This window comes from Lepidothrix coronata, unplaced genomic scaffold (genome assembly GCF_001604755.1).
Source record: "Lepidothrix coronata isolate B3197 unplaced genomic scaffold, Lepidothrix_coronata-1.0 Scaffold55, whole genome shotgun sequence".
Lineage (NCBI taxonomy): Eukaryota > Metazoa > Chordata > Aves > Passeriformes > Pipridae > Lepidothrix > Lepidothrix coronata.
The window spans coordinates 5,058,136-5,127,234 of NW_016690235.1; the positions used below are offsets into that span (position 1 = coordinate 5,058,136).

General features: G+C 49.2%; 4 protein-coding genes across 8 annotated transcripts in view; 2 read left to right on the forward strand and 2 right to left on the reverse strand.

The window, feature by feature from the left end:
* Positions 1 to 2,936: 2,936 nt before the first annotated feature.
* B4GALT1 (beta-1,4-galactosyltransferase 1) lies at positions 2,937 to 30,598 on the reverse strand. The gene is made up of 6 exons (XM_017816428.1): positions 30,273 to 30,598; positions 17,296 to 17,531; positions 9,987 to 10,174; positions 8,448 to 8,570; positions 6,892 to 6,996; positions 2,937 to 6,330 (listed from the first exon to the last, which is right to left on the reverse strand). Exons 1-6 carry the CDS (start codon positions 30,544 to 30,546, stop codon positions 6,195 to 6,197), a joined length of 1,062 nt encoding a protein of 353 aa, XP_017671917.1. The 5' UTR covers positions 30,547 to 30,598; the 3' UTR covers positions 2,937 to 6,194.
* An 8,763-nt stretch (positions 30,599 to 39,361) lies between these two features.
* On the forward strand, positions 39,362 to 45,849 carry SPINK4 (serine peptidase inhibitor, Kazal type 4). Of its 3 annotated transcripts, XM_017816368.1 has the most exons (5): positions 42,345 to 42,438; positions 43,402 to 43,436; positions 43,753 to 43,865; positions 44,569 to 44,656; positions 45,695 to 45,849. In XM_017816368.1, exons 1-4 carry the CDS (start codon positions 42,375 to 42,377, stop codon positions 44,621 to 44,623), a joined length of 267 nt encoding a protein of 88 aa, XP_017671857.1. In that variant the 5' UTR covers positions 42,345 to 42,374; the 3' UTR covers positions 44,624 to 44,656; positions 45,695 to 45,849. The 3 variants fall into 3 exon arrangements, with proteins under 3 accessions (XP_017671858.1, XP_017671857.1, XP_017671856.1); XM_017816369.1 differs by lacking the exons at positions 42,345 to 42,438; positions 45,695 to 45,849 and adding an exon at positions 39,362 to 39,421 and having other exon boundaries at positions 44,569 to 44,742; XM_017816367.1 differs by lacking the exon at positions 45,695 to 45,849 and having other exon boundaries at positions 44,569 to 44,742.
* A 5,951-nt stretch (positions 45,850 to 51,800) lies between these two features.
* On the forward strand, positions 51,801 to 57,083 carry HEMGN (hemogen). 3 transcript variants are annotated; one of them, XM_017816351.1, is made up of 5 exons: positions 51,801 to 52,016; positions 54,423 to 54,516; positions 54,927 to 55,054; positions 55,085 to 55,258; positions 56,412 to 57,083. In XM_017816351.1, exons 1-5 carry the CDS (start codon positions 51,935 to 51,937, stop codon positions 56,519 to 56,521), a joined length of 588 nt encoding a protein of 195 aa, XP_017671840.1. In that variant the 5' UTR covers positions 51,801 to 51,934; the 3' UTR covers positions 56,522 to 57,083. The 3 variants fall into 3 exon arrangements, with proteins under 3 accessions (XP_017671840.1, XP_017671839.1, XP_017671841.1); XM_017816350.1 differs by having other exon boundaries at positions 51,842 to 52,016; positions 54,927 to 55,258; XM_017816352.1 differs by lacking the exons at positions 51,801 to 52,016; positions 54,423 to 54,516 and adding an exon at positions 54,601 to 54,809 and having other exon boundaries at positions 54,873 to 55,258.
* Positions 57,084 to 69,060: 11,977 nt separating this feature from the next.
* Positions 69,061 to 69,099, reverse strand: part of FOXE1 (forkhead box E1) — an 876-nt gene continuing 837 nt past the window's right edge. The window contains exon 1 of the mRNA XM_017816371.1: positions 69,061 to 69,099. This exon is cut by the window's right edge and continues 837 nt beyond it. Coding sequence (XP_017671860.1) covers positions 69,061 to 69,099 — 39 coding nt within the window.

A 69,099-nucleotide genomic window follows, 5' to 3' on the forward strand; every position in this document is an offset into this window, starting at 1 on the left:
GCAGGGCAGATGCTCACAGTGGTAAATACCATGCCAAGTTTTGATTATTGAAATACAGTGTAAAGCAGGTTTGGAAAGGGCAGGCAACTCTGACTCCATGTTTTCCCTAGCAGTGCCCTGAAAGCTTCTCCAGGCTTGCTGGCATCATTCATGGCCCTATCTCCCGACCACCAAAGCAGCAGTGTCCTTTTGTACAGGTACTGTACACTCCTGCTGCTCCGTTGGCTCTGGCTTGGTGCTCCTGAGGGCCTGGTTTATTGCTGTATCAGTCCCCCAGCCCGGGAACCACTGACCAACCCTTGAAATCTCTCAAGGGTTCAAGACCCCCACTACCCTGGTATGCTGTCCTGAGGCTGCACCACCCTCCTGGGGAAGGGGTTTCTCATAGTGTCCATCTTGAATATTCAAAGCCTTCCCTTCTGCAGGAAGGCAGGGAATTTCACTAGAAATCCTACTTGAAGCACCATAAAAAGGGTGCTTCTTGCACCAAAATGGAAAAAAAAAAGGGTGTAAGAATGTGAAATATGACAGCAAAATAATGCGGTAAACATTGCTTATTTGGGTACTTGGAAGTGGTATTGACCAGGTCCAAGACTACCTAGAGCTCAGACTAGACAAGCTCATCAAAGCTACTAGAGAGGATCATCAAAGGCAGAACAACAGGACTCTACAGGCATTCTAGAAGTTGGGGAAAATGCACATCCACTGACAAAGTGAAGGAAACAATGTGGTGCTGAACAATATGAAAAACCTCACAATGATCAATGGATTTTTGTAGCATCTTCACAAGGAAAGCCTGCTCCAAGATCTCTGCATTCACCAGCTTAGTTTTGGAAGGAGGTGAGAAGGCCAAATATGGGGTTTAAGGACTGCTTAGATAAGCTGGGCATACTCATACCCACTGGAAGAAATGACACTCATTCATATGAACTAGCTGTGCTGGTTCATGTCAGTGAAGGTGCTGTAAGCCATGGTGGAATATCATGGCAACTGGGAAAAGCCTGAATGAAAAAGCTAATATTATGCCCACCCTTAAGAAGGGCAAGGAGAAAGACCTGGGAAACAGCAGTAATACCTCCATCCTTGTACTGGAATTACAAAATTATTGTAAGCAATACCTCTATCCTTGGAAAAATCACAGAGCAAGAATTCTTGGAAGTAATTTTCAAGCATGTGAAGGGCGGGAAGGTAATCAGGAAAAGTCCACTCATCCAGCCTTCGGACTTAACCAAAGGCCCTTATTTTTCCTGCTTAGCTCTTCACTACGATATCTAGTGCAGACTTGGGAAGCCAGTCACCTCTGGCTCTACAGAGATTTTTGTGCACTGATCTGCATTGCTGGTAGTTTTACTGACAGCAGCGGATGGAAAAGTAAAACAGGCTCCAGGGGTGGGGTTGCTGCCTTGGGTAAACAGAAAACAGAGGTCTCATATGCGTGCATCATCCCTGGGTGCGTAGACATCCTGCATGTGGGATGTAGTCAAATAAGAACAGATCCAGCGTCAGCACTGCCATGTTAAAACACACAGCAAGAACAAAGGGCAAGCACACCCACTTCAGACTCCTTCCAAGAGGGTTAAAAGGTTTAGCAAACTCCAGCTTAGTACTTTTCTTCCTTCTAACAACAGCTTCTTTTTTGTTGTGGATTTGTTTGTTTTTTTCCCCTGCGGGCTGGAGAACAGGAAAGTGTAGCAGAGTAAACATGTGGGATAAATGTCAGAGACCTCTGCTAACCCACCCTGCCCCTTGGCAGGCAGGTGAAGCTCGAGGTGGGAAAAAGTATGGTCTCACAGCAAAAGAGTCAAGGGATCCTTTACAAGCCACATTCTAATCTGGTCCAGGGAAGCCTTGGTAACCAGTAGGGAGAAGGGTGAAATCCTGCTGACGCTCCTCTCCTGCTTTCAGCCGGGGACAAAACTTCCATGCAGGGCTTTTTCCAGCCACTGAGCTGTGTGACTCCTGAGCATTCCTCACCCAACCATGTAGAAGACAGGTGGAAGAGCTCAATAGTCAGAGGGCAGAAGTAGGAGAAAGTAGAAGGTCCCTCTCGGACCATTTTTCTGCCAGTAGATAGCAAACTTTGAATCATGAGAAGGTGACACCCACAATTCCTGTGCAACATTTCAGGGTCCAAAACTCGATGAAAGATGCACAAGGGATCACCAAGGCTACTGCAGCACCCCAGTCTGCTGGCAGCTTCCATACAATGATGCTCCTGCATTGTCCCCAGTGCCCTGGCAGCCTGTCGTGTTGGGATGAAACAGGCAAAGGCCAGTGCCCTCTTCCAGAGCCCTTTGTCACTATGGTCTTCAGAGCATGCCTCCAAACAACTGTAGGGGCTTAGGGATGTCCCACAGTGCCAGGCTTGGCCCCAGAGGCTGGTAGTTCTTCCCAGCTGGAAGCAAACCTACCTTTGCCTGGAGAGCACTGGGGAGCTCATGCCAGCTGCCTAGCCTTAGCCACAGTCTTGCAGCCGGAAAAATCTCTTCCACAGAAACTGTTTTCATGAGAAATTGCCAAGGAACACAGGCAAATGTTTACATCAGTTTCCCAGGAATGACTTTTCCATTTCCATGCTTGAGCCAAATCCACAGGCACCCAGGGAGCAAGCAGTGGCCTGTTTTCCCCAAATAGTCAACGGCTTGAGTGAGGGCTTGCATCCCCTGCCGGGTTTCAGGAAGGGTTTGCATGCTGTCCCCCCACCCCCAGGTAAAGGAACCACGCTGTTGTTTTCTGGTGTCAACCGGGGACTCTAGGATCTCTTTCTCTAACACAGGGAAAAATTTTGCAGCACAGAGAAGTTCACTCAGGGGGAAGACAGAGGGAGGAAAAGCTGGAGAAAGTTAATGCAAGGAGGCTAAGGCATGGCCCAGCCCACCCCATCAGCCAGAAACTCACCCAGCCAGGGGGGTAATCCAGAGCAATGCTGCCAGACATCATTACTGAAAATACTTTATTTGACATCAATAGTAAAGCAGGAACATTGGATTACACAGCCCTTGATACATAAAATGATAAAAATACAAAAGCAAAACATGTACAGGAAACCCATAACCAGTCCAGTACACAGCAACATCCTGGGGAAAGCTGCGTATCAGGACCCTACCTCACACTAACAAGCAGACAGTCATCCTAAAGAAACCAAGCATTAGGATTTCCTTTGCAGCTATTTTTTCTGGGTTTCAACCCTTAGTTACACTCAGTATCACTTTGAGTGGTTTTACCAGTAAGGGAGAGGAAAAAACACCACCCATCACAGGACATGGCCAGAACTGACTCCTGTGCAGCCTGAAGGTTCGTAGATAAGGCCCCAGAAAATCCCAGGGAGAGAAATTTCATGGCCAGGTAGAGAGGAGAGCACTTAATGAGTTTGACTGATACAGTTTACACAGAGACAATGAGATCTGGAAATCACAGTCAGCACAGAAGGGCAAAATAAGCAACAGAAGTGGCTTTGGTTCTTACATGGCTTGTGGCTTAAGTAGAAGAGAAACTATGCAGCAGCTTCTTGCACTGCTAGTATCTCTCTGCTGAGAATGCTTTTCAGGTTTCCTGATTTTCCAGTTTCCATTTCTATCCTCTTTCAAGGCACATGCTGTAGAAACCTTACATCCCAACAGCCAGAAACGGGTGCTCGGACCACCTCCTGATATTGAATGATTTCAGCACACAGCCAAATAACGAGTTGTTACACTAACTTTTTCTAATCTTCAAAGAATCCCACTCCAAGGAGCGCCCCCAGGGCCTCCCCCCCTCCACCTCGCGCCAAAACCAACCACTCAATTACAACAGGTATCCCCTTTGAAGAGGCTGGTACCAGACGGACACCACTACAGCTGAAGGTCCCAGCTCTGCAACTTACAAAAGGCTCAGCACAAAATGACAGTGCTCTCCGCAAAGGCCTGCCGTTTTCAAGTGGAGTCTTGGTGAGTTTTGGTGCTGATGTGCTTCCTGTAGGAGTGGGTCCCTGCTTCTAAGGCACCTTTGAAAAAACAAAAACAGTCCTCTCCTGTGTCTCATTACTGGTGTACACCACACTGTTTTATGGGTAGACATTTGACCTGACTTCTCTGAAACACATTTTCTTGTACTCCCTTGTATCTGCAAGAGCTGGAGCTTAAACTGCCAAAAAGGAGTATTTTATTTTATTTATTTTTATTTTTTTTTAATGCAATGATAAGCACAACAGAGAAGCTCTTAACCACAAGCCTCCTTCCTTGCACTTTGCTCCTGCTCCGTGTAAGCCCATCTTCGCTCACCTCCCAGCATGACTGGAGCAGCAAGTCTAGCCAGAAAGAGCTTTGAAGCAAAGGGAGTGAAGACTTTTTCAAAGCGAGACTGAAAAGGCAGTCAGTAATTAAAGTTTCTATGCACCCTTTGAGCCACTGCTGGCCTAAAAATAAATGCATTGTCCCCCGGCCCCTGCAGGATCCCACCCCTGCAGTGCAAGGGTTCAGCAAAACCTTCAGGTCTCAAAAAAAATGCAATAAAAAACCAAAACCAAATTGAAACAAAACAAAACAAAGCAAAAACCCCAAACAAAACAAACAAAAAAAAAACCGCCAAAAAACTAAAGGCAGTGCTGAAGATGATCCCCAATACAAGTGTCCCTGATTTTAACAGCCTTCAGCACAGGCCAAGGAAGTGCAAATTGCTGTGGTCAGAGCTGGTGGCAAAGCACTCACCAGAAGGAATTCAGTTCTTGGTTATGGCTAAGAGCTTTAAACCATTTGAGCTCCACGGGTGTCAGCGCTTCAGGCTTTCATATGGTCATGGGAAGGAGAAGCAGGGTCTGTACAGGTGGTGCCCTGGTGCACTGACAGAAAACAGTACTGCAGAATGTGCATGGCCCTCAAAGCCTGAGACAATCAGAAAGGAGGTTCCAGATGGAGTACATGCACTGCAAACAGGCTTTAGGCGAAGGAAAATCATTTGGATGTCAGCCCTGCTGTGAGTATCTCAGCACCGCAGGAGATTTCACGGACAAATATGCAGAGCAAATATGATACGTGGCTTATATAGAATGACGCACATAAAAAGCCTACTAGTCTAAAGATAGAGGAGGCCTTGAATCATATCCTATTATATGCTGCACCCTACTTTAATCTGGTATTAAATATACTGCTTATGATACACAAATTACTTTTAAAAGTTATTAAAATGTTACGACAACAACAAAAGTAATAGAAGATTTCAAGTTTTATGCACAACCTTGCAAGAGAGAATTTTGGTTTTATGAAGCTTCAGACAATGTTTAAATAGTGTGGTAACTTCCTACCACTGTTAACAAGTGTCGGCAAATTCTAAGGCCATAATTTAATCACGCAATTAAATTAATCTTTATTTCAGGGGAAAAAACCCAACACTACAAATCCACCCCTCTCAACCCCCCGAAAACCCCCAAGTGTTGTTGTGCAGAAGCAAATAGGCTCTATCGTATCCAGAAGTAACATTATCTGAAGCCAGCAGTTTTTGCAGATGCTGCCTGTGTAGCTCCCAACCTATGCAGAGAGCTCACTGACAAATTCCGGCAAACTCTGTCTCGACTCACTCAAAGCCTCCTTTGAGACGAAGAGAAATAATAACATTCATTGAATCCAGACTTGATTGTTCAACACCTGCTCTGCACACAGAGAAGATGTTTGTTTTGGTCACTATGAGAAAAAAAGTGTGATGTTGTCTCCTTTAAAAAAAAAATTAAAATCTAATGCAAAGCGTAAACTTGTACAATTTTAGCAGCATTTTACAGTCCTTCATAAAGTAAAACCAGGAATGATTTAAAAAGAATGTTTGCACGCTCCTCATGTAAAATACCAAATCTCATGGGCAGTAATTGTTGATACATCAGTCATAATCAGTAAAATTTGGGTCCAGAAATTAACTCAACCCATGGGGAGTACTGCAGCAAATAGATCAGATTCAACATTTTCTGGTAAATATTTACAACTCATATATACAACTTCTGGACTTACAAAACAATGGAGAGCTAGAAAGTTGTGTAAAGTCAAGTTTAGAATTTAAAAACATTTAAAAAAAAAAAAAAGCACTTGTCCAACCAATTTGGAGACACTTTGGCATGCCAAAAGAGGCCTTTTTTTGGTTCACTGCAGTTGTTATAAAATCAGCAGATATAATGCATCAGTGAGGCCAGATGTCCTGGGCAATATAGGCAAGTCTCTGTTGTATCTCAGATGTTAGCTATTTGGCGAGCCAATATCCACTGTGATCTTTGTATACAGAGGGTACTTGTCAGTTCTTAACACCTTGTAGGATAGTGTATTTAAGCCGTCAGAGTTCATTGTCTCCCTCGTGTGAGCAATTCGGTCAAACCTGCAGGAGGGGGAGGGCGGAAACAACAAAGAAAGAAAGGAAAAAATGTTTAAACAATCTGAATTTTGCACTCCCCTCAGGCAGCATCTCCGGTGTTTCAAGAACAACCTGAGTTATCAGTCCCATAAACTCCCAGATTTGGCCAGACTGAGCAGTGGGCCAAGGCATCCCTATAGGGTCAAATTTTAGATAGGAAAAAGCAGCTAAGCTTATAAATCACCCAAATCCTTTTCCAGCTTTGCACTGGAGCACAGGTTTATATCCCAAAGACATGCTGGAAACAATTGCTCGGAGCTTAATTTGCTGTGTTTAAGAAATAAAAAAAAGGGGGAGAGACCTTCGTGTCATAGTGCAATGTTGGGGAATAGCTCTGTAATCAGGTAATAACCTGGTAAGGGGAAGGGGGCAGCTTGGAGCGCAGGGAGCTCAGTCAGGGAGGAGGAGATGGTTGCAGCCTTTCTGCAGTTGAGCTTTTTGCACGGCAAAGAAAAAGCCGAGCAGTCGGAGCAGCAAGGGCAGGAGGCACCCCTCAATCCTGCTGTGGGATAGGGTGAGACACACCTCTCAGGGTTGGGTTCATTCTTCCTGTCCCGGGTATGCCGAATCATTCGGCACTTCCCAATGACGGCATCTGGACGGGATATCCCCATGCCTTTAAACACCAGCCTGTAAAAGAAGCAAGAACATTAAACACTCAAACGGATGTGGGATGCTCTGCCACACCTTCCACAAATGACCATTGGTTTTGCCTACTTTTTTTTTTTTGAGGGCGTTGCTAGTGCATTTCCAGGCTTGCCAACACTGAAAGGGGGGGGAAAGCCAGTCCTTTTCCATACAAGCACATCAGTGTGGGGAGAAGAGACGTCCCCCTGTCAACACCAACCTAAATTCACCGCACCTTCACCTCCATCTCCTGCAACCAACACGTGACACTCACATTAACCTTGCTCCAGGCTGTAGACTCCACTTTGAATGGGAGGCATCTAGTTTTTAACCCTTCTGGGTAGGATGTGAAAGCTGCAGGGCTGGGAGAACCTGAAGTGAATAGTGGTGAAGCAGCATAAAGGACTCACATGGTGAGAGTCACAGTAGTCTCAGCTGGGTCCCACCGAGGGAGGGGCAGCCCCTCTTTGTTTGCATGTTCTCTGCAAGGCACCTGCAGTTATTTCATGGATACTGATGCTGGAAAAGTACTTGATTTTCTCTTCTTTGCCTCTCCCTTTTCACTTCTATATAGCATCTTCTGCTCCTCAAAACCTGAGTGCTCTAAAAAGAGAGGACTACTACTTTGCTCTGAAAGTTCTGGAAGGCTGTCCCTCTCTTGGTTTCTTAAACCATTTTTAGGAAGACCCTTCCTGAAGCCCAGAAGAGCTCAAAAAGCCCAGAGAAATGACCATGCAGAGTGGTTTTGTCACTGAGAAACAGGGCTTTCAAATTCAAGGTCCCAGTGATGATTTCTCTCAGTGATTGGCCTGGGGATGTGAAGCTGTAAGGTAGCACAACCCCAAGTCCACCCTTTGCCCTGGTCTTCAGGCAGGGATGGTCCCAGCCTGCCATGTGCAAACACCTTCCTCCTCTCCTGCGGTTCTAAGCCTTGCTCAGCTTCCTTCCAGGCAAGAACCAGTGGCTCACAGCATTATTTAGAGCTGCTTGCAGCCTGACAAATGAAGCTCTCCTGGGAACCATGGGATCTGCTACAAGGCTGCAGACCCAGGCAAGTACTGAGCTGCATTGGGCAAGGTGGATAAATGTCTCATCCACCCTCCTGCTGCATGTCCTGAATCTCCTTCCTTCAGCCAGTGCTGAGAGACTCAGAAGCACAGTGCTCCAACCCATGCACTTGTGAGGCCACACAGCGAATGAGCAATGAGGGAGGAGGAGGCACAAGTGTGATTTTTCAAACCAGACCCACTCCCCACCACACCTTGGGAGCTGTGAAATGGGGTGCCAGCACTCAGCAGGAACACGTTTTTGCTGAGCCAGCAGGTTGCCCACACACCACCTTTATCTCCTGCCTGGAGACACCCTATGCCCCCATACCCGAGTGAGAGCAGCAGGTCTGTGCTCATCCCCACCCTGGATGCACCTCAGGGTGCCAAGGAGGAAAATTTATTTACCTGTTATAAATGTCATCATCTTCGCCACCCCAGCCCCAGTAATTGTTTGGGAACCCATTGATCTTTGTGAACTGCTCTTTGCTCAAGGCAGACACACCTCCAAAATACTGATTGTAAGGCAACCTGGAAGCAGAGAGAAGAGAACATTAGAGGAGGAGAGGTGCTATTCAAGGGGCAGCCTGCCTGCCTGCCTGAATAGGGTTTGCTGCTGCCCTTTAACCCAGCCCACACAGAGCCAGCACCCACTGCAAGGGACCTTCCTGCAACAGGAAACAGCATGTGTGGACTCGGCTGGTGCAGAGGGAACTAGTGCAGAGGGAACTATTTGAATACATTGGGGAAGTATTTTACAAGTGGCAATGGATGCATCCTTTCACTAAGCAGTACACTGTCCTCAAATCACAGGCTGGTGAGATGCACATCACATCACCAAAGGTGACATGCATGCCGCAGGAGCGGCAAGAGCTCAGACAGACACTGGGTGTGCCACAGAGCCGTCTCTTCCTGCAGCTCTACCACTTGCCTCCACACTCCTCAGTGTCATAAAAGTAGGCCTGCAGCGCAAAACTGAGCTGGCAGTGTGACCTTACATACACAAAGCCAACCAGCTCCTGCTCACAAGAGAGGATAATTCACCAGGGGTTTGGGGACAGATGAATTTCAGACCCACAGCACAAGGAACGGGTCCACACAGGACCTGGCGCAGACTCGTCTCTGCTTCAACAAGCAGAATACCCTGGGGCATGCATTTCTTCTTTAAACTTCACCTAGCTGCAAGAAAAACCTGCAGCTGTTGTGGTGCCAGTGGCAGTCCTGCTCTGAGCAGTGCTTGGGTCTGGAGTGGAGACGTGCAGGGATCCTGCTACACCACCACTGCTATAGCTTTAGCACTACCAGCCACCAATTTTCACTTTACAGTTCACTATATAGGTGAGCTTTTAAACTCCCCCTTGGGGATTTGGGACAGGAAAAAAGAAGCCAGAAAGGAAAAGCAAGACACATTTCTGTTCACAACACCTTGCTGAACACAAACGTATGTTGAAGGAAATTTCATTTTGTGCTGCTCTCAGATAGCAGGGCAGGTCTCTCAGTGGTACAAAACTGAACAGCCAAAAAAATTTCATTTTGGTCTTAAAATAATGCCTGATGTAGTATTTTTAAAGCTGCACATAATTCTCACTATGTGAGAGTGTCTCACTTTTCAGACTGAGTGGAAACAGTAGCTGTCTTCCAGCTTCCAGCCTGAAACACAAGAAGGGATATGTGGGCATCTGTGAAATGAAGGGCGCTTGGTTTTTCCTCGCCCTACATTTCACTTTCCAGAAGCTGTGAATTTTAATAAACTGCTTGGCTGCATTTCTCCGCCCTCCTCCCCTCCAGCCATCCCACTCCCTGCAGGCACACGCATGCCCAGACAGGCTTTTGTGAGAGGCGTTTTCCCATGCTTCCACTGGTAGATGGGGATGGGTAACACCGTGCCTGGCCTGCTAGACGAACGGTGGTATTAAGAAAAAGATGCCCCTCCAAAAGGTGTCTCACCGAAATCCAAATTTATCCATGGATACAGAGAGGTGCCGCGGCTGGCTGTAACATTTGTAGGTGTTCCTGTCATCCATTGGGATGAGGTCTACGTCACTAAACACAAAGCAATCATAGTCATACTCTTTCAAAGCCTCTGCGAATCCTATGTTCAGCAGTTTAGCACGGTTAAATTCTTCCTCTCCATCCTAATTTAAAAACAAAGAAAAACAGTTAAGTGCCTTAAATTTGACAGTTGACATCAGCAGTTTCTTACCTGTTCCGAGATGCCCGTGTTGCCGCACTGGGTTGGCACACCTGTGATGGACTGAGCTTGAGCCCGAGCACTACCCTTGCAGCACCCATGGGATGTTTGCAGCAAGACCTCCCACCCACTGAGGATGCTGCCTGTGGGGTGGTGACATCTGGGGCAGCTGCAAACCATGGGGGCAGACAAAATGGTTGAGGAAAAGCTGGACCTGGCTCAGCACCCAACTCTTGGTGGGAGCTTCCAAGAGGGCAGGTTTGATACCGAGCAGTCTCCAGGTCCCCCTCCATACACAGGCATTTTGGGATCGAATTCTGTGGTAAAGGGGAAGCAGCTGGGGCTTTCTGGAGCAGCACAAGAAAGCAAAGAGAGATGAGCTCCTCTAGAATGAGGGTCTCTTGCCACAGAGAGGAACCTTGGTGGTGCTTTGGCTTACAGCCAGAACAAAGGACCATGGACCAAAACTTTCTGTGGCCAGGATTTGAGCACCTTCTTCCTACGCTCTGCCACAACACAGCTGTGGGACTGTGGCATGGCCTCTGCTGAGCAACATGTGTGAGCACAAGCCAGACCTGATTTGCAAAGCACAAGACGGCACCAGGAGTTAAGGTCTGCTTCTCTGCTGCTCGCTCCTGATCCTTTGCCAAGCCCTGGGCAGATATGCACATATAGGAGCAGAATGCTCCCTGGTAACCTCAGAAGCTGGTTCAGCACATGGCTGTGGCACAGCCTCAGTTACTGGGTGATAGGTCAGTGTGAGCTGCTTCCTGAAAGGGCTATGGCTCATGTGCTGGATGATGCCACTGCTGCAGTGGCACATCCCCTTCTTTGGTGCTCCTCCGCCACCATCCATCTGTTTTGGGGGCCCTGACGAGAAAACAAAATCAGGAAGGCTGTCATCATGATGGGAAGTACCTGAAAAGAACTGACACTGCAGCAGGGCACATTTATCCCAGGGTAGTCACAGCGAAAGAAGGGACCTGCAGAGAACAGGGCAGGAGAGTCTCCACTTTCCTCCCTGAGCAACTGAGGAGAACCTGTTTGGCCTTTTTCAGGTAGAAACATATAAAAACGTGGCTTTGAGCACAAGTAGAGGCTTGCAAATTGCTTGAGTACTTTTGAAATACTACAAGATCATATGCACAAACAGAATAATATTGGTTTGAGAGTAAGGATTTTCAGTCCAAGACCCCACTTTGCAACAGCAGCTTCAAACCCAAACCCTGTGCAGGGGAACAGAGCAGGTGGAAGGAAACTCACAGGCCATCCCTGAAGGAGGATGAAGTTTTTTGCCAGCCTGGAAACCAAGACTGCCAAATCCTTTCTACCTTTGCTCCTCCACACTCTCTGAGCAGTGTTCAGCCAAAGGACCCCCGACTGTGCAAGCTGCCCCTCCACCCTGCACTACCCATGCCCGACAGGGGATGAAAATCAAGGATGGATTGTGCCCAAGGAGCAGCAGCTTAAAACATCACACCTCCTGAACAGCTTTCCCTGGTTAATAAACAGCAAGTTTGGGAACTGTTTAATCCAGACTGGTTAATGGATCTGCTGCGGGAGAGCCAATGCAAGTTCTTGAAACAGCCCCAAGTATCTTTTAAATGAAAGTTTTAACATGCAAGTGTCAAACCACAGTTTTCAAAAGCATTCATCACCTGCCTCGGGCATAAATGACTTCACGGGGAGGAGTGAGCTTTCATGGAGGAGGATCTGAGCAAATTCTCAGCATCCTTACCAGAAACAAAAGGGTTCACAGTGTAAATAAGGTGGTGGGAGGATGATTACCATTGTGCATAAAGTAAGAGCAGTGAAAACTCGACTACAGAAAATGAAGGCAAGTGGAACAAAGAGCCAGGGGAGAGGAGCAGCTAAGGCTGTGAGATCAGAGGGTTTTCTTCACCTAGCAAAAGGGCTGCCCAGCCCCAGTTCCTCAGTGCTCCTCAGGTTCCACAGCACCAAATCCAAACCTGGCTCTGTAGTCCCAAGGGGGACTCTTCCTGGTGCTGGTGCAAAGTGCAGTGTTCTTATACCTCAAAGCAGCTGTTGAGTCCAGTCTAGGAGAGTGTCCTCATTTCACACCCTTTGGCTGCTCTTTTTCTAATGAAATTCAAGGCAAAGGGCACTTCACACCAATTTTGTTACCAGCAGAGGCTCAGCTGTAATTAACTCATACCTTCAAGTAGCCTCTAACTCTTCTGGGTGATATATGGGGATTAACATGCTACAAGGAGCTGCGTTTCTAAACTTCTCCCTGAAAAGCCTCAAAGCACAGCGCAGTGACCACACCAAGAACATGTGGGACCCCTGCACATGGAGGGGACTAGACACAGGGCATTGCCACTCTCTTCCCAAATGGCCACACAGCTGCATAATCCAGGATCCAAACGGGCAAAGGAAAGACTTGGGGCAAGGGAATAAAAACCAATATAAGAAAACAAAAACCCTTCTCCATGCCATTTTTCTGTAACTTTACATCGAGCAGGTAGCTCATGTAGCAAACTTTGCAAGACTGTTATCAAATGCAATTGCTTTAAATGCAGAAGGCTGGTTTTCTGTCCCATCAGGCACATGGGGCTTTACAGCACCTATTGAGAGGTTTTGCTTTTTGCAGAAAGCTCTATTTCTTTACCTAAAGCAATGTGGAAGCACGGGTGTGCTCGCAGTATCTGAGATTCAAATCTCTCAAAACTCAGAAGCATGGTGCAGACTTCCGTCTTTGACTGATCCCCCACAGTTCGGGAAAAAAAGCCCAACAATCCAGACCTGAGAAAACTTTGTGCCACTGTCCCTTCCAGGTCAGCACAGGGCACCCTCGAAAAAGCAGATGAAGCAGAACTGAAGAAACCTCCAGCCCTCAGCTCTGTTTGGCAGCTCCTCATCCCATGGAAGCTGTTTTTTGACACAAAGAAATGGATTACTTTGGACTTGCTTTGACAGAGGAGCATTATCCTGAAGAGCAAGGCAGCACACAGGGGGCTGCTGCTTTGACAGTGCAGTCAAGCTCCACGCCTTCCTATGTTTTCAACCACTGAAAATGTAGTCCCAGCACATTTTTGCTATTTTCTTTTTCCTGACAATTTTTTCCCAATATTCTCTTGTCCTGAAACTTAACCCATATCTGAGTTTAGTGCTGGTGCCCAGCACCTGTTTCTGGCTCCCGAATTTACTCTCTATATCAATCCCACTACACCCAAGTCCATCCCCATTCCCTGATCCATAAGAGACTGGCTGAAGGGAAACAAACTGCTGCCTCAGTCCTGCCAAGGTCTGATGCCGACTCCTTCTTGCACCCAAAGATGAATGATCAGCCTGAGCAAAAGAACATCCAGGTGTTTTTACTTCCCATCCCTTACATTTGCTGAAATCTTAGGCAGACCTACCAAATGATGGTACTAATTTTTTTGGGCCCAACAGAAAAAAATAATGTTTTTGGAGCCATTACTCAAGCTAAAGGGGTTGCAAACCAGCAAGAAGCCATCTGTCCTGACTTTGTTCTACCTCCCACTTCCATGCAGGAAGCAGCTCTGTCCTGCAGACAGCACAGAGGATCTGTGGCTGCATCTCTCTCACTTGGATCTTACGCTCATCAGGTCTCAAGGAGGTAATGATGAGGATACATGTTCCTGGCCAGCTAGAAGAGCCATCACCTCTAATGAGAGCTTGCTAGCTAAGTCAGGGATACACTAAGACAACCCGAACCACACACACCATGTCCATGTGAAAGTCCTCACTCCGGTGACTTAAGCAGGTAGAAACAGATTTCTAGGGTCATACAGGGCATCAGGAGAGATACTTTGGTGTTTCTCTGTCAAAGGGTGTTTTGATACCTCAGCACAATTACACTGGGCAATGTGAGAGAGCAGCTACAGTGGAAACTTGCCTCCCTCACCACTGCAAGTGTAAACTGGAGCCAAGCACAATTCCCTCCTTTTCCCACATACCCAGGGGATATGGGTACCCTGGGTACCCCCTGCAAAATGACATGAATAAGAGTGATGCCCAACCACTCCACATTCACACACACACACCCCTCTCTCTGGAAACTGCTACCCAGACATTGCAGGTAGCACCAGGGGCCAGTGGAAAATGGTTGAGCAACTGCCTGGTTTTCAGGGAATTTGTCAAGTCTCCCCTTTCCCAAACCTCAGTCTGGCTCCACAGGCATTTGCGTGAGCTGAAGTGCAGTGAGAAAACTCATTTCTAGACCTGTGTGCCCATGTGGCAAGAGCTGGAGGTGCCAGAGAGCACACTGGTAATGGCAGGACTGAGAGAGACACTGTGAATTCGCCGCTGACTTCTCATTTGCTCAGGTCAAGCTTGCACAGCATCAAATGGGCACTACACAAAGTGTGCCCAGCCATGTGCCCTCATCTCAGATTTATCTGAAAAATCCTACAACTGCTACTCCATACACTGGGTTTGGGTTTTCCTGGGGGTGGAGTGTGCAGGGTGAAACGTAACATGTGTTTTTTCCACTGGCTCCTGTTACATGGCAGACATTTTACAAGCATCATCCCCCTGACTTCAGCCAAGTCCTACCCTGAGGCATTCAGGCACGCAAGAACAGCACGGTGGAGACACAATGGACTCGTGACAGAAACACATTGCGCTGAAAGGAAGAAGTTTGACATTACCAGTGCAGCAGTAGCAGGGCTCAGCGCTCCTCTTTCTTTCTATGAGATGCAGAGCACAGAAGAGCATGTAGGCAGCGTGTAAGAACCAGATCACACAGTAATTCTCCTTGCTTCAGTGATTGCTTTGATATAGACAGGATTAACAAGTAAAGGTAATATTTCCCCACTAGAAGGAAAAATAAAATAAAAAAGAAAAAAAGGAGGGCAGATGCAAAGGGAAGGACAGACAAGAAAAAGAGAAAAGCAATTGTCAAGACAGCAGAGAAATAAGACTGTTTTCCTACTGTACTTCTGGCAGAATTAATACATTTTCTGCAACTCTCTCTATTCAGTGTTCCCACTCACCCTTGAGAGAGGCATCTGGTGGGTTTACTACCACTGACCACTCCACCTCTTCCAGACACAGCTTATTAGAGGCATGCAGAAGGAAGATGTTTATTTTACAAATCAAGTAGTCTTACTTGCTAACCTACATCTGCTGGATGTGTCCAGGGCATATATACCCTGTGTACCGCATTCCACTCCTGCTCAAACTGTGCACAAGGGATGCACCTGAAAAAAACATTTGCTTCAGAAACTTCTGTGACGGTTAACTTTAAAGCACACAGCTCTAGTGCTGGAGAACAGGACCAGAGAAGAGGAGTAGCCAGCAACACAGGGCAATGCAAGCCAGCATGCACCATCGCAGCAGCAGCAGGAACTCCAACCGGGCTTCAGACACTGCCTGCCTTTACCCTTGAACACCACCGACAGCAGAATACCAGCCCCAGCTGCACTGCCAGCTCTTTGCAATGGAGACACTGGCTCTTCCACAAGTGATGCCCCAGACCATGGGTGGGCAGCTCTCCCCGGTCCTCCGCAGAGTTGGCGGGCAAGCTGGGAAGGCAGCGGACCCCACTGCAGGGCCACTGCCGGATGCCACATCGCACCCTCCCTTCCGAGCCACGCTCAGGAAAGCGAGGCACACTGCCCTGCTACCCTCACCCACCTACACCCCAGGGACCAGCAGGGTCCATGGCTAAAGCAGCCTTGTGGCACCAGTAACTTGCACAGGCAAGTGCTGTGCGTGCAAGGAAATGCAGCCTGAAGGATGAAGGGCTGGGGCTGGCCCTGCACTGCTGGACCGCAGCAGCACCAGCTGCTCTTAGCATTACAGAGGAAGGGTCTCCTTACAGGGCTTAATTTTAGGGCACCGTGTGCCAGTCCACATGCTGCAGAAATGCCTTGTGTCCTCAGTAATGTGGCTGCCAGGCCACAAGCACAGCCAGACGCAGACACCAGAGCATCTTGGCTGCTATGCTTGGGAACAACTGCTAATTCCTGACAAATCACCTCTGTCAGATCTCTGGCACCCTGAAAATGAGCAAAGTAAGAGAAACTGTAGTAATGGAGTATTGGTTTTCTCTCTAGGAATAGTTCTCCCCTTACTTTCAATTCTGTGAGGAAATTCATCGCTTGGGTGACCGCTTTAAATATTCATGGTGTTTGATATGCCCAAACACATCAGCTGATCCAAGCACAAGTTTAAGAAGTTAACATTTAAGGGAGCATGCTATATCATCTCGGTTTTTACTGAGACGAGAAAGCAGGATATAAATAAATATCCAAGAGAGAAACTGCACTGTGGGATTGCCCAGCCAGTGGTCTCTGCTGGGGCTCTCACAACTGCACCTGCCCTTTCACACTGCAGCCCATACAAATGTCTGCACATTTTAAAACTTTCGAAGTGCAAACACTACCCAGTTATTTAAACACCATTATGGTATAAATTAAGACAGCTTGTCTTGAGTGAAATGTGCCTTTTTAGGCCTGTTTTTTTTTTTAAAGAGAGATCTAAGGTCACCAGATATCAAGAAAAAACAAACAAACAAAAAAACCCAACAACCTTCCCATGACTGCTTGTTTCTTTTCTGTTCTATTCACCTGAAGACAACCACTTACCTGCTCCACTGCTTTCTCCATCCTGACACTCTGTGCACTAACAATAACAGAAGATGCTCAAGAAAGTAAGTGAAATCCTACAACTTCACGGCACATCAAATACCAGAATAGGCTTTAATAATACTGTGTCACCTTAAAGATCTCTGCATGCAATTCCTGCAGCAGCTGGGAAAAAGGAACATTTAGAAAGAGGTATTAAACTGGGTTGTGCTATTAGGAATTTTTTTCCTACTCACCAAGTGGTTTCTTTAAGCAGAAGCTCTCTAGAGTGAATTGTGCCTGAGCAGAAGAGGGTATCTCAGCTTTTCCATCAAAATTGTTGAAGCAAAATTTTTCATTTTTAATTTATTTTTTTTTTTTAAGCAACCTTATCCCTGCCTGCCAGCCTACTGCTGCTCAAAGTAAAGCAACCGCTCCTCTGTTTGAAGGGGCACAGGCAGTGTTATGACAGCTGTATAAGGGCTTGTCTCTTTAGCATCTTTCTTACCTGGTTGATAACATATACTCCATAATCAAGTTGCTGCCTTTGGAGAATTGGGTGCAAGTAATAGAGCCAGTACTTCAGGTGCTCCTCTCGGTTCCTGAACGGTATGATTATTGCTACTTTCTGAAGTGCTATACAGTCTTTCGGAGCAAAACGACCTCCTGCTTTGATCTCTGGATTTATTCTTGCCACTTCTTCCAGGTTTACAGGCTGGGAAAACTCCACACGCAGCGCACCAACTGGAAAAAAGGCATAGCACAAAGCAAGTTAACATACACAACCTATTTCTCTGAGCATGTATCCTTTACATACATTTGGTTTTTGGTTTGGTCTTGTTTTTAAGAAACAGACCTTTTGATCCCAACTCAATCCCAGCAGTGCACAAAGGTGTTGAAGCTTGGACCATCCTTACCCAAAGCAACCTCACACCATCATTCAGAGCAAACACTGTGGCCTCCTGGTATCAGAACCCAACCAAGTCAATGACGTTAAACTGAGTCTTGAAAATCCTACAGTCTGTGTGGCAAACCAACAGCTGTGCTCCCACTGGCACATGCACCATAAAACCAGCCTGAAGCAGCTCCTTCTGCACTCTCACCCATCTCATGCAGGCCAAGAACTTCAAAAATAGTCCTGCTTTCCTACTGAAATAATTACTTATGGCTAGCCACATGCAAAGTGAATGAAATCCCCTTTTCTTGGTTTTTTTTTTTTTTCTTAGAGGTATTTTCAGTGTTCTGTAGACATGCCCCATATTTCTTAGGAAAGCTAAAAAAAGCCTCTTCCAGATTTGCATGCAGGTTGGCAATTCCTGCAGATGGTTTCAACAGTGGTCAGTTTTGAAACTGCCAAAACAATCTGTGCCAAAACCAGTGGGTAAAACTGAGAAGCCCCTGTGGCAACACAGAGAGAACTCACTCAGAGAGATGCCCTCTCTGAACATCAAGGACAGTCCTTCTGCAATATTTGCTTCCAGCTGCTCCAGCCCTGATGGAACAAAAGCCTAACAAGCGTGGCAGCTCCTGCAGAAGGAAGGGCCTCTCCTGCTGCCAACGTCCTGCTCCCAGGAACAGCCAGCTAATACAGTGGGCTCTGCACACACACTCATCTACTGCTAAAACCTCTGCAGCGGGTGGGGATGCTGAGGCCCCTGTGCACAAGGCAGAAAGTCTCCACCATAAATACCAGGCTGGGGATCACTCCTTAAAGGTTTGGCTGCTGTGCCCTCCCCCTTTCCTCCATTTTGGTGTGCACAGACGCACAGGCACATGTGTCCTAGAGCTACTGCCTCCTGCTTGCATTTGCTACAGAGACCCCCAGGCCCCCAAAAGGCAGGCAATGTGTGCACACACCAGCGGGGGCTACAGAGCACTTGAGGAGCCCCTCAGGAAGGGGCACAAGTGATTTTTAGAGCTCAGAAAGGCCAGGGCTGTCACAATCAACCTTGTGCATCCTGTAACACGTGACTACTAAAAAAAGCAGAAATAAGGCTCCAGACTCGCGGCTCATTCCCTGGTTATTTAGAAAAAGCTACTTTAGTTCAGTTGTGCTGCTCCACAAACCTGTGCTTGCTGAGGCTGGAGAAGGCAAGGAGGAGACTAGCCAAGCAGGCAGAGGTACCCAGTGTACCCCCGGAGGCAGCAGGGAAGCTTTTGCTCCCTGATTCACTCCCTGCACAGCAGCAGGAAGCGGCATCATGGACAGGATGCAAAAGGATCTCCTGACCTCTGCATTTTGCACTGGTTAAATGGGCATGTTTCCCTTTCTCAGAGGAGGAGAAGGAAGCAATTTCTCAGACTCCAGGCACTGGGATCAGTCTGCCCATGCTCTCAGCACTCTGGCGGTTCCCAGCTGCACCCCCAACATGCCTGCCCGGTTCTGCACCCTCTCTGCCCCACAGCACAAGATGGATGCTGTGGATTCCTGCCCTGCGGCTGCAGGGCCAGGTCTGAAGACTCTCCGGTCTAAATGTGGCTTGCAGGGAGAGCTCAGAGGGCGCTCTGCAGTGGCGGAAGAGGCAAGAATTGGAGGAACTGAGGCAGGAAGGAACATGCAGTTGTGTGACCTGGACCGGGGCTCAGTGATGACAGGATCAGGGGCCAGGCACAGCCATCGTTCTGCCTGTGGGACGGCTGGGGCAGACACCATATCAACGAGGCCAGTGGGGGCGGGAGGGGAAGATAGTGCATCATTTCCTCTGAATTTGGGTACTGCTTCCGCACAGTGGTGGCAAGCACTTTCCCAGAACAACCTCTGGCCTCAACCCACTGTCATGCCTGCTTCCCCCACCCATCCCTCTGCCCATCAGCATTACCTCCATTAGGAGACTGGCACTCAGACTTAGGATGATGCTACACTTCTGTGCACTTAAACAGCAATTGAATTCAAGGGCATTGAACTGGGCATGGTTCACCTAACCGGTCATGGCCAGCAAATGGGATTACTCTGGGCATTTGTGTACAGGGTGTTATTTTCCTGCCTCACTGACATCTGGCTGCCAGTAGCAGGACCAACCTGGTGGGATGCTGCAGGAAGCAGCTGGGCAGAAGTGACACGACCCCTCGTGGGGCCCTGCCAGCCTGGCCCACTCCCGGGCGCTGGGTGGCTGCCGTCCCACCAAGCAGCCCCTTCCTGCCAGGAGAGGCTGTGCTCTCTGCTCCCAGTTACCACGCTCTGCTCCTAGTTGCTGCTCCTGAGAAACAACTGCAAGCCCCATCAGCCCGGAGGATGCTTTCTGGTTTAATGAACAAAGGTTCTTTTAATGTCTCGCACTCACTCATTTTAAGGTGGAAGGAAATGAAAGTTTGCCATTTAGGTGAATTTACTCCTGCTGGTGACTTGTAAGCTCCAACTGGGCAAGGACAGCCACAAGCACTTGGACACTGCAAACAGGGCATTTTGCAGATCAGCATCCAGCAACCCCCCAAGGCCAAATGTGGACCATTCATCCTGCCAGCACTTGCTCTTGTTTGCCTTCAGGAGACTGGAGCATTGGCAAGGAAGAGACGGAAGAAGAAAACATAGTCATGGTAAAAAAAAGCTGCAGAAGACAAAGATTTAACAGTTTCATAGTCTTGAAGGGCACTGGTGAGAAATTATCTGTCCCGCTCCAACCTCCTGCTTAATAAATCAGTTTTAAAGGCAGCACAGCTTCTTGCAAATACTGTCCTGAGGGATGCAGCCAACATGCAGGTCAGTGAGAAGTTCCCAGGCACCGCTGCCATCCATGTGCAGCAAGCCAGCCGCTTCTGGGGCAGGCTGGACACAAATCACTCGGTTAATACATTCACTGAATACAAAAACAGAAAAAAGCTGAACAGGCTGTTTTGAAACACAGAATGACTAAAACAAACAAGACTTCCTAAAGCCATGTGGCTGACACAAAGCAGCAGCAACATACCACCCCCACTGCAAATCGACACTTTCAGCTCACTTCCCAAACAGGACAAAGCTAAAGCCAAATCCACAAGCACAGGCTTTCCAACTGTGAACAGCGTCATGGTTCCAGTTGCTAATTTTAAATCCTTTTCACTGAAATTTGACTACCTGGATAGCAAGCAGCCGTAGGGCTGTTGTCTCCCAGGGATGCTGACTCAGGACATGATCTGTGATGCTAAGAAAGCGTGCAAAGTCTGCTGCAAGTGCTGCCCCATCAGTCAAAACTGTATCTCTGTCTATGTTTACTAGGTAAACTTTCCAGCCCGATTCACTCCATCGGAATCTTTTCTGCTTTTTTCCCAAGCTGACTGCCTGACATACAAGTCACTGTATATTGAGCCCCTCCTAAAAACAGACAGGCACAACAGAGCTGTGTGGACTTGCAACTCTGGTCACCCATACACCCTGGCACCTGTAGGCAGATGCCTTTAGTGTTCCGCATCACAAAGCTCCAACAGAGCAGCTTCATGAGCCGCCACTGTGTATTTTCAGCAAAAGAAAACCTTGAAAACATAAATTAAGCAACTGCCGGAAGCTTGCAAAAGACACAAAAGCACAGCATCACATCCAAACATTTCAGAGATTGTAAAAGAGGCTTTAGCTGGCAGTGGCAGGGTAAGACAGACACACATACCGAAAAAGAGCCAGCCCACTCCTGCCCTTGCCTCTGACACTCAGAAGAGTTTCTGCTCACAGGGAAGGTGCACAGGAAAAGCGCTGCACAGGCACAGATGCCAGGGGCCATCATGCTGCTCACAAACAGGAAGCAGCTTCTCACACAAAGCAAAAGTGAGGCTTGCAAAAAGCCAGAGGCAGCACAGCACTCGGGCCTCAGAAGCCTGGCCCACAGCCCCAGTGATTTGCTTGTCCCCACTTCCCAGCCATGCCTGGCCACAACACCCAAACCTCTTGGCATCTGAGGCTGCCAGCACACGTCCTCCCCTAGTGCTCATCCTGATGACTCAAATGGGAGGACCCCCCAAAAAAAGCCCAGGATCTGCTCAGCTTGATGCTGTAGTAGATCTAGAGAAGGCTCCAGCCTCCCCAGACCACAGGAAGCGGTCTAGGGGGATTATAGGGAGTATTTTCTCAGTGCTACAAGTGTTAGGAAAACTCAGGCAGCAATGCCGTGCAGGGCCAGAATTGTACTCTTGCCTCCCTATGGGGGCTGCAAACGAGATGGTACCACACTCCATCCAAGGTGATACAACAGGGGGCTGCTGCCACAAAGTGCAGCCTCAGGGTGTCTCGGGTAGGACAGAGCTGGGGAAACCCCTTCTTCAGGAAGGCAGTGCGGCTGCAGCCAGAAGGACCTACAAGGGAGGGAAGCTGGGCTAATGGACGGGCTTGGAGAGGTGATCCAGCAGTCTGAATCATCCTCCTGAGCACTTCAGTGGGAAAACCAGGAAAATTCACCTTCATGCTTTAAGCCAGGTGTCAATCTCAGATACTTAATTTAGTGACAATGAAAGCAAAAATCATGTAGCATCAGTTGGAAAAAGTCTCTCTCCAAACAGAGCAGAAAAGAACGTTTCCATCGCCCTGGCTGAGAGCTGGGCACTGCTCTCCATCCACTGAGCCACGTGCACGCCCACACTGCCACGCTTAGACAATCCTCATAAGAAAGGAAAGCTGGAAAAGAGAAGCGGAACTCACAACAGGGGGGAAAAACCAAACAACCCTCTCTTTGCAGGGGCCCAACAGAAAAGGGAAGGAAAGGCCCATCGGCTGCACCAAGCCAGCCCTGGCTGGGAAAAAAACAGCATCAGCTCCACCCCAGAAAATGTGGGGGCAAGTTCCCCCACTCCAGGCTGTGAGGCACGGCTGGAGAAACCTCCAGCCCCCAGACCCACGTGGCAGCTCCAGGGCAGGCAGTTGCATCCCACAGCTCTGCAAAGCACTAATTTCTTCTTAAAATCATAAAAATAATTTCCCGTCAGCTAAACTTCAGAGCTGTATCAGCACCTACTGAGGTGTACCTATAGGTACACCTATACAGAGGTGCATCAGCTCCTATTCAGATGGCACCAGCCAGGCCTGAATTACAGGTCAGCCCCATGGTGGGTGGGATGAGTGGAAGGGACAGCCCGCATGTCCCTTGCCCATCTGAGTCTCACGAGCAGCCCCTTGTCCTGGCATGGAAATGGACATAAGGACATTGGACACTAGCCAGTGGGTTGCAAACTGGCTGGCAGCTGCTGCCCCTTGCTGCCTGCAGCTCGTGCTCACCTATGAGCATTTAAAGGAAAAAACTCCTTGGGTCTTTCTCGAAATACCCCAGTGAGGAAAGAAATGCCCTCCCAAAGACTGACATACATTTTATTTGGCTGATCTACACTTGTAAAGTAAAGTTGCATCCTGCTACAGATGTCAGATATGCCAATGCAAGGCTTCAACCTGCTACACAGGCATATGTCCAGGCAGGCTTACACAGCCTCTGGCATCAGCAACTCTGGAACCAAAGGGAAACAGGCTGAAAAAAATGAGGATGCATCACATGCACTGGCAACATTGGGTCTGCATGAGGGCAGGTCTGTGTGATTAACTCAGCGACTACAGCCAGAGAAAAATGATTTCTTAATCCAATCCCCAACACTGCCTATTCTAACAGTGTCTCACACTGGTACATGGTGTCTTTAAAATAAAATAAAAAAGACTGTTGATGAAAGATACTTCTGGGAGAGAAGCAAAGTCCTCCTCAGCGGCTCAAACCCAGTGCACGCTCAGTGAGGCGGCTTTGAACTGTCTCCCTTTGAGCCGGGCAATCTGCATGCGATTAGCCCTTCCCGCTGCCGCCGCAGAATTAAATTCCAGGCTCTCAAACAGCAAACTACAAACAAACAGAGAGGCAAGGATCAGAGAACGGCTGAGCTGCCACCCGCCAGAAACCCCCCACCGTGCTGCGGGACGGGATGTGTGGACGGGAGTTCTCCCGGGCTCAGTGGCATCCCAGGTACATGGCTTTGCCAGGGGCAGCCCCAAATCAAGAGGCAGATGCCGCAACCCTCCTCCCCTGCCCCATCCCATCCTGCCGGTGGCATTTGCACCTGGATTCCCCGGGGGCCGGGGCTCCCCAGGTGGTGTAGGGGAGCACCGGGCGCCAGGTGGGGCAGAGGTGTGTTTGTCTGGCCGAAACTCTGCCACGCCCTGCGAACCCCAAAAGCACGGGGTGCCGCCAGCATTGGGGAGCACAGGAGGTGAGGAGAGGAGCAGGGCATTACATGACTAGGGAAATGGCTGGTGCCCCATGCGCTGCCCTAGAGCGCAGAGGTTTGTGGAAACCCATCCCGTAAAGCCTTTACAGGGCTCCTTCCAGATTCAGCAAGACAGTTCTGCAGGTGAGTGCCCTCAAAGCAAGTCCAGTTGACACCCCAGCCTGGGGAGGTGACAACAGCAGCCCACTTTCAGACAAAACATCTGCAGAGGCTTGGGGACTGCCCCGAGCTCCTGCAGCTCAGCTGCAGCGGGGAGGCAGCTGGAAAGGCTGTTTGCTATGCCCCAGTGGGCGGCCACGGCCACTGCTCATGGATTAGCACCTGCAGTGTGAATCCACACCTGGCTCACCAAGCACCTCTTCTTGCAGGCAGGGGCTCTGGGCACTGGTTAGCACAAAAGAAAGTACTACCCAAGTGGGGACAGGCCAAGCAGCAAGACCTTCTCCAGCCCAGAGAAACAGGGGAGAGCTGGACACTGACACTGCTCCATCCGTGTCCCAGAAAACCCCAGATCTTTGGCCCCACCACAGCAGCACTGCTGCGGACTGGCTTGCTTTGTCCCCAAAACCTGTGCAACCAAACCCCCTTCTGGACTGCAGAGGAGGGTGTGCAAGAGTCAGGGGAGCGGTGTCTGGCTGGGGAGTAGGGTCCACTGGTGAGGAAAGGTGGTGAGTGGTGGAGTCCAGCAGCCCAGCACCTCTGGCTTGTTTGGGAAGCCACCAGACCTAGAGCACCTCCCTGCTGAAGACTTGCACCCCAGCCCCCCACCCTTTGGGGTCAGGATGGCCCTCAAGACAGCAACAAGTCTCCTTTCTGCTGAGTGAAGTCAGACTAAGGAGCTCCACACCAGCAGAGGAAAGTTGAGAGCTTAACTGAATTCTGCATCAAACTGCAGTTTTGGAAGCTGCAAGTATCTGTCTTTTTCCAAACACAAACTTGGCCAAATTTCCAAAGAAACTTCTTCAGATCATCGCTGGCAGGGAAACAAGCATGTTATAAAACACTAGATGCACGAGACAGAAAACTTTCCTTTTCTCTGTGTGTTGTGCCGTGTGCCTGAAACAACTGCTCTCCAGCATGTCAAGGTACCTTTCCAAATTACTTTGCAAGCCGAATTAACAGTCCTCGACCTCCACCACTTTGACCAGGTAGGGATGCTAGGGATGTTCTCACCACAGGCTCCCTGCCCACCAAGAAAGCCTGTGCTTCAGAGATACGATGTGCTCCCAACCACACAGCTACGGAGCCGTCGGTGGTGTTGCCAGGATTGCTCATCTGCTCCCTGCCAAACATCTTAAACATATTCTTTGGAGAAGTTTAACACAGTTTCTCAACTCCTCTTTTGAAGCCAAAGAAGCCTAACTTTGAGCTTGTTAGCTCCCCCTCCCCCAGCCCCCTCCATTGCTCTCCTCTGAGTTTCTGTTTTACATTTTCAAATAAAGGCAGAGAAGGGACACAGCACAACCCCAGCTTGCAGCCATGAGCGAAGTAATGCCTGTAGCACTGGGGTTTGGGGGCAGGCAGGAAGGAGCAGAGAGACTGGCTGTATCGAAAAGGTTCAAAAAAAAAAAAAGAGTAAAGTAAATAACAGCAAGTTCAAACTAGAGACGAGGGAGATGCTGAATGTAAAGCAAATGCTTTCTCCACAGTGTAGTATTGAAAGTGACCCCACAGGTTTAGAGGCCCCCAGTTTCTGGGGTAGAAACACCCCACAGGGAGACAAGAGCCCAGGACTGCAGGTGGGAAATGTGACAGGATGACCAGACCCCAAGAGTGCCAAACCTACCAAATCCCTCCAGCGTTGTCACCATCAGAAGTCCTCTTAAAAAATCATGGGTTTAGCATCTCTTAGGTTTGCACCCTCTTGCCCAAATTTTGCCCTGCTAGGATTCTGCCAGTGCTAAAACGCCCTCTACCTCTGCCCACACGATGTCCATATATACAAGGGCCTTGAACTAGATTATTTGTGAATTCACCGACTTCTCAGGCAGCACATAACCTCTAAAAACTTCTGTAATACGGAAAACAAGCATCGCCACTGATTTGACAAGCTACCTACATCTCCTCAGAACAAACCTCAAAACACCAGAAGATCCTCATCACTTATCTTCAGGACCTACAGTTTAGAACGACTGCTTGTACTGACAACACAACTGACAACACAGACATCAAAAACACTGCATGAAAGAAAAAGCCCGTGCCATAGGTCCTCCCCTCCATAACTGACTGATGGCTGCTCACTCATAAGCTGGTCAAAGGAGTTTTTTTCTCTAGATTCTTGTTTTTTTAAACATGCCTTGCAACAGTGGTAAGCATGAGTTTCTATCCAGAGCTCTAGCATCTCAAAGAAACTGTTGTTTTTCTTGCATGCCCAAGATCCCTGAGCAAAAGGACTTGAGGGTGCTGTTTGACCAGCTGTACATGAGCTGGTAATGTGCACTCGGCTGCATCAAAAGCAGCGTGGCCAGCAGGGCAAGGGTGGTGACTCTGCCACTCTACTCTGCTCTGGTGAGACCCCCCACAAAACACTGCATCCATCTCTGGAGTCCCCAACATACAAAGGACACAGGCCTGTTGAAGCAACTCCAGAGGAAGGCCACCAAGATGATCTGAGGGCTGGAGCACCTCTCCTGTGAGGGCAGGCTGAGAGCTGGGGCTCTTCAGCCTGGAGAGGAGAAGGCTCCAGGGACACTAGGAAGGACTTCCAGTAGCTAAAGGGGGCCTAAAGAAAGATGGAGATGGGACTTCTGACAAAGGCATGTAGTGACAGGACAAGGGGCAATGGCTTTAAAATGAAGGAGGGCAGGTTTAGATCAGATATTAGGAAAAAATCCTTTACTGTGAGGGTGGTGAGGCACTGGAACAGGTTGCCCTGAGAAGCTGTGGATGCCTCATCCCTGGCAGTGTTCAAGGCCAGCTTGAATGGGCTCTGAGCAACCTGGTCTAGTTGAAGGTGTGCCTGCCTAGGTCAGGGGGTTGGAACTAGCGATCTTTAAGGTTCCTTCCAACCCAATCCATTCTATGTTTCCATGATGTCCCAGAAAACAGCCATTTTTAAACATCAGTGAAAACAAGTACATCTCTAGTGGTTTGTGCTTTGGACAATTCACGAGTTCATACACTAACCTATATTTTTGTTTTGTCAATATCCTTTAATTGTTGGTGTTCAGGGTTATCAGTTTTCTGAGCTTAAATCTGGGGATGAAAAGCCATTAAGACAGACACCTGACTGCAGTGTTTAGCACACTTGGGTCACCTGTCCCACGAGGTGCTCATGGGGTAAGAGGGTAAGAGCACACCTCTTAGGTTTGCCATCCCAGGCACACCTGGTATCTAAATGGGGGTCAAAAATGGCTAAGAAGACAGGTGTACTCTAAAATAACCTTCCCAGACATATGTGCTCAACTGGGCAGGACTGGCAAATGATGTCCCTGAAATACAGATAAGCCTGTCCATGAAATTCTGCTTTGCTGACTTCTGGCTGCCTTGAGATGAGATCTTTTGAAAAGGTTCTTACAACCAAAGAATCTGACCCCTTGTGCACCCCCTGCTTAAACCAGCGGGCACGCAACGACCCCATCACCAAAACACAAAACCTGCGCAGAAATGATAGAAGAAAAGCATCTGATTGTTTTGAAAGCACTTCATCCAGCACACGTACTAATTCTATAAAGAAACATTTTACTAAAAAAAAAAAAAATAACCCAAACCAACACCACAATACTGTTCCTAAAGAATGTAACAATTTGGGGAATGGAAAACCTGCAAGAAATAGCTGGATTTATTTGCTTTTGGGTTTCTCAGAGAAGCCAGAATTTCTTGGGCTCTGCTTCTTGATACCCCTTTTAAGATACTCCTTGGCATGCAGCTCTAAACTGGAGCATAAATCCAAAATGCTTATCTTACCTTGTATTAGAGCATTTCATAGCAGTTAAGGATTTTTAATTCAAAGTTGAATTGTAGTAATTCCCCAGCCCCGATTTATTCTTTTGAATTATAAATAATGGCAAGTGAACCATAAAAGCACATTTTAAATTTGGCAGCTTCTTGTAAGAGATTAAACCTCATTCAGCTAATGCATTTGCTGCAGAGCCAGACAGCAGGGATTGTAAACTGCTCTGTCTAAAGACTACTAGGAAGAAAACTCTGGGCCTCTGAAACAAGTACCTGGCTATTTTACCACTCAAAAAGTCTGAGCAGCTCAGTCACACATATCCTGTGTGAGTCATCACATACTTCCCAACGAGGAGGGCGGAGGGGCGGGAAGGGGAGGGGCAGGCAGGAAATTAAAAAAAATAAGATGATGTACGATTCAACAAATTTAGGTTTACGCTGAGGAAGGGCAGTTGGAGCTACCTGTTCCCAACAGAGCACTTCTCCATGGCTTTGGGAAGGTAGGAATCACAGGAAGGTCCTTGCTGGTTCCTGTTTTTTATGTTCATACTGATAAGGAGTTTTGTGCACAAAAAGAAGAGATCTTTTGAATTGTGGGTGGGTGAATTAAGTGCCAGAAACGCCCACAAAGTGTACACCTCTCTGTTCCTCACAGTGGCCTTAGAGATCCATGAGATGTTGATGGAGACTCAGCTCTGAACAACATGTGAGGCATGACAGGACTGTTTTACAAAGGCTTTTTGCTACCAAAACCTGAAAAGAGCAGGATGAAAAAGAACAGTTTCTCACCTACATGCTGGCTACAAATCTTGACACTGTGACGGTGCCAGGCTGCATGTGACTGCACCATCCCACAAGTACTGAAGGTAACACAGCTAGTTTGCCTACTGCCTTGTAAAGAGCTACTTTCTGTATGGCCCTGTAGCTCTCTGACTATCTGTAACCATTTCCAGTTGCCTGTGGCCTTTGGCAGATCCCGCAAGTTCCATTGAAGATGTCACAAAGACGATTTAAAATACTTTAATTGATCCTTCAGCGACTAACTCCAATAATGCTTTGAATCTTGAGGTCACTAAGAGCGTTTCTGCAAACCCCAGGCATTTCCAAAGCACATGACTCACTCCTGACAGGATCAGAGTAAGTGGAGACCATTTAAAGGAAAGCCATATTCATAAAGGGTTTCCACATCAGCTCTGTGAGGATAGGCTTGCATAGCCACTTTCAACCTAAAGTGATCTTGGGGAAAAAAGTGAAAGATATTAATCGAAAACAACGATAAAAAAAACACAGCACAGTTTCTGTTAGTGACCTCAAAACCGCTCTCCTAAAATACCAAGTCATTTGTAATTCAGATGCATTGATCCATAAACAGGTGACCAGCAAGCACCGAGAGAAATGATGAATTTTGTGTGAGTTTCGTAAATTGAAAACCACAGAAAGTTTCTCAGAAGCCCTCTCCATCCTGATCTCCAGTAATAAAGGTGCCTATGCTAACATGGCACACTTGATGGATAAGAGAGATGATCCCCAGGCTCCAGGGCCCAAACAGGTTGTGGCCAGGTCACTGTCAACTGGAATTCCAGCAGGTCATGGTAACAAACTCCATCTTACACCACAGGAACGTCTGTTCAAGGAGGAACAGTTACAAGCAGCAAAGTTGGGTGAAAGAACCTTATAAAGGAACGCAAAAATCTGAAATTCATCTCGCCCCCACATCTACCTTGTCACAAAGCTAGCGTATCAAAACAGCTCCAGGTCATCACGTAGTAAAAGTGAGACCACCAGCAGGCTGCAAACCCATCAACATCCTGCCAGCATGCCAGCACCTAAGCGGTCCCGAGAAAGGCCTGTGGGAAGCACAGCCCCAGTGCAGATAAAACACACGCCAGGCTGCCACGTATCAGGATACTGCATCACAGGACCAAATACACGGGAAGCGCCACTGGGATGCGTAACAACTGTATTCATGACCCTGCCTCAGAGCCCATTTTAAACCCGTGCCGCTCATCCAACAGGTCCGCGCGCACAAAAGGCTAAAAAACCCCGCACAGCGCAAAGAGCCCCTCTGAACCTTCCTGTGGGATTGCGCAAGAGCAGGGTAGAGTTCCCAGAGGACATTACCCAACCCTGCGGACAACGAAAAAGAAACCTCGCCGGGGTGGGAGGCAGCGCTCCCCGAAAGCGCCGGGGCTGCGCCCGCCGCTGCCGTCCCTGCGGCAGCATCCGCGCCGCGCTGCCCCGCGCACGGGCTCCCCCAGGATTCTCCCACAATCCCCCTCCGCCGGCGGCACGCGTGGCCATCCACGCCGCTGTCACACCGCGCCGGCCCCTGGGGACAGGCGGGGACACCGGGACCTGGCGGCGGCCGCCCGCGCCCCCTCCGCCGCGGCCCCCCTGCCCGCCCCCCCGAAACCCCGCCGGGACGGCACTCACCGAGCAGCGGGGAGGGCTCGGGGCAGGGGCCGGGCGGCGGCGGGGGCTCGGCGGGCGGGGGCCGGGCCCGGGCGGGCGGCGGCGGGCGGGAGAGCGGCAGCGAGAGGTTGGCGGGCGGGGGGCGGCGCGGCGGCGGCTCGGGGCTGCCCGGCGGCCCCAGGGCGCTGCCCGCCAGGTAGTAGAGCAGCGTGGCCGAGAGGTGCAGGGCGCAGAAAGCGACAAGGAGGCGGCAGGCCCGCTGCAGCGAGGTGCCGGGCAGCGACGGCTCCTTCATGCCGCTGCGCTGGCGGGGAGCGCCGCCCGCCCCGCGCCGCGCCGCCGACAGGGACGGGGACGGGGCGGGGGCGGCGGCGGCTCCGCCCGCCGGGGGCGGTCCGGCACCCCCCGCCCCGCCCGCCGCGGCCGGGAACACCGGCGGGACGCCCGGCAGCACCCGGCCCCGACACCGCCTGCCCTTGCCCCCGCACCCCGCCCCGGCATCCCTCTCCCGGCTCCGGCATCCCGCCCGGCCTCCCGCCCGTCTCCCCAGCGCCCCGGAGCGGACGGTCCCGCCGCTTTGCCGGCCTTTGTGAGCGCACCCGGCTTTGGCTGGCTCTCCAGCACGGTGCCTGGTGACACCGTGTTGGAACGGCGGCTGCAGGTCACTGTAGCAGCCCGAAAAAGCGCTCGGCTGTAGCGCGGGCTGCGTTTGGGTTCATGCCCAAACGGTTCTGCGTTTGGAGGGCTGCGGGTAGTCTTTGCTTGGCACTGCTAAGTGTAAACTCTAATTTTCTGTCAGGTCGGTGGAGCTTGTTTCAACCTTTCTGCAAAGCAAAAAAAAGACCAGAAGCACCTTTTTGTTGAATATATCACAGCACTCTGGCAGTGCCAGTGGCAGGGCCTCCTGGAGGTCTCCAGCCAAACATCCTGCTTGGAGCACAACTTGCCAGGAGCAGGTGAAGTCAGCTGTGGTTTGATCCTGCTGAGTCTTGAAAACTGTCCATCATGGGGATTTACACCTCTCCGGTGCCCTGTCCCAGAGCTGTCCAACATTTCTCAGGAAGGAATTTCCTCACGTCCATCATCAAGCCAGTAGAAGTGCCTGGGCAAGCAGGTCTGGACACCATCCAACATCCCTCAAAGTTACATGTGTTTCTTATAACTAGGGAGTCCATGAGCCTGGGAAGAAACCTCCTTGGTTCTACGGGAAGAAACCTGCCCTGTAGCCCTGTCTCGGCCAGCAGCAATGGTGGGGGAGGGTTTATAGTGTTGCCCTTCTGTAAGAGCAGCATCAGTCAGGAAGCCAGAACTAACCTTGCTGTTCCCCTGGGTGCTGCAGGCACGTTGCTCATGGCTGACTGGAGAGTAATCAGTGGTACATTGGTGACTCATGGGGTAAGTGAGACTGACAGCTGACCAGGCAAAATCCTGCTTGTGGTCTGGCAGACTTGCATGTATCTGGTTTAGACCTGTGGGCTTCAGAGTGCTTCAGGGATACCGTGTGACACTCAAGTGGTTTTCAAGTGCAATAAATAACTCCTGCCAGTAGCCCTTAATGCTGCTGTTTATTTGGTCTCATGGAAGCAAAGTAACTCAAAGAGAAAGTGGATCTACATTCTTCTCATTGGTTAAAACTACTTACCAACACACACAAGCGCCACTGCTATTGCCCTCAGCCCTCGTGTGTCTGTTGATTTCAGCAGCCTCTGGTGCTGCCTGGTGGGTTGCCAAAGTGTTGGTCTGTGGAGCTGGGCTCTCATCCAACAAGGTTGGATGCTCCTTCAGTGTTCATTCAATGACTGCTCACAGTTACTCTTCCACATTAATATGTCGCTGGTGATCTTTGAAGAAATGTACCGTGTCCCATACTTTGACCTCCAACAACAGCACTATTTCTTAGTCTCAAGGCTGGCCCTCTTGGACCAGCTGAACCTCATCAGGTCGATCTGATCCCATGGACTATAGCTGTTCAATGCTGTGCAAGTGCACATCCTTTCTTTTATTACTGGCCGTGGTGGTGAAAACCAGTAGAACCTGATCTTGGTTTCTGATGCTGTGCTGAGAGAGCAGAAACAGGAACAGAATGCTCAAGAAGTGTGGCTGCTGCCATTGGTGGGAGAGTCCGCACTTGTCTTTAAAAACTGAAATGGTCAGTGATCTCCAGAATCAGTCTTGAATGTGGACAAATATACATTGCTCTCAGACAAAGAAGTTTCCTTCTTCTGGAGGAAAGTCAACAAGGAGTTGACTTCAGGTCTCAGTGCTTCTTTTCACACTTTCCAAGTGGCTTCCACTAACCATCTGAAAGCCCATCTTGGAAGATGGGCATTGCTTTCACCATGAGGAAGCTCGAGTAGAAAGAGCTATCCTGCAGCCAAAGTGCATGACCAGAGACATCTTCTTCCTCCTTTCTGTTCACTTGCATGTTTCTCAGTTCTTTCTGACACTTTCTGCAAGTCAGTCAAATAATCACCTTGTGCTTTGTTTAAACCCGATGTTGTGAGCATGACACTAATGCCATCACTGATGGCACTGATATTCTCAGTCAATGTTCAAACAAGGACTCATTAATTGCCTTCTTCAATGAGTAAACCTAGCTTTCAAAGCTTTCAGGCTCTCCAGACATCTTTTATGCATCAGTTAGCAAAAGGCAACCCACAAGTGAGACAGCAGAAAATCCATTCTTCAGAACTAGCAGGTCAGTCCAGAGTTTCCACGTTTCACTGCTGTCAGCAAATACCTGGACTTGTGTTAGTAAAATTTGTCTCTCCCTTCTTTCAGCTTTGAACTGGGCACTTGGAGGGAAAGTTCCCTGTGGTGCATTCTGAGTTAGACCTTGACTGTGACTCAAGGCAGAGTCAGTTTGATTTCCCATGACACTGTTATGTATGTCTTGTTTCAAATTTGGCTAACAATAGCAAAAGAAGTTCCAGCACAGTATTCGGGACAAACATCAGAGGGATAGAAAGTGTCTAACACATTTTTCCACAGGTGCACTGTAGCTCCCTACCATGAATGCCTGCTATGTTTTATGTGAGTTGTATAAAATATTGCCATTTTTTCCATGGAACCACTGTCTTGCTTGCACTTAACATGGCTCTGGAAGTAGAGCAAGGCTTTGTGATGAAAGAAGCCTCTGTTGCAGGCAGGGATCATTCACACTGTGCACCACTCTAGTGTGCAATGATGGGTGTAAGGGTAAATATAGGTTTATAGATCCAAGCATGTAACAGCACACCTATTTTTGGTAAAGAAGTAAGATATCCTACTGAACACATGAGTGAGGAAGTATAAATACAGACCTTACAGGAAAAATGCAAATGTGCATATGCAAGGTCTGGCTGTGCACACTCCATGTCAGCCCTCTCCAGCTTTTCACCACTGCAATCTCCACCCCAGCCAAACCTGTAAGGAGTTCTTAGAGATCTCACTTTTCCAGGCATACCCGAGTCCAATTCTAGCTCCCTGGCCTCATTATGCTGGTGATGTTCTTTTTCGGTGAAGCTAATTTTTAACCTTTTTCTCTCTACAAAAACTACTGTGTGACTATAGTGTTTTGCTGCACACGATTACATCTGTCCGTCCACGATGCCTAAAGACTTGTAAGTCTGATTTTAATCAAACTTGGCAGTTGGAAGAGATCATAAACACCCAAAATACCTGCTGAAACAAGTCATCAAGATGCAACAGAGTGAAAGTTCACTGGTAATCTGGTAAGACATTTGTAGCTAGGCATCAAAGCAGGAGGAGGAAGAGGGAAGCTATAAGCCCTGTACTCTTAGAAGAAAAGCAAAGTTCTCGAGCAGCATAGCAGAATGCAGGGAAGGATGTGAATATGTGCCACATGGGGGTTCCTCAGTCATGCACCTCAGGGAAGGATTGTTTCAGTGTGATCTAGCTTTCCTGGTCTGTGCTGAAGTCAGTGTTTTAGCCACAGAGGTAGCATCATCTGTTGCCATGGGGCAACTGCTCCTTACCTGAAGACCAGTTTGGTCACCACCAGCACTGCAAGGATGCTGTGCTGCCCCCTGGTCCACAGCAAAACATGACACATCTGCGTGTGTGGTCTTGTGGAGCTGAAGGTGCCTGGGACAGGCACCCTGGGTCAGGGTGCAATAGCTGTTCTAGCCCTTCTAATTATCTCTGTGTCAAACTTCACAAGCCCCCTTCTGGCCAGGAAGGACGCTGAGAAGGACAGCCTCCCAGCAGCATTCCTATCAGCTTAAGCCACGCTTAGCATGCATCGTGTCAGCTTCTCCAGGAAGAGTGGGAATTTGGGCTTGTGACCCTGCTCTTCGGTGCGGTCACGGCAGCCCTGAGCATCCGTGGCTCAACATCAGGCCCCGCAGGTGGGAGCAGCCTTGGCTTGCTCTGGGTGAAGCCCACAGCCCCAGGTCACTCACAAGTGCAAAAAAGAGTGCACGTCCCCAGGGCATGAAAGTGCTGTCTGGCATAAGCGCGGCTAGGGCAGGAAGCAGGCAAGAGGGAAGGTCGGAAGGCAGGGTCCGGATTTAGAGCCCGGCCAGGATGGAGAGGGCTGGTGGAGAGCGGTGGGTGGCAGCGGGTCCGTGCGGGGGTTATCCCGGTTCACAAGTTTAAAGGTGCCCTCTGCTGGCACCGTGCTCCTGGGAGCTGGCGGAGAGCCCGGCGTGTGCTCCCGCGCTCCGGGGTGCGCTGTGCTGGCAGCTGCCTTAGTAGAAACGCTGCTTCCAGGGATGCCAGCAGGACAGACATATGCTCCCTCTCTAGCGGCGTGGGCCGGAGGGGACCCTCACTGCTCCCTTCAAGGCCTGCAGAACCCCGGGGATATCCCCACGCTGGGGCATGCTACGCGGATGGGTGGGCGAGCATCCCGGCTCCATAGCGCGCCACCGTTCAGGCACGTTCCTGGGCTTTCTTCAGTGCCGTCGTGGCAGCAGTCTACATCCGCAGGGCAGGGCCGAGAGGCAAGGGCATGGCTCCGTGCTCTCTGCAGGTTACTCTGCTGCAGGGCCACGACGCTGAGTGTCCCAGCACAGCCCCCTGCTTTCGGGATCCTGCTCCGCAAGGTTACCCACTGTGTGATGTTCTTCTGCCAAAGCACTGGTTTAGGACGAGGACTGGGAAGGGCTGACTTCATCTGAAGGGACAGGTAGCAGTCAAGGCAGGCAGCAGAGGAACAAGTGAAGAGAGGCAGAAAGCTCTTGAGATCCAATTGCAACATCCATCTGCCCTTTGCTGAGAGCCCATAAGAGTCAAATCCAGGGCAGCACTGTTTTTTGTGGAAAGAACTTTCATGAGAGACCAGGCCATGAGCTTTGCACATTACTTGAAATAAAGACCTCAAGACCTGAAAAAAGAAACTCGAATCATCTTATAAACCTTGAAGTCTTTTTGCAAAGTTCCTCTTTAATTTCTGCTGCCAGCAGTGAACTGTTTTTGTGGGGCAGTTTTGCACAGTGAAGCAATTTGGGAAGAGTCCAAAGCAGCCCTGATATAGTTAGTGCTGACACAGACAAGCTCCTGCTAATCTCCCTGCCTCCTGAATGGTGCTGGCAGGTCCTGTTGTGGACTGAGGGTGTCCCATATTTGTGACGGGAAAGAAGCATGAGCCTGTACCTCCTTACCCAGCCCTAGGGGACTTATTCCCTCTTTCCTTTCAGTTGTATCCAATCCTGTAATGTGTGCATCTTTTTAACTGAATGGTGTTAATCTATGTCCCATGTCTCAGGTCCCATTCTGGGTGGTTGCCTTAGCAGAGAAGTGATAATAATTCTCTGCCTGTCAGAGCAAAGGGAGGTGCCTGCAAAACTTTGCTCGTGTGTAGTTTGAGAAAAACAAGAGAAAAAATAACTTCACCTGCAGAGAAACTCGTTGCCAGGCAAGAAGACATGTTCTAAGTGTGCAGCTACATTCATCTAAGTGAAGAGAAATTTCCACCATTTCTTAGTCTTTGATAACTTTTAACATGAATGTTTCCTTTATCAGTTTGGTGGGTTTTTTTAACAGCTAGGCATTGTGGTTCAGACCAAGGTATGGTGCCATACACATCCTTTTCTAATTACTAAACTAAGGTTAAATGGGCCTTGCCAAAATCTGGCTCCAAAACCAGCTTAGGTTGGGTTACTGCTGCACTTTCTCAGTTCCTTGCTAGGCTCATCTTCTGTTGGTTTGGGTGGCTCCTGCTGTAGTGCATAACATACAGCCCGAATCATTTGTCACAGAAATTTAATCTATAAATCAGATAAATCCATTACAAGGGTGCTCAGCAGTGCATTTCTTGTTTATTCACTGCTTCGCCTCCTGGGATAGACAGCAGAGGTGCCAGGACCTGGCTAGACCCTTGGACATGTATTTTCCAGAGCAGAATCTGGGATGAAGATTATGCACAAAAGTGTGGTTTGGTGCCACAGTTGAGTTCATTTTGCCTGACAGTCCCCTAAGGGGAAACTGTGTTAGCATCTGGCTACTCAAAAGTAAGCTGCTCCCAATACTTTTAGTTCTGTTTCCAATCCTTCTAGTTCTGCTCTGATCCACTAGTACATATCTAGATGACCACAGTGTGGGGATAAAAAACAAAGCAAAGATGTGAGTTAACAGAGGATATTGCTATTAATGTAAATGAGATGTCTCAGAGACTGCAAAGTTCACTCTGCAGCTTTAGAAGAGAAGTGAAATCAAAAGCTGCAGGAATGTTCCAAGAAATAGGATGGGTTTCACTGAGGGTGGTGGTGCCCTTCTGTTCAATGGTATTTTGTTGTGGCTCCCTCCCGGTGTTAATTGATACATACCCAAGTAGTTAATAGGTCACTTGGAAAAAATTATATTTGCATATTAGGTGGGCTCTGAAGTCACAAGTAGCAGGCAACCTCAAGGACACACGTTTCTGCTCTTAGTGTCTACATGGAAAACCTGCATCTTCCTCCTCTGGCAATTTAGCTCATGGGAAAGTGCTGAGCAGTGTGTGTGCCTGCACATTCATCAGATAAACAGCATACTAGAGAGTGTTTTGTTCCCTGATTCTTCTTCAGATGGATGCTGCACCCTTGGACATGTAGGAGAAAGTGGAGATGTGTGAATGTTAACCAGTGGCAATTCGGAAAGTTGGCCGGGCATGACTGGGTGACACTGTTCTCAAAGATCCATGCAAATGCAGCATCACCAAACAACATCCCCTCAAAATGCAAGGAGAAACAGAAAGACTTCCCTGACTCTCTTACATTATGTCCCTTTTCACATCAGTTCACCCTGGGGTACCTTCAGGTCCTTTAGCAACTGGCAGACTGGGAAGACCAGGCCTTTCTTGCAAAAGTCAAGGGACCTCCTCCACAAAAACTCACCAAGAAGAGCTGTCACTTTGAAGGGGAGAGCTGGCATTATGTGCTACCTGTTTTTCTCCAGTGTGCTGCTAAATGCAGGATGGTGACAGCATCCAGTCCTGCACAAAATGCAATTAGCAATACTGTTCTCAGAAGGTATAAAAGACTGAGGTCCAGTACAGGTTTGCTCATTCAGAAACCAGCTCCAGGGAAAAAGAGACTCAGAAACCTGATTTTTTTTTTTTTTTTTTTTGTATATTACAGTGGGTGTGAGTTCCCAGATAAGCAAGACTGAACATCAGTGTGCTGGGAACAGCCGATATACCTACTGCTGCTGCCAGCATCCAGGTTATCTGTGTCAGCTCAGAGCAGGAGGGCACAGTCCCACAGCAGCAAGGGAGCTCTGCCCACCCATCCCAGGCACACAGCCTCATCCCCTCCCTGGCACCAGCACTGTGGCTTGGTGTACACTGTGCCAAGCACTTGCTGGGCAAAAAGTAAACCTGTGGTTTTCTGCTGTTTTATCTGCTCCACTGAGGATTTGGTCACCCAATCCTCTTGTGTGAGCATGTGAGAAAAAGCGACTCAACACCATCCTTAAGCTGCCAAAAAGCTGCAGGGCATTTGCAGACCGCAGATGAATTTAGAGCATATCTTGTAGTACAGAGGTCCAAACAGGCAGAGGTAAACACAAGAGAGAGGAGAGGAAGGTGCCCTTGGATCAGGACAAGCTGCAGCAACTTCTGCCCAGCTACAGAAACTTCACCAGCAGTAAAAGCAGGAGAAGAAGGTGTGCAATCGATGCTCCCCCTAAACTGTTGCACTTCTGAGGTCCAGTGTACAGCCTGGCTTGGCGGAAGCTCTAATCTTCTCCAGATTGATGCCACCTTGGCCCTGACCTTATCCAGTGAAAGTGTCAGCAGGCAGGATCAGTCCACGTAGTCACCCTGTCTTGTGTTCTCACAGCTGACAGTATCACAGGGAAATCTTTCTATCATCAGAGAAATAATGAGCCTTTCTCATTGCCTGACACATGGGATTATTTACTCACAGCAATAAAGAGAGGAGTGAGGTGGCTGAAGGTGTGGTTTGAATCTAGAAAGTCTGGCAAAACTGCTGGGAAGTGGTGATGGCTGATCCCTGCCCTAGTTACAGAGGGTGATCTCAGATGTGAGGGTTTGGCTTCACTGTATAGCCAAAGGAAAACCTCTGGTCACTTGCATCTCTGGTGTTGGTTCATTTTTGGTTTGGTTGGTTGTTTTGGGGTTTTTTTGTGTGCGAAGGAGAACAAATTTGTCCTTCTTACTTGTGGAGAGACCTCAGAGTGATCAGAGGGACAGAGCAGCAACTATTATCCTCTCTATAAAAGCCATCTGGAAGCAGGGAGTAAACTAAGGATGAAAATGAGCATGGTACTTGCCCTCCTCTTTTTGCCTTGCCCCTTTGTGCAGCGGGAGGGTAGATAGTGGGCTCTGGGCTTGGGCTTTACAAGCAAGGCAGCATCTGCTCTCAGGGTACTGCAACATTTGTATGATCCTGGTGTCTGCTGGTATGCCAAAGGCCTGGGAGGAGCAGCAGAACAGGAGTTAAAATATCAGTGTGGGTGCAGCAAGTGGGAAGGCCAAAAACAGCCGTGAAATCCAGGAAAGAGAACAGATAACAGCAAGGAAACGGCAGGTGCTGGGTGGGGGGGTGACGACACCAAGGCCATACCACCGATAAGGCCACCACGCAGACGTGAGTGATGTGATGCAATCCAATTTGGACTCCTGCCATCTGTGCCCACTCAGATGGAAAGCCTGCAAACAGAGCTGCAGTCTCCTGGGAGGGGAAAGGTGTGATAAGGGCTCATGATGCGACAAGTGATCCCAGGTCAGTGTGTGGACATGGACTGGTGGGTGCCAAGGGAACAAGCACAAAGGCAGGGGCAGTGCCACAAGCGAACAAGGATGAGATTGGTTGTGGAAGCAGGAGTCTCCTTCCTTGTTGCCACTGTCTCCAGCAGTTTATCTGCCTTGCTGGTGACAAGACTGGGACCTTCATACCTGCCCCTTGTACGTATCTTGCTGGTAAAAGTGCAGGGAGGATGTGGCAGAGCCAGCTGGAGCCACTTGGCCAATGTGAGGGCAAGCATCCACTAGAAAACCTCCTGTCTTGCCCAAAGAAGAATTCCCCCACCTATTCTTCGAGAGGGACAGGAGACAGAACTTTTGTTAGGGGTTTCAAGCTTGTGCTTGCAACAGAAAGAAAAGCCAGAAAAGACAAAACCAGTTTGCAAGGGGTGATTCGCCTTTGTCATCTCTTAGCATGTCATTTTAATTTGCTCTGTGAAGGCAGTGGCATTTCAATATCACTGAGGAACGAGGTGTAGGAAGATCAAGCCTCATATCAGGCAGCAGCTTTTCCACAGCACTGCTGATCTCCAGCACAGAGAGCACCCAGACATTTCCTGCTGCCCTCCATCCAAGGGGAGTGATCTGGAGCACACAATATGTTCCAGCAGCACAGCCCCAACATGTTGCTCCTGTGCTGCTGCTGGCATGATCCAAAGAACCAGGCCTTGCTTGGGACTGGAGCCACAGCAGGGTTCTTTGCAGCAGCAGCACCAGAGGCATTACAATCAGCAATTGGGTATGGGTTTTGGTAGTAAAGATTTTGAAGAAGACTGTAAAGGCCCATGATAGCCCTCATCCAGGTCTGTGCTGTGTGTTGGTGTGGGAGCAGCTTGCAGGAGGTGGTTCCACGTTGACCATGTAGCTGAGTGTTGGCTAGGAGCAGATCTGCAAGATGGGAATACATGCATGTGTGCTGGAGAGTCACATCTGCTTGTGCCATGGGCCCAGCATGCTGGTGGCAGGGCCCTTCAGGGCTCACCCTCCAAGCCTTGTGCACAGCAGGGTTTGGTCAGGGCATCTGTGGCTTTATACATGGCCCACAGAGGATGGAGATCTCCCACCTCCCTGCTGGTTTGGGTTGTTCACCCTCTGGGATAAGGTTTCTTTCCTGACTCCTCACCTGAATATCTCAGGGCTGAAGTTGCTTTTTGTTCTACCATCTGGCACTACCAAGAAGAGATTGGCTCCATCAACTTCCCTTTCAGCTGTTGTAGGCTGCTATCAGATCCCCCTTGGCCTCCCTTGTACTAGACTAAACAAGCCCAACAGGACCCCATGTGCCTCAGGAAAAACTGCTAATGCAGTTAAATATTTACTTTAGTTGAGGGATTTCCAAAGTGGAATAATAATAAAAGCCAAAGGTTATTGAACTGTGTAAACTCCATGAAGAGGGAATACGAAACATGTGCACAGCTGCCTCGGCAGAGTGGAGGAATGGTTCTGCAAGAGGAACCCTGAACTGGTCACCTTCTCCCTTCCCAAAACGTGGTCACAGCCCTACTAGGTTGCATATGGAAGGGCCTCCCAGTGGCAAGGACATGAGCAGCCTCATGCAGGGCCCACACCTCTCTAGCTATGGGGGATGCTCACCAAGCTGTTCCCTTTTGTCTCAGACAGACAAGGCCAGCCTGTATCTTCCTGTAGGGAAGAGATGTCCTAAGCACAGTCATAGTCAGATCCTCAGCAAATTCAAATGTTTGGTCTCTGTGTGCCTGGAGCCCTCCAAGCCTGCTGGTGGTTTCTGTAGGACACCTACCTCATGTCCACCCTTTGCACACATGGCACATCCTACCTGCTCCCATGCGGAAGGAAAGACCCTTTGCCCCTTCTGGCCCAGACCTCATCTCAGCAAGTCTATCCCAAGGGAGTTTTTTAGTCAACACTGACTTTATGCCCAGTGGTCCTCTTTCCCCTCCTTCACCCTTCACCAACTGATTTTGTTTCATGAAAGGAAGATTGGGACAGATGTGGAAAATTCAGTTTCTGAGAAAGAGATGATAAGGATGCTCACACAGAAGGACTGGCATCAAGCATCCAGTCTGGGAGGCAAAGCAGCTGGGCTCTTCTTGAGTGGTGATGTGTGTTGAAAAGACTGTGTCTCTTACCACTGAGGATCCTCCCCAGCCTCTCTGTCCCCTCTGTGCTCTGTGTGCCACTTCTGTGTATTTGATCTAGGTACCCATGCACACAGCTCCCTTCCAACACACTGAATAATTTTGCTCTGTCAATCTCAGCTGCAACCAAGGTGGTGAGGTATCATAGCACTTTTGACTATGTGACTCCCCTAAGCACAGGCAGTGACTGCACTTGCAGCTCTCTGCTCCCAATCAGCCAAATTTTGTTCTCTCCAGCCCCTCTGTACCCCCAGCCTGTCCCATCCCACCCAGTACCTAGGTGGGCTTGCTGCAGCATGATGGCAGGCCTCCTGTTGTGTCTGGGGTCCTGCCCAGTGCATCAGGCCGCTGAGTATCCAGCTGGCTGTATCTCATGGGATAATGCTCAGGCCACAGTGCTGCCACCCAAATCAGCCTGAATTTCCGGGCTTTTCTATGTGCAGTCTCACCACTCAAACAGAGGTACCTGTCATGTATGAAGAATAGCAGCTGCAAAGGGATGGTTTGGGCAAGATACACTCAGAAGTAAGGTGGCTGGGGTAAGTGGAGAAGAGCAGCCTTGCCGAACTCTGACAACTGTGCAAAGGGATTGTAAAGCAGCCTCCAGTGCTGTCACCTGAAGCTGGAAAGAGGCACAGGGGAAGCTTATCAGTTGCACGAGAGTGCCCAAGCAATCCATCCCTCTGGGTGTACAGTCCAGCTGCTACCAGCACAGATCAAAATGCTGGTTTTCCCAGCACTCCTGAGATAAGCTGGTGCCCTCCCTTATAAAGGCAGCCAGAGCAAGGTGCCCGAGCATGTCTGCCTGAACCAGCCATGGCTGTGAGGGACCTGGTGGTGGTGGTGGTGGCAGCAGTGGTGACTCTGGTTGCTGCCGGCGGTAAGTCTGCTCTGCTGCTTGAGGGAATGACAGAAGGACCAAAAGTGGGTGACAGGGAAGAAAGATCCAGAAATTCTGGTTTGGAGAGGTGAGGAGGGCAAACAAACAGTGGCAGCATGGTGAGGAAGGACTGGAGCAAACACACCGTACCTTCCTTATTAGCATTTCAGGGCAAGGATTGCAGGCTGGTTCATCAGCTGTATTGCACCTGGGAGAGGGATGGGATAGGGAGAGTTCACAGTTTGAACAGGAACCAGGTCCTAGGAGGACGGCACATACACTGGAGTGGCAGCTACTGTAGTTCCTGCTTCCATGAAGACTGGCAAGTCCTTGCAAGAACCCTATGTGCTCAGCATATTCATGTGGAAAGCACCTGTTTGTAGGTACTGGAAAGCCACTGCTACCTAGGTGCATGTAGGGGTGGTCCTGCACCAACCTGTGTGAGAGCCTTCATGTCCTTAGATGGGCACAGATGGGCTGTGAACTGTTGCTACTACTCTGCCTGACTGAAAAAGAAAGACCCACCGAATGCTGCTCTCCCTAGGGATTGCAATTGTCCAGCTGTGCAGCATCACCAGCCTTCTGAGGATACTCCATGCCCCATACATTACTGCCTAGTTTCCCATTTCCTGTGTTGGATGCTCTGTGGAACTTCTGGTCCAGAGACTGGGAGAGAGGGCTGTTGGAAGATGGCTTAGCGGGTAGGAACAGCCGTTTCCAGCTTTACCCCAGCCAGTGCAGCTGTGGATGGAAGCTGTGTACTGTGCTGCTGGCAGGGGGAGTGGGGCTGGCATGCAGCAAACTGATTCCCCCTCACGAAACCCACACAGCTGATTCAGGTCCTGAGTGGGCTCTGCACAACACTGCTTTCCCTTTGGTTTGGATGTGATCCTCAGTTGATGACTTGTGCTTCTGCCATCAGTCACAGGTGTGCCATGCTCATGGGTCTCTGCTCTATTTCAGGGGCAGAGCTGAATGAAAAGAGTGGCCTGAGAAAGGTAAGAGGTTTCTGGTTTTTTCCTTGTTTGTGGCTTGAGATGGATATGCCTGGTGTGCCTGGGAGAAAGACTGTTCCCAGCAATCATCCACGGACTCGTGGGTACTGGTGTTCCAGCACCAAACCCACATCAAATCCCAGGCTGCAAGTCCCACTGAGGGCTGTGGTGGCCTCTGCTCCCTGTGTGGGCATGCCCTGCCCCATTTGGGGCAGAAGGAACCAGGTTGCCGGTGGCACTTGCTCCTGCCTGGGCGTTGTGGGAGGAAGAGATAGGTCCTGCTGGCACTGAAATGTGTGCTGTGGTTTCTCCTTTCAAGCCGGTGTGTGCAGACATGGTTGACCTGCAGGCCTGCCCCCTCCTGTACTTGCCTATCTGTGGGACCGACGGGAATACCTATGCGAATGAATGCCAGCTCTGTGTGGAGCAAATGTAAGCTCATGCCCTTGGCAGAGACCTCCTGGGTCTAATTTAGGCTGTATGGGCGGTTGTGAAATACTGCTATTGGTGCTTGGGAAAATCCATGGCAGACTGCACTTGCATGGCAAATAACACAAGCCGTGTGTTGGGCTGCAAGGGGGGACGGGTAACCAGCTTGTCAAGTGAAGCTGCAGGGAAGTTGGAGGAGCTGCACCCAGCTAGTGTGGGGAAGGGGAGGCCTGGGGTTATCTAGCAGCAGCCTGCAGTTGCAAATGGGATGGAGCCACTTCTTCTTGGTAGTAGCAAGTGATACAACGTGGGGCAACAGCCACAAGCAGCAGGTCCAAGAGGATGAAAATTTGACGCAGGGAAAACCTTTTCCCCAGGAGGGTGGTGCACCATGGAGGTGTGAGGAGGGGGTCTCCATTCTTGTGGGGTGGTGGTTAGGGCTCAGACAGAGCCATGGCCACTGTAACCTCACACTAGGGACAGCCCTGCTGTGAGCAGGCTGGGCTGGAGACCCACCACAAGTGTCACAGGCCCTGGGAGGGGACATCTGTGAGCCAGGATGACTTGACCTCAACTTTTTAGACAGGAAAATGAGTAAGCCTATTTTGTAATAGTCAGTTCCATTCCATTTGATGGAATGCAGCCAAAGTGTGACTCGCAAAATATTTTTTTTTATCCCTTACTCTTTTTTCCTGTATTATTTTAGGAAAACCAGGCAAGACATCCGGATTCTGAAAGATGGGGAGTGTCAAAATACCTGAGCTTTCTGATAGCTTTCCTGAACCTAGAAACAGGTGATTAATTGATCCTGTGTGCTCTGTGCTGATTGGACACTTACATTAGCTATGGTAAATAATAAAAAATAACATGTACAATCTTATTTAAACAGCACTTTTTTGTGCAAGGCTGAGGGAAAACACGACAAGCTAGTTCCCATAAAGGGCTGATAAAAGTGTAGTCAAAACATTAATTTCAAATCCACATCACAAAACAGGGTGTTCTGCACATTACCTCACCCACATTACTGTGAGAAAAGCCATGGAGCAGTAGCAAGAACAACACAAATCCTTGTGAAGACAGTGCTGGACAAGTGCAGGTTTTTTTTCTGTAGGAGGCAATTTCGCAAAGGGAAAGTAAAGTTTTTTCAGGATGAGAGAAGATGTCTCCCTGGCTCACTAGTAAACTGCTTCACTGCTTCCAGAGGTGATGTAAATTGAAAATACTAACATCTGCACTTCTCATAGTAGATGTTATTCAGCTTTTTATCCAAAAGGCTTTCACATACCAATCAACTCAGATAATACATGGGGGCATGGAAAGAGCTTGAGTGGAGAAGCTGAACACAAGAGACCCCAGATCTCTGCTCCAGCACTTGAGAGCAACCTTCAAACTGAACAAATTTCAGGTCTTGGTTGCTCCTGGTGTCAGGGCCATCTTTGAGACTGTGGCAGGGCTCAGTCCCACCAGGGTAACAGTGTCAGTGTGCATCAGCAGTCTCTGGGGCTCCCTCTGCTCTTTCATCTTCCACTTCTACCACATGGTCCACAACTCACCTTTCACAAAATACTTGTAATGAGGTTGTACACCTTTGCTCATAGTGGCAGCTATCAGAGGACACTGACTAATCCAGGACTTGTCTCCTGAATTCAGTTCAGTCCTGCACCAGATATATTTCTACAGAATTACTGGCTGAGATTACAGACCAGCTTTGAAGAGTGTTTCAGTGTGAACTGACACCCTCCAAGGATAGGCCTGTCCTCACCCACAGGAGATCAAGCTGCTCTGACTTGCTATTATACTATAATTGTATACTGTACACCTCTTATTTGCAGGCATCTGAGTAAGAATACGGGGTGCATCATATGGTCAAGTGAGCTCCCTGAAGTCAGTGACCATTCTGCAAGTCTGGGAGCTGTGCCAGTGTCGTGGCTACTGTGCTTGATCAGCTGGAATTCATCCCCTCACCCAGTTCTGCACTTTGCTGGAGCCACCAGATGGGACACTGCAGCACCATAATGCACAACAAAGCCATTGCTGACAGATTTAATGCTGTACCAGGAAATAGTATTGAGGAGCATAAAACAGCCATGCTCAGTCAGATGGATTGCATCCACCATTTTCTGTCCCAGAGGCAGCTGCTGTCATCAAAAGTTTTCTCTCCTTAAAAAGTTCTTTACCAGGCTGAGAAGTCCTAGCCTGGCTCAGGGTTGTTTTAAAAGCTTTGATCGTCCCTGTTTTCCTTTCCTGGACCCTTTCCACTTCTGCAGAGGAGGGGACACAGCTTGCCCACCCATCCATGGGTGCTGCTGTTACATCACTTGCTCATTTGCCCTGAGGCTCTGCAAGCCTGTTTTTCCCTTTTCTGTCCTCCGGTAGCAAGGGAGAGGTGCTCTGGCTGTGTGCTGCTCTCTGCATTGCCAGGCCTTCTCTGCAGACCTTGGTGTCTCCTGTGCACCACAGGGAAGGGCTTTGGTGGGGTTATGACCCCCAAAACACTTCCATGGTGAACAACACAAGTGTACGGCTCACTTCTGTCCTGGGGTTTTCTGCTCCTGCTGCTACCAACCCAGCCACAGACAGGATGTATTTGGGCAGCTCTATCCCAGCTTTCTGCCAGGGCTGAGGGGAAGGTTATGCCCAGCTTAGCATGGTGCATGACTGGGACCCATTCTCCTCCTGGGGTGGCTGGAGGTCACCAGTATCTCAGCCCCATGCCATGGCTCAAGCTGCACAGGCAGAGTGGCTGCAGCCCTTCTCGTATTCCCTGAGAGCCACATCTATTTATGTGCAGAGGCTAGGAAAAAACAACACAAACAATCCAGAGGCTCTTCTGAAGAGGGAAACCACATGCCTCCAGCACAACGTGGAGTGTTTATTCAGAAACTGCAGAACTAAAGCACACACTTATAGGTCAGACCTGCAAGGTTAGAGCATGGGCAGCCACAGGACAGTGTCAGTGTTGACTCTACACACAGCAAATTCAGAGGTACCAGTCCTCCCCAGGGACTGGTGGATTTGCCTGTTTATTTCACATGGCTCAAAAGCAAGCTGCAGAGCAAGGGGAGGATGGTGGGAATGGTTTAACGCCACCACAGACCTCAGGGCCTGTGCAAGACTAGCCTGGTGCAGAGACCCTGACTCTGAAGACTGGCAGATCTGTGGCTGGCAAGGTCAGGTGAGGCTCAGGAGGCAGCTAATGGACAGAAAAATGCCTGCAAAATACCCTGATCTGTGCCAAAGGGTATGAATGTGGATTTGCACTTCTGCATACAGTTTTGCCTGTTCAATTTATCCACCTGTTTCCCATCTTTTGATGCTTCAATCAAGGCAGGAAGAGGAAGGGATTATCTGTTTTCACAAGCACCGTAGTTTGTCACACAGAGCAACTGGTAGCTGGGCTCCCAGAGAAGTGTGTTGCAACCAGGCAAGTTGCCTCCAAATGTGCCTGAAGTCAGGGAGTGAAGGACAAGCCTGCAAGTTTGTCAGATAAAAGTAGAAGAAATGCCCTGATAGTGTGCTAGGGTGGCAGTGGTGTAGCTTCCCCAGCTGCCCACGTTGATCCCTCAGATAACCCTGGGCTCAGGGCTGCACCCACGACTGCAGGGAGGGATATTTGGGTCTCTGGATATTGCCTTGCAGTAGCATTGCCAGATAGGGGAAAGGGAGATACACTGGAGGGTCATGAAGACCTTTGACTTATACGTAGATCCAAAGCCTGGTGTTGTCAGGTCTACAGTGACAGCAGTTCCACCAGTGTCAGGAGAGAGGCCCAGTGGCAGGATCCAGTCCTAGGTCCAGTTGTCCCTTGGACAAAACTTTTGAAAGCTATGTCATGGACTGGCAATGGTGAGATGTACCCAAGGTTGTGGGTGTTCCCCTACCAAGCAGCTCCAGTGACACTTGAGGAGTCTGTGATGCTGGAGATGCTCAGGTTGCTGAACACCCAGTTGAACTCTTCCAGGTCCTTGTTTAAAAACTGGATGCAACAGTGGAGGTGGTCCAGGGCTAGATGAACTGAAATGTGGAGTGAAAGGGGAGGGAAGCAGTATCTGGCACACTGTAAGGTGTCCAGCTGCAACACAACCGAGACTGGCCAGAAAGTTAAACTTAGTTTCACAAATTCATTCATAACAAAGGGGAGGCAGCTTTGGCCACATCTGCTCAGGAGCTCTGATGAAGAAGACATCACTGCATTGCTGGTGCTGGTGGGGCACAGGGAGGCACAGGGAGGCAGTGCTGGGCTCTAAAATGAGCCCAGTGCCATTGTGGGTGAGACTCTGCCTCTCAGTACCTCTTCTTCAGAGCATAGATAACTCAAAACTAGGCAGCGGGGTCTGAAATCTCTATGTTTTTAACCATTTTCAAAGCCTTCCCATGGGATAATAAAATCACTTCCTTGGGATTTAAAGTAAGTTACACACAAGAGACAAATCTCTTACAGAGAGTTCATTCCCGAGAGATGCAAGCACAAGCTCTGTAAGATTTTAACGCCCATCTGTTTTCCACTAAACACCTCTAAAGACTCTGGGGGCACAGTGGCTCTTTCTTGTACAAGTGCTCCCTTCAGGGTAGAAGATGGAGAATGGAGAAACATTCACAGCACCAGCTCTGCAGTATCATCAGCAATATTTTGCTGAGTCAAGAGTCACTTATCAGACCTCGCCAGGCTTTGGAGTGACTGAGCAGACGATGGGTGTGAGAAGCTGAGTTAGCCACGGTCTGAGCACGCACCCAGTTCCCGTGGAGCAGTGAAACACACAGGGATTTCCACCCTTTCTTCCATGTTTCATATCACCTGCAAGCAGCCCAAAATGTAGAATCATAGAATCATTTAGGTTGGAAAAGACCCTTAAGATCATGAAATCCAACCACTAATCCAGCACTGTCATATACAGCACTAAACCATGTCCCTAAGCACCACATCTACATGTCTTTTAAATACTTCCAGGGATGGTGAGTCTACCACTGCCCTGGGCAGCCTGTTCCAGTGTTTAACAGCCCTTTCAGGGAAGAACTTTCTCCTGATACCCAGTCTAAACCTCCCCCAGAGCAATATGGGGTCATTTCCTCTTGTTATATCACTTGTTATTTGGCAGAAGAGATGGACCCCCACCTGTCTAAAATCTACTTTCAGGTAGCTGTACAGAGCAATAAGATCTCCCCTCAGGTTCCTTTCCATCAAGCTGAACACCCACAGCTCCCTTAGCCTCGCAGGACTGGTTTTCTAGACCCTTTACCAGCTTCATTGCTCTCCTTTGAACACACTCCGGTGTCACAATTTCTGCACCTGGGACAGGGAAACCCTGGCTGTGTGTATAGACTGAGGGATGAGAGGCTGGAGAGCAGCACTATGGAAAGGGACCTGGGGGTCCTGGTTGATGGCAAGTTGAATGTGAGTCAGCAGTGCCCTGGCAGCCAGGAGGGCCAACCCTGTCCTGGGGGCATCAGGCAAAGCATCACCAACCAGTCAAGGGAGGGGATTGTCCCACTCTGCTTTGCACTGGGGCAGCCTCACCTTGAATATTGTGTGCAGTTTTGGGCACTGCAATATAAGAAAGATATTAAGCCATTAGAGAGTGTCCAAAGGAGGGCCATGATGAAGGGTCTGGAGGGGAAGCTGTGTGAGGAGTGGCTGAGGGCACTTGGTTTGTTCAGCCTGGAGAAGAGGAGACTGAGGGGAGACTTCACTGAGGTTTTCAACATTCTCATGAGGGGAAGAAGAGGGCTAGGTACAGATCTCTTCACTCTCGTGACCAGTAACAGGACTTGAGGAAATGATGTGAAGCTGAGTCAGGGGAGGTTTAGGTTGGATATTATAAAAAGGTTTTTCACCCAGAGGGTGGTTGGTCACTGGAACTGGCTCCCCAGGAAAGTGGTCACAGCACCAGGCCTGCCAGAGTTCAAGAAGCATTTGGACAATGCTTTCAGGCACATGGTGGGATTCTTCTGGTGTTCTGTGCAGGGCCAAGAGTTGGACTTGATGATCCTGATGTGTCCCCTTCAACTCAGCATAATCTATGATTCTATATCTTTGTTGTAGTGGGGGACCCAGAAAGGAACACAATGTTCAAGGTCTGATATGTTTCTCTTCTCCACAAGCAATGCCTTTGCACAGTAAAGCATCCTGAAGGATACAGTTTTCCAATGTCTGCATGACCAGGGTGGCCCCAGGGCTGTGCAGCCTCACACAGTGCTGGAACAAGGACACCTCCACCAGCTTGGGACACCATACCTTTGCTTATGACTGAGCTACAAGAAACTACTCTGAATGACTTGGAAGCCTCACATCTCTTTATGCCATCCATGTTCCTGGCCCACCCTCCCATATCAGAGCGTTCCCATATCTGCTCTGCTGCCACCACCCTGCTGCTTCTTTTGGGGCTGTTAGACCTACCCCACCTCTGTGGAGGTACCACGTAATCTGTAGTGGACAGAGGGCAGGAGCCCTGGAGCGAAGTGGTAACTCGGGATAAGCAGAAAGGCAGCCAGCAAGAGATGACCTTGGACCCCCAGGGTTACAACTTAAGACACCCACAGGCACGAAGTTTCAAGCCTTGGAGTTTCCAGGGACCTAGAGAGAGATCCTGCTGAGAGCAAATGATGTTCATTAAAAATAAAAAAGACTGGCAGAGACTGGAGGCAGGCCAGATTGGCTCTTCCCTGAGGAGCTGCTCTGCTTCAGGGCAAGTCTTGGGACTGTTCAAGGAGCTGGGATCATCCCTGCTGTGAAAGGCAGGCAATTCCCAGAGGACCTGGGGGTACAAGAACACTGTCAGGTTCTTCCACCAACTTTTGAGCCACTTTGAGTTCATGGGGGGCAGGGAGGGAAGGGATTAGGAGCACAAGCACCTCACCAGTGCATAAGTAGGTGAGTGTCTCATGGAGAAAAGTGTTGGTAGAAGCTGAATCCCAAATACCCTGGCACCGAGTGCATTAGAAGCTGGGTAAAGAGGTGTCTGTGGTCCATCAGAGTTGTTATACACACTATAATCTTAAGCCTTTCTGAGCTATCCTGATGTGAGAAACTTTGAAGGCAATTTTCAGGGGAGGCCAGGACTGCTACCTCAACTCACATGGACTGACTTGAGGGCCTGGCCATTCCCACAGAACAGGGAACAGGTTCTCGGCATCAAAGCTATTGTACCAAGCAGAAGCTTCTCCTTGGCAGCTGTCCTGGCCCTGCAGATGGTCCTACAGAGGTTGCATGAGGCTGCATGCTCTGCAGGCCTGGGGCTGAGATGGGCAACAGGGAGCTAGGAACAATTGCTAAAGGAAATCATCCTGTGGGAGCAAGGGACCAGCTGGGTCTTCTCACTGTTTCCACTGGGGCTGCCCATTGCCATCCTCCTTCGTGAGTGAAGTGCTTTGCTCACAGCCTCAATCCATTGGAACAGCAAGTCATTGGGAAGTCCTCAACATGCACAGACAGGTATGGATTTATTATTCTGTCTAGATTTCCCAGGAAGGTGGTGTAGCCCTTGGACAGGTAACATGACTTTGGCAGTCTCTGTCCTTAGGGGTTTCCAAAGAATATGACAACATAGCCGTCCTGACCTCATGCAGCAGACAGTCCTGCGAGGGGAGCTGGAGGATGTCCCTTTCCAGCACTGCCAGGGTCCTATGCAAACATTTTTCAGACAGCATACATCCCATTTCAGACTTCTCAAAGGGTCCTCAAGGACTAACAACACCTCCTTGCATCTCATTCTGGAAACCAGCAGTGAGGCAATGCTGCATCCTGGCTTGCCATGCAACATCTGTCCACCATAAAAGAGAGCATTTGAGTCACAATTTAGCAGCAGTGAGTGTAAATTTGCTATCCAAAGTGGATTTATTTGCAGTATAAAAGCACTAACATGTTTTGCAATCCACAGAGTAGATCCTGGATAGAGACTTTCACACCTTTGCACTCTGATAAGAAGAATATTATTACCCTCCCAGTGGCCTGGACAGATAAGAGGTTTAGGGCGGGTAGTCTGCATTTTTTTCAAGCTCTCATTATGCTGCACCGGTATCTCCAGATGCCTTCTCCAGGGAACTAAGCTGCTTTCTGTTTAAAACTGCAAAGAGCAATGGAGAGTTTAAGCAAAGACCATCCTTCTCCGGATTCTTCCCTGCCACGCTCTGCAGCCCGTAAGGAGTATGCTGTGCCAGGTAATGATGAGACCATTCCTAACTTAAGTTTTTGGAGAGAGGAGAGAATTATCTTTGTCACCAGTGGTTTCGAAAACAGGAGCTAATAATTACTAGTTTACACTTGGGGGTGGAGGATGCACATTTAACTGCAAGTATATGTGTCTTTTTACGTTATGTTTCAGATCACAAAGGCAGAAACACATGTAAAGGCTTTTCAACTCTAAGTCCCTCAGGCAGCATCAATAAATTGTCTGCAGACTGGCAATACTGTCTCATCGTTCTTATAGCTTGATTTTTTTCTTTTCATTTAATCTCTGTGCCTTTGTGTCTTCTAGTGAACGATTTTTCATCAGGATGGGTATGTTTTACTGTGATCTTTCCTGCCTAGTGCTGGCAGGTGACGGACAGCTTTGGAGCTCTGGTGGGAGTGCTTTCTTGGACCAGTTAGAAATTAATGAGGGGTGTTTGCTTAGAAAGGCCTGGGAGAGAGACTGATTACAAGCAGCTAAAAATGCTTTTACAGCTCACAATACATTTCGAAGGGAAAAGAAAGTTACCTTGGCTGCAAATGGGATGTGCAAGGGATTACAGACTTCAGTAGCTGAACTGAAGCCCTCTACAGGTGCTGCTACTGCAACTTGTAACCTCATCTTCCTTGGCAGCTTCCTGAGTTTTGCTATGTGGATGGCAGAGCCATGTCCTGCTGGCTGAGCACTACTGCCTCTGATACTGCTTTATGTTGCGGAAAAGCCTCCCATTTCTCTTTGAGTTACTCTCAACTTCCCTGGACAGGGTCCTGGACAGTATGATGTAATGTTAAAGTCGACTCTGCTTTGATGGCGCAGAGACGAATATAAATCTTTTCCAAGTTAAATTTCTGCAAGATTATAATTAATTATCAGAAGTGTCTTGTGTAAAGATCTACTTTGGGTAGAGGCTGGCTCTTGCTACCAGTTTTGCTTTTTTCTGTCCTGGACTACAGTTTTTCTTGCATGTAACAGGCACCTGGGATAAAAGAGCTACAGTTCCAGCTCAGCCTCGGAAGTCCTTTTCATCTTGCCAATTCTCCCATCTGATCAAGGGAATGACAAAATGACCATTTTCACTGATTTGATCTAATACTTTAGTGTGAGCTTAGGCTTTTTGTGAAAAGAGATGGATCTGATTACATCTAAAAGAAGCAGGTCACAGTTTTGCTTTTTCATTGTGTGGGTTTTGTTGAAACTATAAAAATCAATTCTTTTGTGACCTCTTCAGTATACAGGTGGGAAGAATTTCCTCTCCCTCCAGGTATCAGTGAAGTGGTATTGCCCTTTGTCTCAGGGGATTGATCTCGTGCTACTTGATTTGAGCCAGGTTTTTATTATTATAGCTTGGAGTCCAAGCTAGAAAACTCAAGCTGACTGGATCAGAAACCATAGGACCTATTGCCACATCATCAGAGATGCTGTCTGTTAGAGCAAAGACATGGAGAGGTGAAGTTCAGACTGTTCACCAGGCTGGTCTTTGCCTTAGGAAGCCATTTGGAGCCCTTTGTAGTCAGTGAAATGAGCACAGCTCAGCTTGGCCTAGGAAGGCATGTCACAGGGTGACTGGGATCTGGGGGGTGCTCCTCTCTGCTGGTGGCTGTAGGTAACCTGCACATCTTGGCCAAATGGTAAAGCCAGCATTGGAGCTTTCTCATATCAGTTAGTCTTTCTTCAGCTTTGCCACGGTCTTCTGCAATCCAGCTTGGGGCTGTTTGTGTGGTCTTTGGGACCAGTCTTCTCACCTCCAGCAGAGTGTACTAGCCCTATCTTGGTCTCTGGTCTCTTTTGGTCTGGTCTACAGGGTCTCAGCCTAATACACATGAGCACCTGTGTAGGGGGAGGCTGTGCCTCTGGCTCACGCTCTCTCCCTCACAGAGCTGCTCCTATGTTGTAGGACTGGCTGTTCTGTCACCCAAGGCTATCTCCTTAGTTAGATAAGCATCTTATTTTCAGCAGTGGCCAGTTGCAGCTGCCTGGGAAAAAGGGTAACTGGAGCAAACATGAAGAATTATCTTGCAGTCTGTAGTGATGTCTGACCAAAGGATTTCACACTTCCCTTTGTGGCACAGGAAGCCTGCCCCATGCTTCCATCAGGCCCCGGTACAGTAGGGGAGTAGGTTGGACAAGGGTCACCCCAAGACTGCAGCACCAGGATGAAAACTGCAACTAAATAGAAATTTAGAGCAGTTTGCAGCTAGGAGCCTGGGAGCTTTGGGTGCTGTGTCATCAGATCCTCCCCACTGAGGCTATGCTGGAAGCATAGCACCCAAGCAGTTTTGTATCAAAACCCAAAAAAAGCACAGCCCCTTGCATCAGTGCTCTAGCACTGGGCAGGGAAGGATCAAATTGTGCCCTTGGTCAGAATATCATATTAGCACTCAATTTATCCCTGCAGATGTCATCATAACGCACCGCTTGAGGGACCGGGAGCTGCTCAGAAAAAGAAAAGCAGAAGCCCTGGAGAAAGATTCGACTCAGTGGGTTCTGAGGTAAATCTTGCTTTTGGTTTGGAATTGGTTTTGTGGTGCACTTAACCTGAGTCCAAGCATGGCAGCCCAGCCTCTGCATCTTCACCCAAGGACAGAGCCATCAGTCTGCAGCGGGAAAGGTGACCTGCAGCCAACAGCTGGGAAACAGTGATTAATGGGGGGCGTGGGTTATGTAGGTGGCTGGTTGGCTGGCAAGCAAACCTCAAAAAAAGTATGGGGCTGGTGAAAAATTTGATGCGCAAGCTCTTGCCCACCAGCGCAGCCCCAGACGGCTGTCATGCCAGGCTCAGGAGATGCTTCTGCTGGGATGAACTGGGTCACAATAATAACAGAGGAAAGCAGCCTTGAGGCAGGAGGGAGAGTCCTCTGCCCTACTCCCAAGTCTTCACCCGTGTGAAACCCCCTGGCAGGGTGCATAAGAACCAACAGCAAAAGAGAGGCAGAGGAGCCAAAAGAGGACGGGGCCGTCAGCCGGAGGTGAAGGCCACCCTAGACCCGGAACCAACCACAGACCCCCAGCCTGAGCTGCACGAGGAGGCTGAACCAGTGCACTCTGAGCCAGCACTGCCTGAACCAGTGCACTCTGAGCCAGCACTGCCTGAACCAGTGCACTCTGAGCCAGCACTGCCTGAACCAGTGTACCAAGAACAGCTGCCCATGCTGACCGTCCACAACCCGGTCAGTGGGATGCAACCAGTAGCAGTGGAAGGGGAGCCAGCAGCCAGGAGCTTGGATCCTGCAGGTGAGTTGCCACAGAGCTGCTGACCCTATGGTGGCTTGGGAGGCAGTACAGTGCTGCCTCTGGAGAACTGTCAGCCAAGGTTGCCCACCCCATCAACAATCATCCCACAGCACTTCTAGGGCATGGGTTCCTTCCCCACCAAACGTTACTTGGGTAGCTGTGAAAGGGTGGGGGGCATGTTGGGGCTGGGGGGACAGATTGTGCTCTCTAAGTCACAGGGAGAGACAAAAAGTCTACTATTGTCAGTAGAGTCATTAGGATGGGGTCTGCGGTCCCTGGCTCTAAATAATAGCTCCTTGTCCTAAGAACACTTCTGTGGCTCTCCCAAGAGCCATGTTAGGGCAGAGATGCTGTGTAGAGAAGATGCTGTTTCTTGAAGTCAGAGCTGGTCAGGGAAAGCCAAAGTCTGGGCATGCTCTGTCCACAGTCCACCCAGTTTCAGGACTGACACTGGGGTGGTGGGGAGGGAAGGGTGGGCACTAGGGCAAGGGGCAGGTGTCTACAGGCAACGACACCTTCAAAACCTGCCAGGACCAAGGCATGGAGGGCACTAAGCTGGTCTGAGTGGCAGACTGGTGTCTGGGCTCGAGAAATCCATTTACAGCTAATGTAGCAGGAGTTCCTCCCAGATCTGGCTTTGTTAAGTGTAGAGCACATTTACAGCAGCCAGTGGGCCCAGTATGCAGGTTGCTTCATAACCAGGAAAACCTAGGATCTGCTTCAGAGGAGGTGAGCATCCTCTGACCCCCAATTACTACATTCCTAGCAATGTCTGTGCCAGCAGGGAAGAAAAGGCCTCTTGCTGCAAGGCATACAGTGCCCTCAGTGCCACAGAAAACTTCCATTCTGCCTCCTGAGGCCTGAGGCTGACTGTGGCACATCACACCAGTGCAGCTTCTAGCCCAGAAGTCTTGAAATGGGCAACCATCAGGCTTGTGTTTATTTGCCTCCTGCCTTTAAACCCACCAGGGCTTTACCCTCTCCAACTCCACTCCACAACTGAGACTGCCTTTGAAAAGCAGGCATCTTTGAAAAGCCCATCTGGAGCTACCAAACATGCAGTTACAGGAGACTGGCCTTGGGGGCTTTAGCATGGGACAGAGGGAAAACACATGAGAGACCCCAGTAAGAAATGATCTTACATGCATTATAGGTGAAGAGGAGGTGGTGAAACCAACAGAAGCAGAAATACTGGAAGATTTCAATACTCCTCTGGAAAACGACCACCAGGATAACGAATTCAACACACATGTTCTATATTAATCAGAAATTTTCATTCACGAAGCCTAGGCACGATGATCTGTATTGATTTTCTGATTGTTTGGGGATTTTCCTTATTTTGACTCCTGCCTCACAAACTCTGATGAATACTGCAGCAGCTTCTTTCTGGTTAGTCATAAAGCCCACATTCTCCTTGTCACTCTGCTTTCTATGACTCTTTCAGGTTACAGTGTGGTCGACTGTACAGAGGCAGTCCTTTGGGAGTTGCCTGCTGCCTGTGGCTTATGAGCCCCCTGCTCTCTCTGCAGACAGGTTGTCTCATTCAGGCCCACAGAAGGCTTCATGGTGTCCTGCCACAGCACAGGTTAAGCATATAGTCCAGCATCCATCCTTCTGAAAGCCATTTCTGATTTGCATAAATGTGAGTGGCACTGCAAACCTGAAACCCAGTATATTTTTTAGTCAGCTGGAGCTGCACACCTTGGGCTTTTTCCTGTATTCCTGAAGCCATACATCCCTTTCTGCTTTTATTTTCACTCTGAAGGTCTTTCTCAAGGTCAGTTTTCCTCTGCAAAAAACAATAAAATTGTTTTGCTAAAGCCTGGAATGCTTTTTGTTTTCAGTTTCTGGGCAGCTTCACTTTGACCTTACTGAGCCACCATGTAAGGAGAACAAAAGATGGTTGAAACCAGCTGAGTGCGACAGGCTGAAACTTGGCTGAATCATACACGTTTGTCAGGGAAATGCCATTTGGGGCAAAGAGAGGAACCACTCTGTACAGCCACTGTGTTCCTGGCTCCCCAGTCATGCAAATAGGATTTTTCCTGAAGCCAGGAAGGAATGGGGCATCCCTCTCCCCACGTTTTGGGTCTTGGGGTCTTTGCTTGTGTGCACGGCAGGGAAAATGGTTCTCTTACATTCCTGTAATGTCCTGACGCAGAGGGTCCTTCTCCTCTTGAGGTGGAGTGGAGGTCATATTGCCATTACCTGACTTACCAAGGGCCTGTCTCCCAGAGCACAGGGCTGGCCAGGCCCTGAGATCACTCTCGATTTGGGGGATTTTTTAATGGCTCCAGAGATGTTGATGCTGCTGTCCCAGAGCTCTCCAGGCTCTGCATCACGGCACGTGTGATGGCTCACTGGTGACACCAGTAACAGCCTCTCCAGTGACAGGATGGACACCCTTGACTCCCACCCCTGCTCTGCTCCCAGGGATGTCACATGAGGGGCAAGTGCTCACCAGCTCTTAGCACAGCCTCTCCACGCTGGAATCCTGGGATGACCTCTGCAGATACACTGCCAGAAGCTCTACAGCACCTGGTGGGTGGCAAAGCAGAAAGCATCCAGCAGCTCCGCAACCAAGCATATGCAGCCCACTCCCTGTGGGCAGCTCCTGGAGGGATGGGTCCCCCTACACAGGTATCTTGGCACTGTTTTGGTCTCCACAGACGTACCAGCTAACAAAAGGTTTCACTCTCTCTTTGAGTAACTGATACTGGTGGGAGCAGAACAAGATCTCTCACCTTCTGCCATGAACCACCCAAACCTCATCTGCAACCCCAAACAGGTAAGGTACAACAGGGGGGCCTTGTGGGAACCCTGCAGCATGGAGGGAGCTTGTGGCTGGGAGGTATGCTGATCCTAGGCCAAGGCACTGGGTGAAGGCAGCTGAGGCTGCACTGGCCTGAGGTGGAACCAGAGGCAGGAGGTCATGATAGGGTTGAACACCATCACAAAAGTGGTGCTGGGGTCCTCCTGCGAGTGTGGTGCCCACACCACAGGGGGGCTGGGCTGTGGCTGCTGCCAGGCAGGCCAGGAGACCCTTCCACCTGCTGGAGCCCCACCTGGTGGGGACCAGCAAGAGCCAGTGGCTCTTCCCAGCTCTCCAGTCCTCCGTAGTGCTCACAGGAAGGGGGAATCAGCCCCACTGCCCAATCCACATCTGCAAACATTTAGACTCTCCTGGTTCCCAAAGCTCCTTAGATTTTGGGGAGAAGAAACTTCTGGGAGGTTTTAGACTCATCTTACAGCTCACATCAATTAGGGAGGGCACAAAAATCCTATATTCCACCTTCTCCAATGTGAAGAGGAGCTGCAGGAGGTGGTAAAGGTCTGTCAGAGTGAGGTCTCCGTGAACACAGAGCAACACTCACTGCTGAAATACACGTGGGCAGCAGTGCCAACCCTTGCACTGCAGGGGCTGGAGAGCTCCCTGTGGCCAGACGTGTGCAGGAACCAGAGAAAACATCTCTGTCTATCTCTGTGGAGATGCCTTTGATGTCCAGGAAGTCCTGGAATCATTCCAGGAACCGCACACTTTTACACATGCTCTTTACCTAACTGGCTTGTTTGGCAGACATTAAGAAAAGGTGTGCCTGCAAACAATCAATCTTATCAGAAAAAAGATAAAGCCATCCTTATCAGCACTTCCACTCACCATGCACTGCTTCCTTCTCTGATGAGAGGACATATAACAGAGCTCTTGCTCATAAGGATGGAGTTCAGGTGTGAAGCTGGACACATGGGGGGTCTACATGTATCTCTGAGGTAGGCCCTGTTGCCTGAATAGAGCTGGGGATAGGCTGGCAAGGGTGGATGTATCTAGAGGAGTGAAGTTGCTGTTCTGCTGATGCAACAAATCACCCTCTCCCTCCCTTCCCTCCTTCCTGAGTCCAAGAGAGATGTCTTTGCCGAGGGCCATTAATAGAGTGTCAGACAAAAGAAATGTTCACCCTCTGGGATGACAACTATGATCTGGGTCTGCCATGAAGGGAAAGGCGGGGGGAGGTCAGAGAACTTTAACTGAGTGTAGCCTTCTTGATGATGAAGAGCAGGTGATGGGTGCAGGGAAATGGATGCTGAGCCATGGGGCCAGCACAGGGAGCCAGATAAGTGCCTGACACAGTGATCCTTGCTGTGCTATATGGCGACAGGGCTGCCTGAGGCTCTTCCAGGATGCTCTGTCCCGCTTCCTGAGGCACAAAACCAAGGCATGTTGTGATGAGTAGTGGACATGACCACTGTGGTTGTCTCCTCACTTGTGAGGTTCAGCTTGATGTTGGTTAATGTCAGCTGGGCAGTGCTGAACATGCTGCTGTGAGCTTATCTCAGGGCCATGGGTCCTGTCCCCATATCCTGAAGAGTGTGACATCCTGAGTGCTGACAGTCACAGCTATGACAGGACAGCTAAGGAGACGGAACCTGATATCATGTCCAGGAGAACCAGACTCTCCTCTTTCCACTGACAATTACCTTTCAATATCCTTTCAGGAAACACGCTTCCAGCTCTATGGGAGAAGGGAAGTTGTTTGGTTTGTGCACCCTGGCTTCCCACTTCTCAAATTGCTCTTGTGACACAGAGTCCCCCACATCTGCAGAAAGTCAGGGGTGATTTGTGGCAGGTTGTTGCTCATGGGTGATGTTTTGAGCCAGGAAGGTCTTCTGGTCCTTAGCAGAAGTGAAGTCATAGCTAAGCCTCAGCAGAAAGAAGTGGGCAAGCAACTTAGGGCCAGAGGCTACCAAAGCTCAGTGAAAAGCCATTCCCACAGGAGCCTGGTCTTGCAGAGATAAGAAAAACTTGCTGATTAAGTTACTAATATTGACTTTAAGCAGTAAATCCTGGAGACTGCAAATACCCACTCCCTCTTTGGCCACCATTTCCTGCTCAGAGCTTGTTAGCTCTGATCCTTCCCATTCTGTGTTCACCATTTCAATAAATACCCCTCTAAAACTACCAGGGCTGAGAGACTGGGGCTGTGTGTCCAGCTCCAGTACTCCACCACCTGGCCTGACTCTCCTGTTTCACTAGGAAATCATATAGCTTTAGAAAAAGTTAAATGAGGAGAAGTCTCTGGAGATCTTGAACCCAATCCCTGCTCAAAGCATGGCTAGCTCTGACCAGACTACTTTGGGCTTTCTCCAAACAAGTGTTGATAATTTCCAAGATGTGAGATCACCCGTCCCTTTTTCCCATCCCAGGGCTGTCCCGCTCTCAGGCAAAGAAAGTTTCTCCTTCTGTCCCACCAGATTTACCCTCAGCACAGCTTTAGTTTCTTGCCTCTTGCACTTCAGAGAAGACTCCAGCTCCATCTTCTCTTTAACCCTCTTTAGGAGTGCAAGTTAGACTCCATGCTCACCTACTCTCCATGAGAACAAGCCCGATTCCCTCAGCCTGTCCTGTGCACCAGCTCTCTGCCTTGATGGCCTTAGCTGAGCTCATTCATAAGAATGTCTTTTTTTTGTACTAGGTTACTCTAATAGACCCGGTATTCCAGGTGTGGGCTCATCCACATCTGGCAGGTGGAATGGCCACTTGCCTAAAACCCCTGCCTGAAATTCAGTCCATCTGGATGGACCTGGGGTATTGAGCATAGCTGTGATTGTGTCTCCCTTGGACATCCTGAGGTTTGCACTGACACAACACAGAAAATGCAAAGAAGCCAGGATACAGCTTGTGTGGCAAACAATGCAATCTGAGCTTTGTAGCCTTAAAAATGATCCTTTTTTTCAACCCTCTCCTCTCCACACCACCTTCCATAGAGTTTGCAAAAGCACTGAAACGCAGCGTGTGCCTATTAATCACATGCCCCTGGACGTGGCTGCTTGTCTGTCCAAACTCTGACCGCAGGCTGAAGGTGCAGCTCTCGTGCTGCGCCTCCGTAGCCCAGCACTGCGATCTGTGAAAGAACGAGCCACCCGTTCGCAGGGACCCAAACGGGTCGCTCTGCATTTCCAGCGGCTCTCCTCGTTCCTCGGTCGCTCCCTCCCGCCCGATCCCGCAGTGCTCCCTAGCGGCAGCACCGAATTGTACGGGTTGAAAAGGACGTTAAAAAAAATCATCTCTTTTCCCCCAGATCAGGTTGCTCAGAGCCCCGCCCAGCCTGGCCTTGAACACTTCCAGGCATGGGGCATCCACAGCTTCTCTAGTCAACCTCTTCCAGTGCCTCACCACCCTCACAGTAAAGAATTCCTTCCTAATACCTAACCTAAATCTACCCTCCTTCACTTTAAAGCCATTGCCCCTTGTCCTAGCACATACTCTTGTCAGAAGTCCCTCTCCAACCTTTCTGTAGGCCCCCTTGGGGTACTGGAAGGTGCTATAAGGTCTCCCCAAATACATTAGATCTTCCTGGATTTAAGCCTAGCTCCTGTTGTGGCAGAGAGGTGCTTATGCTTAAGTGGGAAGACTTGAAACCATTTTCCCTGCTTGCTTCAAGTGGGCCTTTCTTTTGCCTTTCCTCTGGAAGGGAAGGGAAAACCGCCACGAAGGCAAAATACAGAACACAGTACCCAAGACAGAAAACCTCTTCGTAATTTTTTTAACAAATGTTTCCTGCATAAAGGTCCAAGCCCTGAATCATCCCCTTCTTCCTCCGTGAAAAAGCCACCAGTATCAACAGTAATACCCAGACACAGCCTCTCACACCACGCCAGGGTGGCTTGAAGTGTCTGTAACTCCAGGGGAACACCACAGGTCCGAGCCTATCAGAGTGGTCAGTCACTCATTGCTACTGGAGTGCAAGCCCATGTTATTCAAGTAAAAGCAATTTTAGACAAAACAAGGACAACCAAAAAACCACCAAACCAAACCACATCAGAAAAAAAACAACCAACCAACCAAACAACAATTTGGGAACCATTGAAAAGCAACATAGATACAGAAATAAACTCAAGTGTACCCAAAGACTGAGAAGCAAGAAATCATCACCATTAGTATTATGTGCCTCCTGATGAAGAGAAGGAAACCTGCTCTGGGAACATCATGATCTGCCTATTGAAGACATCTGGATGCTGATAACTTTTTGTAAGTCCCCTTGCCCCCAACCTCTCTAACCATCAACCTGAGGACACAGGAAAGGTGAACATAACATCAAGAAGCAGGGGTAGATACTGAATTTATTGGGGTGTGTGCATGTGTATGTGTGTATAGCTATCACACATGCATTACTGAGGTTTCTCTGTATTAATCGGACTGTGAGACTAATAATTGAAAATATTATATTGTTAAAACTTTTGCATGTAGTAATGGTGGACTCTTGGCTTCACTTACACTGTGCTTTTTTTGTCCATAACAAGATTTTTGGTGTTACACAGGAAGGGACAGAGGCAGAAGTTAGGAAGAGAACAAATTCAAGCTGGCACATCTATGCCTACATACAACTGGCTGCTGCTTGAACAACTGGACTGTCTTCCAATCTACTACATCATTCAGTCAAGGGGAATATTTGTGGAGCCAAATATTCTTTTCCAAAGGCCACCACTGGGCTGTCACTTACACAGCCCAATTTTTGAATGCTCACAACTAAATAAAGTGCCATTTTGCCCTGGCTCTGGGGATCCTCCACATGCCCAGGTGAGATGGCCAGATCTTGACCTGTATTGCAAGATTTTCCAATGAACTCACCACCTCCAGTTGCTCCCATCAATACACCCATCTCTCTGGCTGCTGCTTTTTGACTAGCCTATTCCAGATACAGAATGATGGACTGGGATAGGGTGGCCAGGGTACCACTATTTTCTAGAGTCAGCACTCCAGTGATGACAGGCTATGTGCTAAAACATAGGACACAATTTGTTAACCTCTGAGGGTGACAGCCTGAATTATTGAGCACTTTTTCTGAGTGGGAGATGTCAACATGAGATGCAGATGGTCACCTTGAAAGAGCCAGCCTCAAGGATGATGCGCTTGGAGTGCTTCACGCACCAGGTGAGCTGCATCTCAACAATCAGACCAGAGGCTCTGGTGCTGGCACTGAACAAAAAGGGTCAGAAGCTGATCTTTAGCCAATTTGGATAGTTCACATACAGATGACAGCTTTGCAAATTCTTAATTGGTTAGTGAATCCTAGCTTCCTGGCATCAGCGAAAGGAAAGGGATAGCAGTGGGCTCAGTAAGTTCCTCTGAGCCAGCCCACAGTTACTACTCCTGCTTCCTCCATGGCCACATTCAGCCAGACATCCAGCCCTGTGTGTACAGTGACCCTGTGGACTTCCAATCATCAGAAGAGGTTAGGATATAGCCTCTTTTGCCCTTAGCCCAAGCAGTGTGGCCACGGTACTTCATGTTCACTACATTATTGGTTTCTCTATGCCCTGTATTCAAATAATGCAGAGGCATTGAGAGTTCACAGTCTGGCAGTCCTGAGCTGGGCCTCTCTGCCCCTCAGTCTGCCCACAGAAAGAGAGGTAGGATGACCGTTCCACATCCACAAGTAACTCTCAGAAATAACCCCAGCTTCTAGGAATAGTGGATGCCACTATCTCCCACCTTGACTTCTTGGCCTTGGACATGGAGAAGACATAAATTTAAACAGGACTGAGTTAAGAAGTCAGCTCTGCTGTCTAGAGAGAGCCTCCAATGAATCAGGGCTTCAGGCCTATACAAAGACAAGTGTGTGAAGCTATTCTTTGTGCCAACCTGGGCCACTGTATTTCCATACACCAGACCCTGTAAAGTCAGACCTCCAAAGAGGTGTTCAACATTAGTTCACATCTGGGTACTGCACAAGTGGGACATCCTCTCTGATCACTGACTCTGGCATTGCAGTAATGGCTAAAGCCCAACTCCAGCTACACAGACTGACCTCTAACTACAACTCACAAAGCTTTGGACTCTCTCCAAGGTAATCTCTCCTGGCCAAATGGCAGCTGCCTACCCCGCCTACGCTTTCTCATAAATTTGATGCACTTCTTTTCACTTCCAAAGGCAGATAAATCACATCTAGGAGTCCCAAAGCCATTGAAGAAGAGTTTCCTATCTGCTCTCTGATAACATGGCAGATTAAACTACCTGTTCCTATCTCATTCATAGCCCTCCAGGCAGCTTGGGCTGTTGACAGGGCAGCAGCTGCAGAGTTCGCTGTCCCTCAAACACCCTTGGGAAGCCAATTACCACCCTCTCAGCAGGAGATGGGGCAACCTCTGCCATCATCTTAGCTATGTGCAATCCAGATCACCACCCTGAGGTGTGGAGTTGCCCCGAAGGCCTCTTACACCCCCACCAGCTACAGTTGTTGCCTGATGAATTGTTCCCACAGATGCTGTTGTTGCATAAGGTGAACAACACAGTGTCAGCCTGTGGCTGTGGGAACTCCATCTCTGCAGCCAAAAAACCTAACTGGCCTTGGGTGCAGGAGGCAAGACCAAGCATTTCTAGTGTTGCTGCTACAGGACAGAAAACATAATGTTGTCTCCAGCAGTAATACTTTCTCTAGCTGGCACAGCTCCATGGTGGAACGATCAGAGAGTAATTAATGCCAAGCACAATACCTTTGCCCACCTCTCAGCTTCTGTTCCTCTCACAGGTAGTAGCCTTCCCTACCTGTCCCTTTTTAGCAGAGACACCTGGCTGAGATGGAGCTTCATCCATTGATGTCTGGGGATTGCTTATGGCCTGACAGGAGACCTTGAAAGCAGACTGGTGACTCAAGGGGGTGGCAGAAATTTGATGAGCCAACTCTGGCCTGGCCTTGCTGTCCCCTTCCTCCCTCTGATGTCTTCAGCAACCCAGCAGACCAAAAAAAGCCAAGGTAAAAGAAACAGAGTGAAATGCAAGAAGCAGCACATGCTATGCATCTTGCTCTGTATCATTCCTGGTCTCAGGAGTAGAGGGAAGGCTTGAAAAATTCAGACACTTCATTACAAACAACAAGACAAAGATTTATTTCCTTTTCAAGTGAAGTAGAAGAGTAAATACAAAAAAACCTCCAATATAGAATATAATATTCTCCTAGGCTATACAAAGTCTGCCCAGGGCCTGACTGTACCAGAACTCATGCAGAAAAGAAACCAAGATGCTCTGTCCTTCGAGAAATGAGCTCTTTCAAGGCCCTTCTCTCTTCTTGTCAGTGCTCACAGTTAAGAGTTTCCTACAGGTTTACAATCCAAATTGATTGGACTCTTCTCCCAGAAATCAAAACATTAGTTTGAAACTTAGACTAACTTTGCTAAAATGAAGGCCCTCAGATATTTACAATAAAACTTCCAGAAATCAAAATTTGTCCTTATTCTTGATGGTGCCTGAGAATTACAAGCAAAGTGACAGCCAAAAATACATTGAGATCCAAATGTTTAACATATCCCCATGGCACAAGTGTACATTGAGATCCAATTTTCTAACATATCCCCTCAGCATATCCCCATATCCTCACAGAGAGACCCAACCCCACGGCTGCCCAGGGACACAACAAGCTTACCTTCTTCTGTCAGTGGCCACACCACTGCATGACACACACAGGCACACGCACAACCACAGGATCAGCACATCCTGCTGCCACAAGGCAGAACCCAGACAGACCCCACAGAGCAATGTTCAGTGCACCCTTTGTGTGTGAGCCTACATGACAGCTCAGGAACGTTGCAACAGCCACAAAACCACAACAGTGCTGCTGAGAAGGGATCTCTGGTGTCTTCAGGCCCGCTGGAAGAGGGAGGCTCGAGCACTGCCAGCACTAGCAAAAGGCAGGTATAGCTTTGTCTATTTTCACCTCGAAAAACTCAAAGCACAGACCCCACACAGATGCAGAGTCTCTTGAACAATCCTTGTAGCTCTTCATGGTTTTGCCCAGGGTTTCCAGCTATTTGTGACAGAATTTTAAGCAGTTTTTGGCCATGTCTCAGGTTCTTGATGCAACAAGCTCATCACTGCATCTGCTGCAAAAAGTACATCTTCTAGGTATGCCTGGTTTCTCTAGGTAGGTATAAAAGGTCTGCAGAGAAACAAGAACAAGAATCTAGACCTATCTGCAAACTACACAATCTGTGCATTCTGAGTCATCAAGATCTATCAGGCATGTCCTCAAGACATTGAGTTTTGCTCCCTGAACTGACCACAGATGCTACCTAAGGTCAGAAGCAGCTTACACAAGACCTGTATCATCACTGGTGACCTTTTTTTTTTTTTTAAACTGAACTTCAGACTAGCACCAGAGCTGGAACAGTGAACAAAACTAGGTTGAAGAGAAACAAGGGCCAGAAGGCTTCTAGGATCAGGAAAATTATCTGATCCACATTGATAACTGCTTCTACAGGAAGGAAAGAAAACATTAAAAGGCAGGACAGTTCTCCCAGCTACTCCCAAACCATCAAGAGGACAGCATGACTTGCTAGCAAAGGGACACAGTCCAGTCCTTGCAGGCAGTGAAAGCAGAGAGGCAGCAGGCAGCTGTCAAAAAACCTGGAAGCTGGCACAGCTAGATGTACAGCTCCTCTTCCAGATGGTGAAGAGAGAAGATGGTAGAGGAGCTAGCATGGCTGCTGAGAAGACCTGCCCCAGGATTAGGCAGCCAAGCTGCAGACAAGACTCTGCTCCCTCCAGGATGAAGCAGCTTCTGGATGTGCCAGGACCAGGAAGGACATTGAAAGATAAAACACAGCTCTTCAGAAGGGAAAGGAAAGGAACAATCTGATCCACCTCACCACACCAAAGACTTGAATGGTGCCTACACTTGTTGTCTGTACCCCCCACCAGTGGCAATGCAGCCTCCCCAGTTCCACGTGCAGCAGTTTCCTGCGGTACCACCAACAGGTCTAGATGGACAAGGGGCAGCAATATCAGTCCAGGCCCAGCCTCCCAGCCCATGGGGTGACTCACCCACCACATGCCACCTTTAGCACTCTGAGGCTTTGAGTCCAAAACTCATCTCCTACCTCAGAGCCGAATGGAAGACAGGCATACAACTTTTCCTGTCCACCTACTGCAAAGGGTTTCTCCATGCCAAACTGTGCTGTGGGGACACCCAGCCACCTGGATACTCATGTCCCACCCGGATACTTGGACCAAAGCACCCAGAGAAGGCAAGGAAGTTGCCTCTATACAAATTTCATCCTGATGAAGACCTCATCTGAAAAATGTTCTGTGGAGCAGAAGGCACAGGTGTCTTCGTGGGATCAAGAGCTCTTTTCATCAGTGCACAGTAGCAGGACAAGATACAGTAGACATGAAATACGACTAGAGAGGTGATGAATGGATGGATACAAGGAGAAACTTCTCCCCCCAGGGACAGTCAAGCTGCCCAAACAGACTGTGCTGTGTCTCTGTTCTTGTAGGTGACCAAGACTCAACTAGACAGGCCAGAGCAACCAGATTTGAGTCATTGGTGACCCTGATTTGAGTACGAGGTTGGAACAGAAACTTCTAACCTGAGTTATTCATAAGTTATGCATATGATCTGTACCCTTCTCTATTGCGAGACCCCGCTGTGTGTGTACCCTCTCTGTTCTTCCAAAACTCTCGCTGACGCTCTGGCTGCACTTTCCACTTCCCTCTCCCCACGTAAGGCACCATCCCACTACGGGATCTTCTCACCAACCTTCTCCCAGCTCTGGTTACACAGGCTCCCCACCTCCCCAGGAAAAAGGAGCTGTATAAGCAGACCTGGACAGCAGGGCTATGTCAGTTCCCTCTCCATCCACAGCCCCAGGCAGAGCCCTGGGCAAACACCACTGCTCCAGGCCCCTTCCAGAGGTAGTGGAATATGTTGAGAGGTGTTTGCTTGAGTTTCCCCATGGATCTATTTTCAAGCCTTTACCTCTTATAGATGTTCCTGTTAGTTTTTCCCTCCCCACGTTGTCTTCTGGTCTCTTTTCCATCCTAAGAAAGCTTGAACGTGGAGTAATTGAAGATGAAAAGGCGTCATGTCCTGCCTCTTGTGTTTCAGGAAAGAAAGTTTTCCCCCACAGATGCCAATTTCTCTAGGCTACAGACAGAGCTGGGCTCACCTTAAGATCAAAGTAATTTAGGATGTAAGTACCTCCATAGACTTCAGGATCATGTCTCCACTCAAAGCACATCCAAATTTAATGCTGGATCCAATTCTGGATATAGATCAGGGTCTGTTCAACCAAGTTGGAAAGCCCTCCAAGGGCAGAGGTCCCACAGCCTCACTGTGTCCCTCTTCCAGTGGCTGGGCATGCTCATGGTAGAAGTTTTTATAGTTCCAATCCCACCACTCTCCCACCCCTACAGCAGAGAGCATGACCCCTGGAGAGATCTGACTTGCTGTGTTTGCCTGCAACTCCAGCATCCAAATCTTCTCCAGCCCTGGCCACCTTGCTGGTGCAAAGCCTGGCGCTAATGCAGTAGCCCTGTGCAACATCAGGGACATGCCACCACATCAGTGCCATGCATCCCACTTTTACATATTTGCCTGCACGAGGCCGGGGAACGCTTCCTCCTGCCTCCTTCCTACCCTGCACCAACAGACGTCTTGTTCTGTAAATAAAATCATCAACAACAGAGATGTTTTTAAAAGTGAGATCTTCCCAGGTAGACCAGGAAGGGCTCTACCAGGGTGTGCCGGGAGAGCGGGAGCTTGGCAGGAGGCTTTGATCACCTGCCCCAGGAAAGGCTGTGGAAGAGGAATGGTTTGTTTGCACCGTTCAGGCACTTGGGAATCCCTACGGCTTTTTCTAGCGAGAGTGGACAGGGCTGGACAGGGCACCCCAGGTCTCTGACAGCGCCACTCCTCGCCAGGAGGCTTGGGCAGATGGCATCTTCCCGGGGTCCAGTGGAGCCGGGGGAGCCCCGCAGCCCGCCTTCTCCCGGGCTCCGCTCCGCGCTGTCGGGCGTCACCCGGGATGGGTCAGAGCGCCGGGACGAACCTGTCGGGGCCGCCGGGATA

What these genes read in the sequence shown, in the direction of transcription:
- B4GALT1 (XM_017816428.1), bottom strand. Translation starts at nt 30,546, where the DNA reads ATGAAGGAGCCGTCGCTGCCCGGCACCTCGCTGCAGCGGGCCTGCCGC. An exon ending in GATGATGACATTTATAACAG is followed by an intron (nt 6,997 to 8,447) that starts GTAAATAAATTT and finishes CTTCTTTTACAG; the next exon opens with GCTGGTGTTTAAAGGCATGG. An exon ending in AATGAACCCAACCCTGAGAG is followed by an intron (nt 6,331 to 6,891) that starts GTGTGTCTCACC and finishes CCCCTCCTGCAG; the next exon opens with GTTTGACCGAATTGCTCACA.
- SPINK4 (XM_017816368.1), top strand. Translation starts at nt 42,375, where the DNA reads ATGGCTGTGAGGGACCTGGTGGTGGTGGTGGTGGCAGCAGTGGTGACT. An exon ending in AAAAGAGTGGCCTGAGAAAG is followed by an intron (nt 43,437 to 43,752) that starts GTAAGAGGTTTC and finishes TCTCCTTTCAAG; the next exon opens with CCGGTGTGTGCAGACATGGT. An exon ending in CAGCTCTGTGTGGAGCAAAT is followed by an intron (nt 43,866 to 44,568) that starts GTAAGCTCATGC and finishes GTATTATTTTAG; the next exon opens with GAAAACCAGGCAAGACATCC.
- HEMGN (XM_017816350.1), top strand. Translation starts at nt 51,935, where the DNA reads ATGGAGAGTTTAAGCAAAGACCATCCTTCTCCGGATTCTTCCCTGCCA. An exon ending in TAAGGAGTATGCTGTGCCAG is followed by an intron (nt 52,017 to 54,422) that starts GTAATGATGAGA and finishes TTATCCCTGCAG; the next exon opens with ATGTCATCATAACGCACCGC. An exon ending in CAGGAGCTTGGATCCTGCAG is followed by an intron (nt 55,259 to 56,411) that starts GTGAGTTGCCAC and finishes CATGCATTATAG; the next exon opens with GTGAAGAGGAGGTGGTGAAA.